Source organism: Amphiura filiformis, unplaced genomic scaffold, assembly GCF_039555335.1.
Source record: "Amphiura filiformis unplaced genomic scaffold, Afil_fr2py scaffold_23, whole genome shotgun sequence".
Classification (NCBI taxonomy): Eukaryota; Metazoa; Echinodermata; class Ophiuroidea; order Amphilepidida; family Amphiuridae; genus Amphiura; species Amphiura filiformis.
Window position 1 is genome coordinate 285,342 of NW_027305487.1, and position 72,089 is coordinate 357,430.

Sequence of the window (72,089 nt, forward strand, 5' to 3'; positions counted from 1 at the left end):
TCCCGTACGAGATGAAGGACAGGCTGAGTTCCGAGCTGACGTTCAACAATTACGAAAAAAGTCGTGGTGTCCACGGATACAGCAGCCAGCTATTCCATCTCAGATATTACCCTTGAGTTTGATGTAGTCAATGATCCTGAGCTAGCGATGGATATCAGGAACAAGGTGAATGGAAAAAGCGTTGTCATGTACGACAGAGTCATCAGACACAGCAAGGAGTCGCTGAACAAGTCAGACACCGTCTGGAATATCGCTCTAGCACCGCGAGCAAAGTCCATGAAAGGTATTCTGATTCTCTTCGTAGACCCAGCTGCGGATGGAGGAGGAGCCAATTACGCTCGAGATACCGAAAAGTTCTACAACCCAAAGATCAAGAAAGTTTCAACAACGCTCGACGGTGTTCCAAATCAGCTGTACTCCTCTGGGATGCTGTCTCACCATCACTTCAAAGAAATTCAAAAGCACTTCGCGGATGGAAAATTCAGAACCGTTCCACACGTAATCAAGGAAGCGGGATTGGCTGATGTGAGGAGGCGAGATTATCTCACGACCAAGTATGGTCTCTGGTTGGACATGAGAACCACGGATGATGACACGTTGCATGGATCTGGTAGGAAAATTGAAGGAGCTAGTCAGAGTATTCAGATCGAGATCGAAAAAGAAGCCGAGACGGCAGGAGCGTTGAACGCTTACGTGTACTACATACAGGATGCACGGGTGAATATCGAAGCCGGAAAATTGCAGAGCGTGAACTACTAGAATAAAAGATGTTTCCAAAACACGCGCACTCGGCTATAATCTGCGGAGCCACCGGCTGTGGCAAGACTGAATTTGTTCTGGATTTACTCGAGAGGGAATACAAGAATTTCTTTGAATACATCATAATCGTTTGCCCTACCTGGACGCGCAACAAAGCGTACTTAAACAGATCCTGGTTTTTTAAGGACGTTGATGTCATTCCAATGGATCCTAACTGGTGTCCAAAGTCCGACGACTGGCTGAACGATTGTTTGAAATTTGGCTACAAAACTTATGGAATACAAGACGGACACACACTTTTCATTATCGACGACTGCAGCTCTGACAGATCATTAACCAAAAAGAAACAGATACTTTCTCAGCTAGCATTCTCGGGAGACACGATAATTGTTCCGTTTGGGTGCTTACACAAAAATATAACTCCATCGTTACCGATCTCAGAGAGCAGACAAAATGGACAGCCCTGTTTTACACAAAAGATCAAGATAGTTTCGACGAGACTCTAAGGAGAACGATATAATCCCAACTCTAGAAGAGAGAAAGAGATCAAAAAAAGCTAGCTAAACAAAAACATTCCAAACTAATTCTAATTACCGAGCAACCGACTGAGTACTGGTGGCAAAAATAATCTTAAGATAAAAAGCAAGATGACTGAAATTGAAGATATAGTTAACGAGGCGATGACCGTGGACGTTCTGCCCACCATAGGCGGAATGTCTACCTTAGACGGTACGGCTACACGGGAGGAACCTGTCAACACGGACTCTGCTAAAACGGAACAGCTGCGGGAACGGTTGATAGGCGTAGCAGAGGCAGGAAAAAGCAAAGAGTATTTGGGAAAGAGCATAACCTCCGCTGAGATCGATAGACTTGATCAAAAGAGCCTGATGAGACTCTACGCCAGATACGAGGCTCACATGGGTGGGATAGTAACCAGGTCAATGAAAAAGCACTTCGTTACCGCTTACGTAAATTTGGTCGGACTCTTCCTTCCAAAAAATTTGGCGATTACCGATCGCGATGCTCTGGAAGAGTCTCTGAACGAAGGGCCCTTTATTGATTTAGCTTTAAACAAATGGACCTGTGGGCTGTATCATAGTTTTGGACGTATGCTAGCTCCGTTGGAGGCTATTCTGTTAACTAGCAACGGTGTTAAAAAAGTTGACTTTCCACCAGAAGCGAAGTGCACAGTAGACGACTCCCCAAGTATTGATGTGATTGATTAACCTTTGAATACTAACGGCGGCTCAAAGGGTTAAAAAAAAATGCTCAAGAGGAACGATTCCTCTCGAGCATTTTTTTTTTGGTTTGACTAAACTTTAAAAAAAAAAATATTACAAAAGTTTCAAAACTAAAAAAAATGTTCGAGAGAAAATATCCCTCGAACATTTTTTTTGACGACTTCTTTATGATTTACCGTGTTAAAATTTACACCTTTTATTTTTTTTTAATTTGCAACTCTTTCCAAATCTACACTCTTGTTCAAAATCTCTGGGAGAGTGAGCGTCTTTGCATTCTTTGATGTTGGGGCACGGCTTATTTTGCTGGTAAAACTTGCACAGTCGGATTATCACCCTGGGGGCGCGTCGTTTTTCGCGCTCGAGCCTTTCCCGTTCTAACCTCTTTGCGCTCTCCTCCCTCCTTCTATCTTCCTCCACGATGGTGGCTTCGGTCTTGAAGAGGTTGCTCCACGTCTTTGGGTTGCTTTTTTGGATCGCGATCGCCGGCTCGGGTTGTGGAATACCGTGCGATGTTTTATGCAGATCCGGTCTCTTGCAGTCGCACTGTCTTTCCCAGGTTATCTCTTTTTTTTAGACCGAGTCTTGCAACCGAACGAGAGGAAGTGAACCAGCGTCACCGGGGGCTCGTCCTCTTTGTAGGGCATTTTTTTTCCTGGGAAATTTGCCCTGAGCGATCTCTTCCACCGGATGTCGCGTCTTTAGGGGCTCGACCTCTCTTTTCTCGGCGATCTCTCTCTGCTTCTTTTCACCCTCTGCGATATGGTGAGATGCTCCCTCTTGAATCGCAGTACAGCGGATCGAACGCGTCGCATTCGTCGCTGAAATCTGATTCTTCGGAGAACGAATCCGTCATCTTACTGAGTTTCCGTGTCCGCTATTAAAACACCAATCTCGGTTCCGATGATCAATGCCTGATTTTTGTTTATTTATCAAAACTTTAAAATGAAGTTTCAAAGAAAATTTCAGCTTTCACTCAGGTGTTACTCAGGTACTTGAGTAATGTTACTCAGGTACTTGAGTAATGTTACTCAGGTGTTACTCAGGTACTTGAGTAATGTTACTCAGGTGTTACTCAGGTACTTGAGTAATGTTACTCAGGTACTTGAGTAATGTTACTCAGGTGTTACTCAGGTACTTGAGTAATGTTACTCAGGTGTTACTCAGGTACTTGAGTAATTTGCTCAGTTTTTTTTCTAATAATAAAAGATGAGTGATCAAGAAACCAAATCAGTAGACATTCCGCCTAAGGTAGACGTTCCACCCAAGGTGGTCGTTCCAGCAGCGGACACGACGCCTTCGACAAAAGTGACGGCAGGAGTGAATCAAGCAAAAGTCAAAAACCCGAACCGGGTTGCCGCTGGAAAAGCATTAGCCGCAAGAAACAAAGAAAGGGTAGCAAAATGAAAGCCTCTGAAAAATGCAAGCAACACCATCCAAAGATACACCTGAGACCATGCCTTCAGACGTGTCAAACTGGTTGTCAGGTCCAGTTCTTGTTGGAGGAGCGGTCGTCGTCGTTGGAGGGATAGTGGCATATGGGTATTCTACCTTAAACGGTACGACTGAAAGCCCACCCACCGTGACCACAGTGGTCGATCATCAACCAAAAGTCGATCCTTTTGATGATTTTTAGTTACAATAAAGAAGATGGCAGAAACCAATCCAAACGTAAAAATGATCGTAAACGGCGCGTATCACGCAGCAACGATAAGTCTCGGTATATGGGCTAACTCGTTCGTTATGAAAAAGTTCCTAAAAATGAAGCCGGCTAATCTCTCGCAGCTTGATGTGGAGGATATTGGAAAGTTGACTTTGAGCGTCTTTTCGGCTACGATGCTCAGAGATTGGCTCGTGAATCAAGGAATTCTTCCGGATCAAATTATGGCTTAGTCCAAGGGAAACATTCTGTCAAGGTAGGTATATTAAAATCCCTCTTAGCACTATCTGTGCTAAGAGGGTTTTTTTTAATTAATAATAAAAGCATGGCACTTTTGAAAATTGAAGATCTAGAGTTGAACAAAGATTACAAAGTTACCAAGATCGATGTTGAAACCGAATTCACTTCCTCGCCAATGGTGACCGATTAAAGGTAGATCCTCTTATTTGGGCCGATATTCCTGATGTAGAGGATGAAATTCGTTGTTATAATTGGTTGACTCTATACATCGTAGCCGTACCGTCAGAAGTAAAAGAAGAGCCCGCTGTTTTATTTTTTCATACGGGAAAAGGACAATTCTATAAAAAATATGAAACCGAACACTGTATGAATTGGTACGACTATTATATGGCTAATTAGTGATTTTTTAACCACTTCCTGAAATTATAACCGCGACTGCAAAACATTCATTTTTTAAATTTTAAAATAAAGAGAAAATGGCGTCGATCGCATTCATGGTTGGTGGAGCCATGGTTAACGCTTTAGCATTTTCAGGGAGCAATTATCTGTTCAACTCTCTCAGTAGTTCGGAAGAACGCAAAAGACACGATCTCGCTCTCGAAAAACTTCAGCACGACCGAGATTCTTGGAATTTAGCGCGTCTTTCAAGAATAGATTACATCAACGATCAATTAAAAAAACAAGGTCACGCGGAAAGAACCTTTTCGGACGTCGATGACGCGATGAGACAGTATTATAATTTAACGGGAATTTTGATGGATTCTTTTCCACCCGAACCACAACTTTATGATGGAGAGTATCTCGACGAAGATCAAACAAAATCGATCCAGAACGGGGAATTAGCTTTGCTCGGACTGGGATTGCTCGGAACCGGTATGGTCGCTATCAAATACTTTGGATAAAAGTATTTGGGTGGGAGCTGAGCCTCTAATCTCTGGAAAATCATCGAGAGTTACGGGATAATTTCTTCGTTTGAGTAAAAAAAAAAGAGTGTAGTGGATGTTAAAATTATTTCTCTTGGGTTTATTTTGTAGATAAATTTTCAGTATATTATCAAGATCGCATAACAAATTAATGCGATCGTGCCAAAAATCAACGGGAGAATTGCCCGTAATTTTGTAGTAAATCTTGTGAACGGCTTTTGGGTCTGATCTAAAGACTTTTAACAAGTCTTTTTTACTCAGGGACTCGAACATTTTTTATTTTTTTAAATTTTTTTAACAAACTCGTCGATCAAAATCTCAGAAGTACTCGTAACATTTCCACTGTATTTTGAGTTACAATTTGGTATGCTTTGCACTCGCGCGGGTTCTTTAAACAACTGATTAAATTCAGTACCGTATAGACAAATCGGTTTTTTGTTCTGTTTTCGGAGGCAAGTTTTCTTTTTACACAATTTGCAAAAACAGCGCTTATATTTACTCGTACACTTCATTTTTGTAACAAACTCGTCGATCAAAATCTCAGAAGTACTCGTAACATTTCCTAGATAGATTTCGATGTATTCTTCAAACTGGTAGGTCTTGGTTTCGCAGTATTTTTTCGGTTGTTGAATTTGGTCGATGTTAACTCGGGGTGAGTTCTCGTTAAGAGACGCGTCATTTTCTAAACCACAATCATAACACACATCGTCTACTATGTATTCTGAGTTGCAATTTTTACATTTTGGTAGGCTTTGCACTCGCGCGGGTTCTTTAAACAACTGATTAAATTCGGTACCGTATAGACAAATCGGTTTTTTGTTCTGTTTTCGAAGGCGAGTTTTCTTTTTACAAAATTAGCAAAAACAACGCTTGTATTTACTCGTACAATTCATTTTGTATCATTAAAAATCCCTTTAGACTGAATGTCTAAAGGGATTTTTTTTGTTGGTTATGGTAGACTGTACGACTAGTCTGAGTCTTCATCATATTCCAACTCTTTCACTACAAGGTCAAAACTGTGGTACATGTTCCCAGTTGTTTTGCTTTCTTTTTGCCCGTGGGTTTAACAAAAGCTATTGATTTACCGAAGTCCAAGTCCAAGTTCTCTAGCCTTTTTGTTAGTGTATAACAACTCCAAACTCGAGTGTTATCACTGAGAGTGATAACTCCGGATTTTCCAACCCTGGTTTCCATGATCTCAAAATTGGTAATTTTGTAAATTCCACCTTCTTCTAGTTCAACCCATTTCAAAATTGAGGATCCTTTTTGCTCTTCTAACAAGTGCTCAAATTCCACCTTCAGTATGCTTGATTGTTTTGCCATTTTGTTTGTAGCCTGGATTTTCTTAAACTGATTTTATTTTTAAATCGGGCTAAAAATAAAAGATGGCTGAAACTAAAATGTCTAAGGTTTACTAAGTCCGAGAGGGTATTGAAGGGTGTTTCTGCGATAGACAAGCTGGCGAAAGAGGCTGGAGTGACGAAAGAAAAAGCTAGAAATTTTTAAAAAAGCAGACTCAGTGGCAAATTTACCTACCACCTCCAAAGTACATTCCCAGAGCAAAATTTAACGTAAGTGTACCTAATGAAGTTCCTCAAGCCGATTTGTTGTTTCTTCCTCACGACAGACCGAGTAAAGGAAAAAAGCTTTACAAGTACGCGTTGACTGTGGTGGATGTCGCGAGCAGATACAAGGAAGCTGAGCTTCTGAGCTTGAAGGAATCTGGGGAGGTGGCTAAGGCATTTGAAAAAATTTACTCTCGAGTTTTAAAGTGGCCGAAGCTTCTGCAGGTCGATCCTGGAAGAGAATTTATGGGCAAAGTGAACGAAGTGATGAAAAGCACAAGGTCGATATCAGAAGAGGGTTGCCTGGTCAACATAGAGCTCAGGCAATTGTTGAAAGATTCAACAGAACTTTGGCTGAAAGACTGTTTGGGCATCAGTACTCGCAGGAAATACTGATGGAAGCTCGTGGTCAGAAAAATGTGAGGTCTACCGAGTGGGTGGGTAGGCTTCCGGATGTGATCAGAGCTTTGAACAGCGAAGAGACTCGGCTGATAGGAATGAAACCGGTTGATGCTATCAAGAAGAAAAAGATTGAAACGATATCTTCAGCTCCACAGAAGTTGAAAAATGAGATTAAAATTCTAGGTAACGTGAGATTGAGGTATTTGTACGCTCCCGGAGAGTTGGAGGGAGGTGAGAGAAGACGCGCAACCGATCCCATTTGGTCTCTGGAAACTTACACGGTTGATAGTATCGTGAGAACACCGGGTGATCCAATTTTGTACTATTTGTCTAAGGAAGCACCAAAAGAGCGTTTGTTAGACAGGAGCTTATGATAGTACCCGAGGGCACACAGTTGCCACCCGACAGAGTTTTGAAGTAAATTTTCTTATTCAAGTTTTACGGCGTAGTGTCCAATCGCATGTGTGTGTATTCCGTCTTCGTGTATGATTCTTTTGTCATCGTTAACATCTAAAGCGACTTTGTTAACGGTTTCTGTGTAGATATCGTGATTGTAACTCCTGATCACATTCATCTTTCTCGTCTGAGGTTTTTTGTCAGTAAGGCATTGCTTGTAGTCGTCAAAGGTAATCCTTCTTTCGACGACCGCTTTCTTGATGCCTTTGCACCTCTTTTCATCGTTTCCCTCATACATTCTGAAAGAGTACAACTTTGGTCTCAGTCCAACAAATTCCGCTATCTGCTTTCCTCCGGCTTCGTCCTTGTACTTGCCGGGAACTTTTTTGTTCTTTCCGGTCGGAATTCCCGATGGATGATCAGCCGGGTAGTTGGAAGTGTCAAAGTAGCGGTCCACGTCTGGTGCGATGTCCTCGTAGAAATCTTCGGTCTCGATTTCATAAAGTAGCGAGTCTGTGTCCGTCATACAGAGCTTCGCTTTGTCTCCGTACTTTTTCTTGATGTAATTGTAGTGAAAGTCGTACATCATCGTCTTTGCGATATCCAGGATGCTCGCTCCGAGATATATCGGTTTGTTGAAGTACAGCGAGGTTTTCTTCATGTGAACGGCTACGAGGTTTTCGTCAAAGATGGTGAATCGGTCGTAGGTAGGTTTGGCGGTTAACTTGCGCGCTTCATCTCAGGTGGTCACGAGATGAATGACCACTCTGTTTCTGATGTTTTCTATCGTTTTTCCAAAGACGCTGTTGTTCATCAACTTGAAGAAATCCTTCTCAAACTCCGATTCAGCTTTTGTTCGAAGACTGGTATTCTTGTCGATGTACGATTTCATGAAGGCTTCCTCTCGGTATTTTATCCCTCGGTGAACCTTGGTCAGTTTGAGTCCAAGCTCCAAGCACTGCTTCAGAGCCACGTGGTGGATAACGTACTTTTCCTTGTCGTTCAGATTCGGAATTAGTTTTTCCACTTTGTTCACGATCAGTCTTTCTGGAGCTAGGGGAAAGTCGTTGTGAAGGTCGTGCAGCTCTTTGGGATATTCCAGATTCACTTCAAGGGTGCACGGGATTTTGCGCCAATTGTCTAGTTCTTTCGACGTCATCCACTCAAAGCCACCGACCGGAAGCTTTTGACTCATGGCCCATCCGTAAAGGTTGTTGTTGTCAACGTACTCGATGTACTTGGAGGGCTTGCTCGGATCGTAATCGTCGCCCATGTACTTGTTGTTGGCTTTGACGTATCTGGTAGGTATCAAGCAAACCCCTCCCTTTATGTTCTTTTCAAAGAACAGAATCATGTCGTAATCAGTGAGAAGTTCCAGACATACGCCCGTCGTTTTCAGCATGGCGTCGTAAGAAAGTCCGGGAGCCGTATAGTACCAACAAGGATCCAGTTCGTAGTTTTCCAGACTAGTTTTTCTGAAATTTTCGAACATGTCGGCTAGAAGGAGAACGTCCGTCTTAAGATACAGATCGTGGTACACCCTCATGGTTTTCATTCCGAAGGTATCCCAAACATTCCGCGCGTGCTGGTAATCTTCGTCGGAGAGTTCCACATCGTTGAGCTTGGAGTAAAACGCTTCTTTGGGAGGAAGACGGGTCTCTCGAAGTTTCTCTAGAGAGTTGACGTAATCGTAAGGGTACACTCCTTTTCTCAGAAGAAGTTGCAATTTTTCGTCTTTGAAAAATTTTGTGATTTCGGGAAACTCCGAAAGATTCTTCACGAGCGTATCCAAGCCGGCGGACAGAAACTTAAAGCTATCGAGAAACCTGATCTCGTATTTGACATCGACTGGTTTGATGCACTTTTGGTGAGCCGGTCCTAAAGATTCTTTCTTTGGATACGACACATCGGCTACGGTTGGATTCTTCTTGTCTTTCGGTTTTAGAGGACCTTCGCAAATATGACAGACTTCGTTCGGTCGCGCGTTGATTCGATCCCTATAAGGAACGAAGGAATCTACCACCATTTTTTGCTGAAGGAGATGAACTTTTCCTCGTTGTTCGGAATGCAGTCAATTTTTCCCTTAGTCTTACCGAGATTTTTGATGAAGAGGTGAGAGTCGTATCCCGCGAGATTGTGAAAGAATACCGGAATAAAACTCGGCATTCTGTAAGAAAGATTGCACTGATTGTGAGCGGCTCCTCTGAATTTTCCAGTAAAGTGGCAGTGATCTCTAACGGTTCTGTTGTTCTTGTTTTTCGGGGTTAGAAGTTTCTTACAAATGTGACATCGCGTAGACTTCTTGTACAGCTTTCGCTCTTCGGGACTGATGATCATATTTTCCGCGAGTATGTAAGGATTGTTTTCCCGTTTCCAAAACCTGTCGTGGATCTTTCTAACATCCTCCTCGAGCTTGTTCACAAAAACTTGCGATACGTCCTCGGTTTCACTTTGCTTGGTGTACACTACAGGCTCTTGAGAGTACACGGAATCATCAAAACACTTGATGTAGTAGCTAAAGCCCGAAGGTTCGTGCTTTTGGTATTTCGTCGTCTTCTGAGAAACTTCAGGTTGACAGGTTTGTATCGGACTTGTAAAGGATTCAAAGTCAGCGTAGACGACAAATGGAACTCTCTGCGACTTGAAGAAGTGCTTAAAGAACTGAGTTGGAGGATCGCCGTCTTTCGTTGCTTTTGGCATCTCAATTCTCGTAGGCACATTAAGATGGCATAGATCTTCATGCACCCTTAGTCGTTCTATGGAAGTGTAACCTGCGTAGCAGTTTCTGCAGTGGTAGTGTTTTACTTTTTTTCTTGGTTGTTATCTTCCTCAAAAGTCTGCCCATGTCCTTAACCACGGTATAGTGACTGGTTTCTTCGCCTTTTGAGTTTTTTCCATTAATCAAAAGCAGATCAACTTTTTGCGGTCGATCGAGGTTCTTACTAATTAATAAGGGAACAATGGCGGGATTGTACTTCGTGTCTTTGTCCGTACCCTTTGGTTTGTACAATGCTACATTTATGGAGAATGAAGGATTGTTCTTTTCAAACTTGGGAAAATCCGAAATGGGAGTAGGAAAGGAGATACCATCCAAGTTGAGCTCTTTGTATTGTATCCTAAGGTCTCCGGTTATTCTTTCAGGATGAATATCAGTTAGATTGACACCTCGAAGGGTGCTCCACACGGCGCATCGATTGTCTTTATTTTGCATATTGATGATCGCTTTCTTGTTGGCTAGAAATTTTGGAAGCGGAAAGTACGTACCTCCATGCATCGGTTGGTAATGACCCATGTAAATTTCGAAGCTTACAATCTTCACAAACGCCCAATTACTTCCAATGTTTACAAACTTAATCAAACTCTGTAAAATTTGACCCGTCGTGGTTTGGTAAAATTCATCAAGATCCGTACCTTGTAGAAGCATCATCGTGGTAGAACGAAATGGTCTGGATATGGTAACAGTTTCATTGGTTGCCATGTCTACTTTTTTTTTTTTTTGCACTTGAGAACCATATGAATTCTTCTCTGCCTGTTGTTGTTTAAAAGACTGATTATGCTCAGCCTGACGGTCGCAAAGAAGGTGTTGGGGTCGTAACCATCACGTCCTTCGATCGTGTACATTTCATAAAAATTCTTAAGAGTCGAAGGGGTCTTTTTGTTCTTGAACGGATGACGAGGATTTGCGGGTGGTACCACAACGTCAAAATCGTTAGAGGAAATGATGTAATTTTCCTTGAGTTTTTCATTGAGAGCATCTTTGTTCAGTCTCGAGTATCCTCGAAGACCCGCGTTTTTTGCGAGCGCGCGTAATTCTTTTACGGTGTACTCTCCTCTTTGTCGTCTTGCTTCTTTTTTTGCATTATCGATCGCCTTGTAATCCGGAACTGGTTCGTTGAGTACTATAAGCAAAGCTGCTTTGTTTAGTTTGGAGTATCCACGATTTCCGCGTCTTTTAGCGTTTCTGCGTAAAAATTTTAGGCTTGAAATCGATCGAAAGACCGGCATTCTAGCTTTATTCTTTATTTATAATCTTTTTAAACCAAAATATTTATTTTTCTAAATTGATTTTTTCCGCTTTCTTTTAGCATAATATTTTTAGAAGCCTTTATATATGATTCTTTGTGTCTCAAATATCGCTCTTTCGAATATTTAACCGGATTACACAGTCCAAGTTCAGGACACAAAATTCCATCATATCGATTAATTATCGTAGGATGACCAAAAAATTTGTCTGGATTTTTCTTATGACTAAGCTGAATCCACTGATCCTTGTAAAATACAAACAAATGCTTGTTTTCAACTTTTGACTCGAGAGTAATTTCTTTTTCGATATTGAGATAATTTTTAAACGATTACATTTTTTTTTTATTATAAGATTTTTTTTTATTATATCAAAATTTCTTAAATTATTTTTTTAAATTAGGAAAAAATCTAAAAATAGTGCGTGCCCTCTCCCAGCTGGTATTAACTAGTAAAAAATAACAGCGCCATCTCTGTTTAGCATTTCCACATTCCGATCCGACACAAACATTCCAAACAGTATCAAAAAAAAAAAAAAAATTTCAAAAATTATGTCGGATCGGAATGTGTATGCCGGATCGGAATGTGTGATACCTTTAGGTATGTCGCCCAATTTGTATCAAAAATCTGGCAACTGGATAAAATCAACAACAAAAAATTCCTGCAAAATTATCCTAATGTACGTAAATAGGGTTGATCAGGCAACATGCTAACAAAGGAATGTGTGTTATTAAGTTTCAACTCCACAATGCCTTCGGGCTAGGTTTCCGCCTGGTTAGACATATCAAATTAATTCTTCCCGCTTAGCATAAAACCACTTTGTCTCACTTCCTACAACTCAACAGTGTACACAAGTGTGCTAGTCAAGGATTTGTGAGTTGCCTCGGGCTAGGTTTCCGCCTGGTTAGACATATCAAATTAATTCTTCCCGCTTAGCATAAAACCACTTTGTCTCACTTCCTGCAACTCAACCGTGTACATAAGTGTGCTAGTTTGTAAGTACCTCCAGGCTAGGTTTCCGGTTAAACAAATTGATTGTTCCCCTACTTGGATCAGCTTAAGGTCATAATAGTTTTTTTGTATAAGTTAAAATGCAGGGGAATTTTTTCCGTGTAATTTGGATTGGGGTGAATTAAAAATACAAGGATGTTTTTCTGTGTAATCCTGTGTAAATTGTTTTTCTGTGTAATCCTGTGTAAATTATTGTTCTGTGTAATCCTGTGTAAATTGTTTTTCTGTGTAATCCTGTGTAAATTGTTTTTCTGTGTAATCCTGTGTAAATTGTTTTTCTGTGTAATCCTGTGTAAATTGTTTTTCTGTGTAATCCTGTGTAAATTATTGTTCTGTGTAATCCTGTGTAAATTGTTTTTCTGTGTAATCCTGTGTAAATTGTTTTTCTGTGTAATCCTGTGTAAATTGTTTTTCTGTGTAATCCTGTGTAAATTGTTTTTCTGTGTAATCCTGTGTAAATTGTTTTTCTGTGTAATCCTGTGTAAATTGTTTTTCTGTGTAATCCTGTGTAAATTGTTTTTCTGTGTAATCCTGTGTAAATTGTTTTTCTGTGTAATCCTGTGTAAATTGTTTTTCTGTGTAATCCTGTGTAAATTGTTTTTCTGTGTAATCCTGTGTAAATTGTTTTTCTGTGTAATCCTGTGTAAATTGTTTTTCTGTGTAATCCTGTGTAAATTGTTTTTCTGTGTAATCCTGTGTAAATTATTGTTCTGTGTAATCCTGTGTAAATTGTTTTTCTGTGTAATCCTGTGTAAATTGTTTTTCTGTGTAATCCTGTGTAAATTGTTTTTCTGTGTAATCCTGTGTTGTTATTTTTGAACACTTTACAGGGAAGAATACAGGGAAGCTTAGGGTAAAATAATACAGGGGGATTACAGGGTATTAAAAGTTTTGTGTGTATTTTTTGTGTTAAGAGTTTTTTTTTATTTTTACAGGGAAAATACAAGGGTGTCCTAGTATCCCCTTTTTTACCCTACTGAAGTCAACAGAATAAAGACCATATTAGTCTAAGTATGATATTCATAAACCGCATCATGATCGACCTATGCCAAAAATAGAGACACTATCTTCAAGTATATAAATGTGGCTTCATAAACATTGTTATATAGCAGGGTGTCATGCCACTGACAGGGAAGGGAAGTGCCTGCAATGTAATTTATAGGGCCATGGAAATAGTGCCCTTAAAATTCCACAGTAAATAGCATACCTTTATTTTGAAAAAAAAATATTTTAAATACAGGCCTACATGAATTTTGTATTATGAATATATATTTACAAATGTTATCGTAGGTTAGCAACTATTTGGTAGTTCACAGCATCTTGCGAGTGATAGTGAGCTTTGAAAAAAAATGCATTGATCAGTTTATAGCGAGTGTGTATATAAAAGAATCCAAATATCACATATAGATAAAGCTTTGTATGTCCTATGGTTCTTGAGTTATGTTGTAAACAGGGCTGAAACAAGAACACTTTTGTAAAACGTACATAACTCATTAACAACAATAAACATCTCTGCTATCTGCTATAAATTATTAACTACATTTGTTGTCTTATTTGTAACTCACAGGAAGATCAATGCAGCAATGACTATGACATGACACCAGGTATAAATGTGGTCAAGACGGAAGTGCAGGGTGCCGGCGAGTTCCTAATATGGGACCTCGCCGGACAGGTCGAGTACGCATTGACCCACGGGATGTTTCTCGGGGTCGATCAATGTCTCTTTGTTGTAGTATATGATCTTGAGGAATTCTCCAATGGAAACATGGTATGTTGATATGAGAATCTAAATAGAGACTACTATGCTTTAAATCACATTTACATAATTATTTTGCTGAGGTGGGCGCCTGATTTTTTAGGAAGTCCTTCTTTTGATTTCAATTGAAAGTTACAACAACATCCATTGTGATGTTTATTGTGCCAAAACAGTCAGGACAACACTGTATACATTTTGTTTTCTCCATGGGCCGGTAGCCTAAAGAGTTTAATAAACCTCACTGAGCATGTTTTGCTCAGGAAGTTGTTGTAAGAAATAGGCCTACATAAACAAAACCCCAAATGTAATGTGTTTAAAAAAGATTACAAATCAAAATGTCAAATTTTAAAGTTGATGACGAAAAATATTTCTTTTATACACAACATCTGAAAAGGTACAATGAGTTGCACATTTTTATACTAAAAGGAAACGGCCTATACGAGCGTCGGTCAATATGTAAATGAGAGTTGACCTTTGACCCTATATATTGAACATTTGGAAGGAATTTCTTTATGATCACAGAAAGACTGTACCTTTGTCTTTCAAACCACATGTGTAAATGATACTATATACTTGATTACGTAACAGCATTAGCATAAAATCAATAGATTAGGGACACTACCAAATCACGCAAAAAGGTGGGCCTTTTAAATTACAGCAAAGCCATGTGTTTAAGGTCTCGTATCCATAGGCTGTTCCCTTGTGGCGTGTGCCCTTGTTCCGTGTTTACTTTTTCCCATGTGACCTACCACACAGACAACGAACCGTAGCGGCCACTAAGCAAAACAAAGGTTCGTTGTCTGTGTGGCAGGTCACATGGGAAAAAGTAAACACGGAACAAGGGCACACGCCACAAGGGAACAGCCTATGGATACGAGGCCTAAAACATCCGAGAATAGCAAAAGTACATAGTGCATATGGCTAATTTTGGAATAAATACTAGGTCCGGGGTCTGCCTTTGGTAAAATATGAGACTTGCCATTAAACTTGGGTGGAAATGGGACGTCTTTAAACTTCAAGACTGGAAGGGATGCAACATTATTCTGCAAAAATGGCGAAAATGAAAAAAAAAAACAGTTATTACAAATGACATTAATTACCTCCAAAATGAAACAGATTTAATTATAATGACTGGCCACATGTGAGAGCAAGTACTCATCAAACAACAATCTGCACATGCGTAGATGGGATGACCGATACAACATGCTGGAAATGTATGAAAAACCTCAAATGAACAGAAAATGTTTAAAAAGAAATTTCTCACTCAAACGATAACCCATCTCTCTGTACCACGATTGTTTGTTTAAATGTAATTAATGGTAGAATAACAATTATATTCTAACCATGCAGTTAGCAGCCTGGACAACCGATTCTTTTGTTTAGCAAGGCTCACTCAGTCATTTAATGTGGCAATACAAACGATCGAATTTGGTGTTGAAACGAGCTAAATTTTGAGTTACACCTTTTCAATGTAAAATTAATTTTCTCGGCCAAAACAAATGCAATCATTTTCATTTTTTCAGTAAATGTCAGGTCAAATTGTAGTGCTTGATACTTATTTTTTTTCAAATCCTAGTGTTAAACTTAGGCGTGAAATTCAGTCATTTCGTGTAAGATTTTCGATTTTGATAGGCTTAAACTCTGCCCGCGAGCCTTTTCTTGGATCAACCTTTTAGTAAAATAATTTTCTTTTTGCACAAAACCAAAATATTTTACTCACTTGACGGTTTCGCCTATCATGGTCGATAGGCATCATCAGAATGATGTTGGATGATCCTTACTTCCGGTAGGACGTATCCCGACTGTAGAGGGTGTATTTACAGCCAGGAGAGGATCATACACGTGACTAAGGTAGTCACGCTTTTAGCTTTTCAAAGTAATATAGTACGCTAATGAAGGAATATAGTAATATAGTACGCTAATGAAGGATTTTTCCCAACTTTCTAACGCACATCACCGTGAGCGATATATCATAGTTTTGTCAGAATTTACGTTTTGATTTCACCATTTTTTCACCGGCTGAATTTTTTTCAAAATCAACGCGTGAAATATAAGGCTAATAATACTAGCATTGTGGATCGATATCCCTGGGTTTAATAGGAATACCGGCATGATACAGTGTTGCCAGAACTTCAATATAGCAACGAAATTCCCAGGCCTAATAGCGCTCCTATACTGATCATGTTTATAGCACGATGAGGATATTTCATCATCACGTGAGTGATTCGGACCAATGTGTTGAAATTTGCTTCTCCTCAAAACAACTTTGCCCGAAGGCTTACATGCAATTGGGCAATATTTTAAACAAAACTTTCTTTTACAAAACATTATATTACGCTGTATGTTTTATGATCAAGCAAACTGTTTGGAACACACTTCCAAAGAAATAACCTTCGTAACGCCCCGGCGTAACGCCCCAGACTTTCGTTATTTAAACGCCAGAAATAGATTGTCCTTATAAGAACCATCAGAGATTGTGGCTTATAAGAACCGTTCATTATCATTGTTAACTTAAACAGGTTTTTTTTTTTAAACATCTTTATAAATTGATTGTTTTTATGTTTGTTTGTAAATTTCGTGCTTTACGCGCTTTGAGTTCCTCATCAGAGATTGTGCCTTATAAAAACCATTCATTTTCATTGTTAACTTAAACAGGTTTTTGTTTTAAAAAAAAAAACCTGTTCAAGCAATTATTTAAAATTGCTTGCCTAAAAACAGAATAACTTGGATGTTAATACTTGACGTAGTGTTTCAATTGTCATGAAGGTGACTGGGTATGGTGCCTTTTGTTTGTGTTTGTTTGAAACTGCTTTTGGAAACCCACCGAAAGTCATAGGCCCTGATGAAGCAGCCAAAACAATACCAGGTTAAACATGGAAGTTTATAAAAACTTATTAAATAACCGTAAGGAAAAAAAACACATTTGTGGCAACAATAAGCCTTGCATTGAAAGTCATGGTTAAAGTGTGTTGATTACCACACCAAAGTTTCCCTACATACACCCCCACCACCCACCTTACACACCTCTGCACCCACCCACCCTATAGGCCTACATGTACATGATATTACATAATAATATATAGCATAGCTATACATTTAGGTATAGCGCTTAATTATGACAAATATGGTTAGGCCTATATATAGGCCTACATGTCAAATTAAAAACAAACCCGAACACTGATGAATCTCTACAGAAACCCGAACACAAGTCTGAAGGGTGTAATGAAAATGGCAACCCGCGATGGGGGGGGGGGGGGGTAGGTCATACAAAATTCACATGGAGATAGGAGGGACAGAAGATTAAAATCCCCTATAATAACACGCTAATTTTTCTAGGTTTGGACCGTGGATTTTCATGAACCTCAAGCGTGCGTCTCTTAATACGGACTAACCTAGGTAAACAAACACACAGACAGACAAAATGGTTTTCATAATCATGGAATGCATATAAATTGAAATTGCAGGCTATTACGGGAGCAAATTTTTAAAATTCACCTCATTTACCAATTGGGGATTTGGGCTACCAAATCGCTAGTCGGGCAATCTTCATGATCTTTGCTTTTCAATGGAAAATTGCCCTGGATGACAACAATGAAAATATCGACTATTCCTGCTGGTTGCGCACGAGATAAAAGCACCGAGTTTGACATTTTCAGAGCATGAAGGGAAAAAGGGTAAAATAAAAACGGAAATTCTGACAAAACTATAATATATAGACCCACACGATGTGCTTTACAGAGGTGGGAAATATCTTTCTTTAGCAAACTATATTAGTTTGAGACGCTAAAAATCAATTCCGTAAAAAGCTCGCAGGCGAACTCAAGGCCTATAAAAATCAAAAATATCACACTAAAAGATACAATTTGATGCTTAATTTTAACACCAGGATTTAAAAAAAATGTATATCCAAGCACCAAGTTTTTAACTGACATTACTGAAAAAAAAAATATTGCTTTATATTTGACCGAGAAAATTAATTTCATAGCAAAAAGGTGTATCTCTGAATTGTGCTGATTTTAACATGTATCGATCGACTTTTAGCGCGACTAAGCATTTCTAAAGAATCGGTTGTCCAGGTAGGTGACTGCATGGTTTCGAATATTTTCTATTGAGAATCCCGTTTTAATGATTTGGGATTAGTCAACAGAACTGGCAAAATCCACGCTTGCTATTGTTGGCAATATTTAAATGTTAATAGAAAGAAATGCCTTGTTTTTGTCACAAATAAAACATATTTGACCAAACATTATAGATAAACTAAAACTTTTCCAGCGGTGGTCCGGTTTTACGAGCTGGAAGTTTGCGTTCTAATACTATTTCAAAAGGCAGCACACTTTATTTCAGAAAATCTAGAATATACAACAACAATATGTTTAAATGCATGCTTGAACCAGATGTTGTACTTTGTTCTCGAAATTATAAAAGAATGACTAAGGCAATTAGCGTAGTAGGCCTAGGCTGACGATTTGTTTTACATCAATCATTGACTTTTATAGGTGAATAAATTGGGTCAATCAAAATGTTTTTAAAAAACTACATTATTTTCCACTTTTTTAATTTTCTTTGGGTCGTTGGGAAAGGGCAATCAAACCTTTTGTTCGGCCTTATATGGTGTGATATCTTATACGTGCACTGCTGCGTTACAAGTGACCGGTATGGTCGTCGATCATTGATCACTGTGCGATAAAATCACATCTTATGGTCTAAGATTACTTGATTTCTAATACGTTTTCAAACATGTAGTTCTAGCAAGGGTGAAAAATGCTAAATTCAACACCACGTAATGAAACAAAATAAGAGAGCGCCAATAGCTCCTTAAAATGTGCTCAATTCTATCTATCCATTTTCGGTTAAGGTTCTACTAGGTTTCAATACAGATGAATAAATATACGGTAAATGAATTCAAAAAATATAAATCTATATATATAGGCTATGACACTTGTAATGCACAATTTTATTCTATATGTTAGTCAACCACTGAATACTGGTTACCCTTCCTCAAAGCCGCCCGAAGAAGTGAGGATAAAACTCAGGTTGTACTTGTTGGAAGCCATCTTGATCGGATAGACAACAAACTAGAAGGTATCCATTTTTGTTGACTTTTTGTAGCCTATATTTCTCTGTTTATTATGTCTTCATCACTGTTTTCTAATTTTCATATTTAACGTTAGCTTTGGGCATTTAATCTTTATTTCTCACCCGACTTACCCGGGTGAAAAATAAAGAAAATGATGGAATATCCAACGCTAACGCTAAATACGGCTCCTCCGCCTAATGTTTGATCTTTAATTCGATGTCACTAGGGCCTAGATGTGTAACATTTTTTTCTTTATAATTGAAACGCTTAGAAGGAAAGTTTTAAGGGTTTTTTTGTAAGGAAACGCTTAGAAGGAAATTTGTTACCAGGGTCGGATTTACCAATGCGGGGACAGACAGATTTTTTTTTAATTAAATATATTTTTTTATTTTTTTGTTTAAATTTTTTTGCAAAAAAACAAACAAAGAAACAAGGAAACAAAACAAAAACAAAAAAAGTCAGGGTCGGGCCTACTTTTAGGGTAGGTCAGGTTACGCCAATCAAACACTTTTTTAGGCCTCAGTGATAAAAGCATGAAAGCTTCTATACACATGAAGTGCACGGTCCAAATTAAGTTTATTTTAAGGTGGGGAGGCATTTTGGACTTGACCTCTAGTGACCGGTAAAGGTCAAGAAATGTCATACAGGGTTTAAAAAAATCTCCAATCTTGTTAAATGATACACTGACTTATTCGTCTGATCACAAATATTTCAAAAATATATCGTTGCAGAGTTATTCTACAAAAACCTCAGATTCAGCTTAGCAGCTGTATTATATTCACGTATATTATAGGCACTAAATTTTCTTGAATGAAGGTAACATCGACTGATCAGTAATTTCTGAATTATATCGGAAACAAATATTAAACATTTTTGAATAAAGGGTAACTCATAACATATCGAACTAGCTATCGGTAAACAGAAACATTTTTATTTAAGATAATCATATCAAAACCATTTCATATTCAAGGAAAGAGAGCAGCAGAACATCTTCTTCGACAATCCCAAAAGATGTTTGACGGGATTCTAGATATCGAGGACTCTGTGATTGTTGTGGACGCACGGGATGTGCACTGTAAAGGAGTAGAATCCCTGAAAAATGTCTTGAAAGAAAGGAAGAAATGTATTGTGGTAAGGAGTTCTAATATTTTCTAAGTATATTTCAAACCATTATTGTAGCATCGGTAGCGATTGAGTTTGTAAACATTTCCTTATTACCATAATTGGCCTTATTACTTGACATTTCAATGTGTGCTTTCTTTTCAACAATAAGGGGACCGAAAAGCTTCCTAAAGTGTGTGATAAGATGGCGAAGATAATCAGACCTTGGCGTGAGGAAGATGTGCCAATAATCTCTTGGCAAGAATATAGTGAGAGGGTGAGACAAGTGTATCCTGATATGGGTGAAGAAACACTACGATCTGTTACGTCATACCTCCACATAATGGGAGAAGTAAGTTGACGGAAGCATATTAAAGCGAGTCGGCATTCACTCGGGACCATTTATATAGTTTTCCGTGCCTCCGGGGGGGGGGCACTATATTGTCAAGAGGGGGTATCAAGCGCGTCCGCGGACTCTCAAAAAGCACCCTAAACAAGTATTTCCGAGACTGAAAATTTCCCCCTAAACAAGTATAAGTAGCACGATTTGCTACCCTAAACAAGTAGTTGTCTTTTCCCCAACCCTAAACAATTAATTGATACAATTATTACCCCTAAACAAGTAATCACACAGAAACAGATGCTTTTAACCCAGTCGGCGAGTGGCATGATATGGCCGGCAACTTGTGGCGAGCGGTTCGAATTTTGAGCCAAGTTTACGTGGTGAACAGTGAACTAAAGCTTACCTCAAAGTTCATGCAGTAGGCCCCTATGTCCAATATTTTCAAGAATTTTGGGCCAATAATTTCCCCTTTTTGGATCACAGGTCCAACCCTTTTCATTGAAATATTGTAGAATTTATTCTTTGGGATTCGGATGTACCCATTACTCCACATTTCAAAGAGAAATTTGAACTGCAAGTCCAACGCAAATTACGACCATGGCGATTGCAATCACCACACATTATGAAGTTGGAAGAAGACGGCCCAGGAAGACGGCAAACACGGCCAGTTTAGCTTGATCTATTTCCTAATTTCGTCTCGATTTAAAACATCCTAGAGCATTAATTCTCATGGATTTAACCAAAATCCTGAAACTCATTGATTTATATTTTAAGAAAGCCAAAATAGTTCCAAATTATTCAATCGTTGTGTTTGTAAATACCCCGGTAAAATTTCACACATGTCAAAAGTTCATTGACACAACTTGTTTACAAACTGAGAAGTTCGTGGTTGCTTTGTTACTCCTTTTGACCATGCTCCGATCAACCAAATTTTCTGTGCTGGAAGTCATCAAGACTATGAATATTGATGAGTTTAAAGATGTTCGGCTAATCGGAAATCCTCTTATATTTTTCCTCATAATTTATTGACTCCAGTTAAGAAAAAGAATGCTGATTGGTTGTATGTTCTGAACAAGTTGTGACCTTAACTGCTTTTGGGGTGTAGGAAGAAGACAGACTTTCCTTTCACTTTTCATGAATGAAGGAGAAAGCACAAAATCCCAAACTTGGCAAAACTACCCTAAGTACGTAAGAGCTCCAAAAACATACCCTTTTACACCAATTTTACATGAATTTGATACCCTAGTCACGTTACGCACGTAACGTGCCCTAGTCTGAAAAATACCCTTTTTACGTGAATTTTCGGACGCGCCTGATACCCCCATTCACCATTACAGTGGCCCCCCGGGCCGTGCCTTAGCTACCAAAGAAACAGTTCATTTAGTTCAGTCAGTCTTGAGATCGTCAGATATTGCCTCCCCGTTTTTTCAATCAAGCAAAGGTGGGGCGAATCATCAATCGATCTCCCAGTCCACGCCAATGTCCTCGGGTTTAACAAAGGTGTTAATTTTTGCCAACGGAGTAACACTTCATTAATAAATCATCCAATACATATTGATATATTAACTCTACAGGATGTATTAGATTAAAAAGTATGAGGTATTTGGTCAAAATGCTATAGTTGTCAGCTTAATCAACATCTTGTCCTCCCATAACTGTAAAATCACTGGCGTATGACCATTAATAAGAACTCCGCGGCTATTTTTGCCAGCAGCGGAGTAAAAATACAGTTGAGTAAAGTCAACTAAAATCAAAGCAAAATGAAAATCACGTGTTAACCACTTTCTAATCTATACAGTAATTTACAGTCTTAATCTTCCACATGACCACCAGGGCATAGCCACCATTCCTCTGTATGCAAATATCAGCTCTACTCAACATGGCATTCACACCACGTCTTATGTGAGACGTCCTGCTTGGGGATATTGTGTAGTGTCCCTGGAGTGTATTAAAGTCTACAGTAGGTCTTCCAGATAGCCCCACAGAAAGAAATCCAGAGATGTAAGATCAGGAGATCTGAGAGGTCATTTTACTTGGTGCTTCAAAGCAATCACACGATTGCCAAATAATTCTGCAAAGTTTTCTGCCAATTACTGTAAAGAAAGACTCCCAGAAATAGCCACCAAGTCCTTATTATTTTACAGTTGTGGAAAGACAAGATGTTGATTCAGCTAAACTAACTCATACTTTTAACCAAAATCGGTATATCTCAAGTTAAGTAGTAGTATAGTATAGCCTGATAAAGCCGTGACAAGCGATAATAATATTATAAAGCTTTTGATACTCGATCGACCGAGATCACAGTTGTAATCTACCAAGCAGCAAGTTAAAAAAGCCCCTACCTCGACTCACTTTTTGAAACTTTGTCCCATTTGTAAAATGTACCGATTAAAATTGATCATATTATCAATTTAAAACATTCCAGAAGTGTTATGTATCTTTAATGTGACGAATTATTTTTTTTAAGCATTCTGTTATCTTGTTTTTGCATGGTAAGCCAATATCCTATTATATGTTTGTGTTATAATATTAATTTCATGATTAATGATTGAATTAAACGATAACAAGTAGGCATGTAATGACAGTGATGCTATTGTTAAAACGTTATATCACGTTGGATTGTTCCTGTATTTTGTTGAAAATAAAATAAAAACACCGATTTGCTGTTGATGTTCAAAAGGGATCAAGTTTCAAAAAGTGAGCCGAGGTGGGGGGCTTTTTAAACTTGCTGCTTTCTTTAACGTTGTCAACGTTTTTTGGTCGATTTCCTTTATTTTTATGAATATAGCCAAGCAGAGCTCCAAGCTTGGGAAAGTCATCAGGTTACGAAGTACTCCATAAAACGAAGAAAACGAAAAATAGATGTTTGAAATTATGTTAGCCTTGATTTATGACAATAAATAATTTAAATAATGAAGGAGGCGGCCTATATGCTTCACCCTAACAGGGCGTAAGACAATGCGAGACACAAAATAATATACCGTAAAACCTCGTCTATAAGCATATAGAGTGTTTTTGATGAAAGCTAAATTGATACGAGGCTGTCGTAAATATGCCAATACAATAGACGGGTTTTACAATAGTACTAATTTGTATAATGCTTTTAGCGGTAATTTATTTGATAAAACTCTACAAAGTTAAGTTGATGGCGCCTGAATTAAGTTATCTTTCATCAAAAACACTCTATATGCTTGTAGACGAGGTTTTACGGTATGCGATGATAAAAAACCCCCGATGCAAGCCCGAGAAATTATTATTTAAATGACGTGTTTGGGGCTCGAGCAAACTGACATATGAAAATATTGAGAGATAAAAAATCAGAACTCGGCGGGGATTGAACCCAAGTCGCTGGATTACCGGTCCAGAGTCTTACCACTGTATTTCCTAGCCCTACTAGTACAGGGCCTTTTTTTCTTTATTTTTTATACGCTATACTCGGAGACACGCTATACCCCTAGTTCCAGTAACTGTAACTCGTCGTACCTAGAGTTACAGTGCACTCTATAAATATCTTTTTCACAAATAAGAAACATCACAATATGTGGGCTCATTTTGGGCTCTAAGGATGTAGCTCAGGAACTCTCTCAAGGACAGTTTGGGCATGCACTGATGATTTTAAGCCCATTGTACCAGGGTTTGGGCGTGCCTGGATGATTTTAATCCCACTGTACTAGTCTATACTCACAAAGTTGAGGTAATTGATCTACATTGATCTCATCTTTTGGGTGGGTTCAAAATTCCCTGATTTGGCAAAACCTGCAATCTTCATGGGAGTAATTTACTTAGTGCAAAAGTGGTCAAAATATTGCTCTGCAAAAGGTCTTGATTTTCATGATTTGGATTTATCATATAGAGCAGCATTCTACTTGTGATGTTTCTACACTGTGTAGAGAGGGTGTACAGCATCTCTGAGGTAAAACTGCCAAATACAAGGTATGTTTCTTGATGCTTGAAGTTTGGATTTCTTAAACGTACAGTGCATCCCTATGTACCGCTGCAAGACTTCAGGTCCGTTTATCATGTTTATGATAAAGACTGAAGTCTTGCTGGCAGGACTAGCTATACCCCGAGAACTGCTAACCCACTAACCGCTGTCCCCATTTCTCGGGGACAGCGATTAGTGGGTTGTGAGCTATCACTGGGTGTTTAGCAGTTCTCAGTTTATAGCATGGTGTCTCGGAGTATATAGTGTGTAAAAAAAAGGGCCCTGTAGTAGGGCTAGTATTTCCTGAGTTCACAGTCGGTACTCGGGCAATCTCAACTTAAGTCCCCATAATAACTCTCTCATTGTGTCTCAGCGGCCAATTATATATAAAATAATGAAGAAGAAGGGCGTGAGACAATAATATAATTTAATTAATCTTGATCAGTCGTTTATTTTTAAAACTTGCTTTTTCACATCTACCGCGTGACTATAATGAGGGGAAATCTAGTTGGATCAATATTAAGCGCCAGTTGTTGGCGGTCTTTCGCGATTTGTGGTTTTAATTTGTTGGATATCCATTTCGCAATCTGGATGGATATCCAGTTTGAGCCGCAGTCGTTGGCCGTCTTTCGCTGTTTATGGTTTTCATTTCTTGGATATCCATATTTCGCGTTGGTGTTGTTTTGATCGAGAAATCTATCTACTATCCACGACGACACGATGGTTAATGTGTGGATAGAAGATAGAGATTGCTGGTATACCACGGCCAGTCGGCGTAGCGTCTTCAGTTTTAAAACGCATGAAAACAATTTTTTAGATTGTCCAATTTGGCTTCAATTTAGCTTGGCTAACATTTATGTATCTTAGCTGAAGTGTATGCTTACTTTTAACCGGAAACACAGGCGCTGAAGTATAAATTCCGACCATATAATGAGTCCGTTTAATTCGGCAACCTTGCTTGATCATAGTTGTTTTGACAACTGCCAACTGCGTCGGTGATTAAAGATTTGAGAAAATCCAGTGCTGGGCAAATCAATCCATCTCCCGATTTGCAAAGGTTGACTTGTCATTGCAAACTGATGGTGATACCCTTCCGGTTCTTGAACATGTGAGCCCAGCACTACATGTGTCGATCACCTATTTACAATGGGGACTGTGTGATGTCTGGCGATCACTCGAGAAAAATTGACACAAAATGACGTTTTTCGTGAGTATCGTCAAGGTGAATTGATGAAGGAATATAGCACATGTGTCACTAATATTTCAATAACAATATCCTCATATTTTTGAGACAATAATTAACTTGAGGAAGAAGTTTTTATTCATATGCATGATATTGGGCCCTGGATGGCAACCGTGTACATGTGCCAAACAAGGTACGTTACATGAGCACGTATACTTCCGCGTTCTAACTTTCGTATCACAAGCTATCGGTTGTTCATACGAAAGTTAGAAATTTTCGAACAAGTGTTGTTGGCAGTCTTTTGTGGTTTCTGGTTTTAATTTTGCCCTTAATTTCTTGCCACCCGCTCCACACCCCGGGATGCTTTTACTTAATTATTTTCTATAATTTAAATCCTATGGTGTCAAGAATTACGCTTCCATGGTATGATAATTTATCTTGCCATAATGACTCACAATTTTTGTTACGTCAACTTGACGTGACCCGAGGACGTGACATAATTGTCATATAATGTATATATACATTATTTTGTTCCTAAGTTGACTGGGCATGATAATTTATTTTGTTCTATGATATTTTTCGCTGGGTACAAAAATGCATTTAGGCCTACTTATTTGTTTATTTATTTGTTTATTTTGCGCATGTTTAGTAATGATAAAAGCCACATGTTGATCTATTTTCTGTTTAATTTTTATTTGTCTTTCGTGTAGAAACTGCATTTTGTTTCAACTGATGGTATTTTGGCATGCTTGAATATTTACATATATCGATCAGTAGGCCTATCCGATAATTAAATTTGAGACGCTCCATTTGACTGGGGGGGGGGGGCTGGAAGTTGAGGTCGGGGATTTTTTCCGCGTCGAAAGCGGCGAAGTTTTGTTGTGTTGTATGTTTGTGTGTGTGTGTGTGTTTTGCCACTGAAGTTCAGGTAAAAAAAAAGGATTATAAAAGGACCAACCAAATCAAACGAATTCTTCCTCTGTTTATGTATTTAAAGTGGTCATAGGCCTACCTTTGTTCGGCTAAATGTAGAATCATGTTTTAGGTCCTTTTCCATTTTCGAAAGACTTCATTCTTCAAAACAAATCCCGGAAATCAACAATATATCCTCTGAATGATTCCATCGAAAAATTACAATTATCCAAAATATATGATTTACGGGATGCATTTCAACGAAGATTCAACGAATAATTTCCATAATTGCATGCATATGGTTGTTCTTAAACCGAACAATCGATTCACGGAGAAGAATTTCATTGCTTAGCATCATTTCTTATGAGTACTTTCGATAATTTCCGTATGGCAAATAAAACAAATCATCATGAAGATAGGACATCCTTCATCTCCAATACAATCGTGTGTAGTAATATACAGAACGCAGCGCAGGTCTAGCTATCTTGAGGTGCAATTCATGATTGGCAACTAACAATCGGCGTGTCCTTCGTATCCTCCACTGTCAATTTCTTATCCACTCACTATCCTCACAAAAGCTTTGTGTTGATTACGTAATGTGTGGAGGCAAATTGCAATAAGTACAATGAAATAATGAGTAGGGCGGGCTCCGAGGCGGGTTTCTTCTTCATCTTACGTAACAGTATTGTTCTCCAAAAAAACCCGGAAGCTTGTCGTCTGGCGCTCTAGCTGAAATACAGCCGGGAATACAGCAAGATAATGTAAGATAGTAAATGTAAACCTGTATTTTAGCTAGAGTATCTCGAGCTAGGTGCAACACTGCAATGGTTTGTTATTGACCATTTGATATGAACCCGTGACTATTATGGCAATTCTCCTTGTTATGCAAAATAGAGACCTATTAAGGGATCTAAAATGAGCGTTTATTGCGTTTCGACAGTATTTTTTGTGGGACATGAGAGCACCTCAGACCTATCGAATTGCATTCTGAATACGAAGCATGTCTTTCTGATATCAAATAATTTTCATTTTTGAAAATCACAATATAATACAAATTTTATGACAAATTATAAAAATTTGATATTTTTCAAATTTTGATATATAACAGTCCTCGAAGTAAATTATATAAATCGAATGATATATTCTTAAAGTGTATGTAGCAGGGAGGAAAAGCCGACGGTCAATTGAAAATTTTGACCTTATATTGAAGATATGGATTTTTTTCCCAAAAAGACCTATTTTTTTTTTTTGGTGTTTTGGAAAAAAAATCCATATCTTCAATACGAAAGATCAACATTTTCAATTGATCGTCGGCTTTTCATCCCACCCACATACACTTTAAGTATAAATCATCAGATTTATAAAGTTTACTTCAAGTACTGTTATATATCAAAAATATCAATTTTTAATGATTTGCCATAAAATGTGTATTAAATTGCAAATTTCAAAAAATCAAAATTATTTGATATCAGAATGACATTCTTCGTATTCAGAATGCAATTCGATATGTCTGGTGTGCTCTAATGTCCCAAAATAAATACTGTCCAAACTTTCATACCCCAGCCCTTAAGCACATCTAATTCTATACTACAGGCCTACATCAGAAGTGGGTATAAACACTTGAACATGTTGAAGGATTTTACGAATCCACGTTTATCCAATTTGTATAACAAGCATTTTAAATCAATCCTAATAACATTCGCAGATTGTATGTAACAATCCAGCGTTTTAGAAGAGTAATAATAGGCATACTGTCAGTATAAAGCAATGGTTTAAGTCAGAGAATACACTCGAAATTGTTGATTCGTAGATCCCAATCCACTCGCTATCGCTCGTGGATTCGGATCTACGAATCAACACTTTCTCATGTATTCTCCTTAAGGGATGGGGTATGAACGTTTGGACAGTATTTATTGTGGGACATTAGAGCACATCAAACATATCGAATTGCATTCTGAATACGAAGAATGTCTTTCTGATAACAAATAATTTAGATTTTTTGAAATACACAATGTAATACACTTTACATTTTATGGCAAATCATTAGAAATTGATATTTTTGATATTAAACAGTACTCGAAGTAAACTTGATAAATCTGATGATTTATACTTGAAGTGTATGTAGAAGGGATGAAAAGCCGACGATCAATTGGAAATTTTGACCTTTCATATTGAAGATATGGATTTTTTTTTCCAAAACACCCAAAAAAAAAGTTCTTTTGTGGAAAAAATCCATATCTTCAATATGAAAGGTCCAAATTTTCAATTGATCGTGGGTTTTTCCGCCAAGCTACATACACTTTTAGAATATATCATTTGATTTATCAAATTTACTTTGAGGACTGTTATATATCAAAAATGTGAAAAATATCAAATTTTAATAATTTGTCATAAAATTTGTATTATATCGTGAATTTCAAAAATGAAAAATATTTGATATCAGAAAGACATTCTGCGTATTCAGAATGCAATTCGATATGTCTGATGTGCTCTCATGCCTCACAAAAAATACTGTCGAAACGCGTAAAACGCACGATCATGGTGATAATAAGCAGTTAATTACCCCATTAGCAGAGGTCAAAAGGTTGAAATAGCTCTTCTAATAGACGTGCTGAGGACTGATTGACTTGATCATGTTTAAATAGAACTGTTGATTATTTGCTATTTTCAGCAGGAAATATTGAAATTGAATAAGTTACACGGCACGATCCGCTGACCTTCACCAATATAGTAACCAATTAGGGGCTGTACAATAATTATGAGCCGGGGGGATAACATTTCCAAACGGCTTGCCAAAAATTATTGCCCCCCTCGCCTCTCGGCCCGCCAAAACTCGCCCCCCCCCCTTGCACATGTAAAATTGTTGGAATCCCAATTTACAAAGATTAAATGGTCTAGATACATGTATTTTGCCCCCGTTTCAGCTCGCCAAAAATTCTTGCCGCCCCCCCCCAATTTTATCATCCCTCCAGGGCTCGTAATTATCGCACAGCCCCTTATGTATATTGGAACTGCCTATCCTTTTCTACTGGGTTGTCAAAAAAGAACAAACCAAACAAACAAAAACACAGAAGTGAGCACAAACTAAGCCAAATAAACAAACTACTTCTAAATAATTATTTTGGCCTAATTTGAACGACATTTTGCTGCTTAGAATAATGAGATATATTTTCAAAACATGTTAAAGTTGCAACATGATCACTGTTATAGTATGTTGTAATATTACGTTATTATTCTTTTATCTATTCTATCATCAAGGTATACTTGGCAGAGTTCAGAGATGAAGATAACCAAATTATTCTGAACACAAATTGGTTCATGACAGAAGTAATCGGAGCCGCGTTTGCTGGTAAAGAGTTCACAAAGCAGATGGCACACTTACCAAACAAGCCATACTATACCTTGGACGAGCTGCGTGCTTTCTTTACAAAGAAGATTGATACTCCGAAACTTATACGGCTTTTAGATCATATGGATCTTATCCACGAGACAGAAGACAGTACTTACTTGTTACCGGGAAAGCTGCCAAGCGAAGACTCAGAGGTAGAGTGGGATCCCCAACGTGATTCATTTGAAATTAACGGAACAAGCATTGAGTGTTCTGGTGAAACAGACATATTTAATCCAAATGTGTACCCTTCTGTGCAAAAGAAAATTCTTGATGCAAATAGGAGGTCCTCGGCAGTATCACGGTCAACTGTAAAATATGCTAAGGGCTCTGTGGAGGTTTTGGTCCGACTTACGAAGCATAAGCGCTCTATCAATATCGCTGCCAAGTGTCCTGACAAGGACTCTATCGGAGATTGCTACAAAAGTCTACATGAAGCTAGTGATCTTATCCAATCTGAAATCTTTGACAGATCTCCAGGTACCAAGCTAAGTGTCAACTACATCAGTCATGAGTCATTGCAGACAAGCACGAATCTTGAAGATATATTGACATATTCTAAAGACAGTCTTATGCAAGCAGAAAGGGAAGACGATGGATTCTTAGCACGATTGGGAAACCCTGCTGATGTAACAACCAAGATCTTGTTTCCAGGCTACGACAAGATGTTCTTACACGAATTTGGTTCAGGATGTCGATATGAATGGCTTCCCAAGGATGCAGTCAGAAGATGTTTCCAACAATTAGACGAAGTTAACGAAGAATGGGAAGAAGACTACAGAGCGGTTGGCAAGGCCCTAGCGATCAAAACGAAAGAAGTAGATCAAATAGTAGAGAATAGCAAAAAACACGAGGAATCCCCAACCAACAACATCATCAAGACGTGGTGCAGAAAGAACAAAAGGAAGATGACAATAGGCATGCTACAAAAATTGCTGAGTTCTCTCAGTCTTGTAGCTAACAAGGACGCATTGGTAGCCGTAGATGAGGTGATACAGACATATGAAGCAAAGGTAATAATAATTATACGTAACGTGTTTAGGGTGTTATTACCTTGATTCATATGTCAACTGGTTTAAAGTAAAACTGATAAAATAATATCTTACAAATTATAAGTCATGAGAATACACGCTTTTGCTTATCACCAATATAATGCAAAATGCATTATGTGTATTACATTAAGTAATACAATACATATTGACAGTTGATCAACTGACTGGGCACCTCCATTTTGACCAGTTGTCGAGTTTACCATCATCAACATTAAATAAAACTTATTTTAATATTTTCTTTTTTTTAGCTTCCAGATGAAGGTTCCCGTAATGAAGTTTTCATACCGGGTAAGTGGTTGCATGATTCAGTCAAATTTTTGTCAGCATTTTGCTATAATCATGCTTTTAATCCATGTCAGGTGTTGCTTTATTCCTGACTTCTTTCTTCTTTGTTAATTATGTTTTGAGCTTAAATTGTATTAGCATCGTATTCTCATATTAATTAATCTGGCTGTATTACATTGTGATTTAAGACTTAGAATGAACTGAATTCCTCATTGTGATAGGCATATCTGAATACACCGTGGGTTTTAGGATTGCTTTGAAGCGCCAATGGAGTGCGCTGAAAGCGGGCGTGGATCTTGGAATGTTGGTGTCACGTCTACCTCCCGATATGCTCGCAAAAATGGTAGATTCCACCAATCAAAGACGAATTGAGAATGTCGAGACACTGTTGCAATTTTTGCTTCTCTGCGAAGAGGAAACCTGGCTCAAAACCTTCATCGATGCGCTACAAGGAGAAGCAAAACATCTTCAACTGGCTAAAGTACTGAACGAGGACTATGAAAACGTTTCCAGTTGTAACACGGTAAGCTAAGAGCAAATTAACGCCGGCAAAATGTTAAAAACAAACATATTACACACAAAATACAACCCTCAAGACAATAGTATACTAAAAGAGTGAAAAATAACAAATATCATAATGATCTTTTTACTGCATATGAAGCGGCAAGTAAAACCAAATACTGATTACAAACTGTAAATGTTGATTATGTTATTAACAACATACTACACCTGTAGTTCCTGAATTGAACAAGTTCCTTTTGATATATTACAGACAGAATCGGACAGCCCATCTGACGGCGCTTCAGGTCACAAGGAGACAAAAGAAGGTAAAACATGTTTCCTATTGCCACTCTATGCACATATTGGTGACTTTTGGATTTCATATATTACCATGGCTTCCATTTATATGGATTTTCTACATACTTCTTTTTACAGGCTTCCTTGTTCGTTTGATCTTTTGTTCGAATTCGAGTATATCAGTAGTACTAAATTATATTCCCAGTTATCCAGTTTGATTTTTATTGCTTATATCCAGGCCACCATTTTAAATGATCCTCAAGGTTTCCTTTTTTTGGAGAAGGCCTTCGGTTTGTTTTCCTTAAAAGAGTAGTAAGGGGTCGTGCTTACCTCCTCTCAGCCTACCAAAAAATCTTTGCCTCCCCTACTTTTCACATGCCAAATTTGTGGGATCACAATTTACAAACATATGGACTAGATATATGTTTCGAGAGCAGCGAGCAGGAAATTTTGCATATTTACTAGTTTCGGTACTGTTTTCCTAAGCCGTTTTAGAGCATTTTATTGAAAAGGCAGCCCATGAATGTGTGCTAGAAATAGCCTGCCTCCCCCTCCTTTCGTCTCGCCACCCCCCCCATTTTACCATCACATTACCATTGCACAGCCCCTTAGCAAGGTATTTAAGGTGGTACTACACCCCCTGATAAGTTTTGTGACTATGTGTGCATTTTTCTCAAAAAGTAACTAGACACTGGTAACAAAACTTATGTAGGCTATATTATAAAGGCAAGAAATCCAATTACTTCACTGAAATTCCAGTAATTCAAGACAAGTGGTTCATGAGGTACATTCTCAGTGTAGTAACTGGATTCCTTGCCCCCATAATATACATAAGGGTTGTTTTACAATCAGGGTACATTTCGGCTGAACACCATATTGTGCCCTCTTTCAAACATAAGATTTACTGAAAATTAAAAGTTGCCATGCCTAATTATTGGCCGCTATCAGTAATTCAAGACAAGTGGTTCATGAGGTACATTCTCAGTGTAGTAACTGGATTCCTTGCCCCCATAATATACATAACTCTTGTTACCAGTGTGTTATTATTTTTTGAGAAATATGCAAAAAATAGTCCAAATTTAACAATGTGTGTAGTACCACCTTAGGTAATGTGATGGTACACGATCATTGTGAGATTTTTTTCTGCTCACGCCACCATCGGTAAAACAGATACCAAAGGCTCGAAATGTCAATATAGTATACAGTAAATTGCCAACACTTGAGAATACGGGGAATCGACCACTCACATGGGTTTGATTTATACTTGATATTAACAGTTTTCTTTGGCATCAAAATAATCTAGGGAAATAACATTTGCAGGCTGAGCTATTATATGTGTACTGCTCTTTCACCTTTCATACAAAGCATTTTTGAGCAACAAAATCAATACATTTCATACCATTGCACAGCCCCTTAGCAAGGTATTTAAGGTGGTACTACACCCCCTGATAAGTTTTGTCACTATGTGTGCATTTTTCTCAAAAAGTAACTAGACACTGGTAACAAAACTTATGTAGGCTATATTATAAAGGCAAGAAATCCAATTACTTCACTGAAATTCCAGTAATTCAAGACAAGTGGTTCATGAGGTACATTCTCAGTGTAGTAACTGGATTCCTTGCCCCCACAACTGTAATATTTCATGTAATTTGGCCTACGGGCCACGAATTTGAAATAAATTTAATCTGAATCTGAATCTGTATATACATAAGGGTTGTTTTACAATCAGGGTACATTTCGGCTGAACACCATATTGTGCCCTCTTTCAAACATAAGATTTACTGAAAATTAAAAGTTGCCATGCCTAATTATTGGCCGCTATTAGTTCCACCTACCGACACGAAGAAACTGTTTGAAATGCTTAGCAAATGATGAAAATATACATTTCTGTATCATTTTGGGACAAAATAGCTGTCTCATTTGACCTTAGTGAACTTTGCAAATGAAATATCACTGCCAGTAATAACATGAAAACATATTTTGACAATTGAGAAGTAATGTTTGAAACATGATTATTCAAAATTGAGAACCATGTAAGATTGCGACCGTTTTATTAATTGTGCCATTTCTTCAAATTTATGTTGAAAATTCCGTCAAAAAATGTTCTCTCCGAATTCAGGCTCGTAATCCATAGTTAAAATTGACCAAAGATTAAAATTATATTTTCTTGAAAAACACTAATACATATCCTACAAACATAATAAACACTTAGCCCACTCGCACTTAGTTTCCATGTATCGCATGTTTGAAAGTTGGAAGTCATGGTTCCGTCAAAATGTGTCCTCTCCGAAAAATTGGGTATACAGAAACATGTACATAAAACATGTTTCTGGCATAACTTAAAAATCTGAACACTTGACACCTAAAATGTTTACAGATTTCCTATTTGACCCATCCACAATACAAAAACAAAGAAATTTATGAAAAACTAGACACTTCATTTTTCACCCCTAGTGAGACAAACGGTGTACCCTGATTGTAAAACAACCCATAACTCTTGTTACCAGTGTGTTATTATTTTTTGAGAAATATGCAAAAAATAGTCCAAATTTAACAATGTGTGTAGTACCACCTTAGGTAATGTGATGGTACACGATCATTGTGAGATGTTTTTCTGCTCACGCCACCATCGGTAAAACAGATACCAAAGGCTCGAAATGTCAATATAGTATACAGTAAATTGCCAACACTTGAGAATACGGGGAATCGACCACTCACATGGGTTTGATTTATACTTGATATTAACAGTTTTCTTTGGCATCAAAATAATCTAGGGAAATAACATTTGCAGGCTGAGCTATTATATGTGTACTGCTCTTTCACCTTTCACACAAAGCATTTTTGAGCAACAAAATCAATACATTTCATTTTTTTTAATTGCTCAACTTTTCTGGCTCTTAACATAGCAAAGATGTTGTACTATGATATAAAATGTACATAGCCCACTAACTGGATCTATTCGTAACAGTTTGGAAAGCTTTTAAATTAAGACCACAAAAAACGTCCAAATCTGATTTTGCAAATTGTTCACTTTTCAATATTGCATAGTATTACTGTGCAGTCATGTTATAGTGATCCGAGTATCGGATTAAACAATGATGCGAACCAGGGCTCCGCAGCGCAGCGTCTTGTGAAGGCCTCGCGTATAATTTGTTGAAAATAATAAAGGTAAAATACACGTGCTTGGGCCATTCATGCAACCTGGTGTGGCTGACCAAGTATTTTTGCGCGTGACACAGATATAGACACATTAATTACAGTTGAGGGGCCTGTCTCATGACATTTTCACGTCGTTAGACACTATGGACAGATGTTTTAAATGAAAAATTTCATGTATCAAAAACGCAAACCGAATAAACATTACCGCCGCCCCAAAAATCTGCGTACATATAAAAATGTGCTCGCCGCATACACATCTCACGTTTTGGGTAGCATTTTACCGTGCATTTGTTACTAATGAATGAATCAATGAATCAACGGAAGGATACGATGCATTGTTTAACTTCAATTACGATTGAGGTTACCACTTACACAGAGGTTTGTTTTTCTCTTCTAGACGTTGTACACGTTGTAACCGAAAGCGAAGACGGAGATAATACGGATGACATAGAAAAGCTAGGTAAGATCATGATTTACATTGTATACTGCAAAGAATTGCCGTAAGATATGACTGATGATTATTCTTCCAGCATCTTACGGAAACGAAAAAAAATGTGTTTGGGAATTAACCGGGTGAATAATCGTAGAATATTACGGTACCATCACCCCATCATCACAAGCTTCCCCTAAATAATGCGATCTTGGGGCATTTATACAACTTGGTGTGGCTCAGCAAATTATGGTAAGATCATGACGTGCATTATACACTGTGAAGAATTACTGTGCGATACTGCCTATTATTTATCCAGCGAAAACAGGAGAAAATACTTGTGCATGGGGATTTACAGAGGGCATAATGATCGTACATTTAATATTAGGGTATCATCACCTTATCATCACAAGCCTCGAGTCACAAGCTTCCCCCAGCTACTGCGATTGGAGCAACTTGGAATGGTTGCGCATCTAATTTTCGGGATATAAAGAATGGGCGCACAAATATGACATATTCGATACCAGTACGATATACTTTAAAAACGGGTTTATAGTTTGATTTTGTTTTTTATATGTTAATATAAATACAGCTGAAAACAAAGAGGAAGATAAAGAGGGTGGCTCCAAGAAGCAAGGTAAGATCGTGTAATACATTAAACATTGTAATGAATTGCGTTAAATCACTGCCAATTCTGCCAGCGTCTTAAGGAAAACGTAAGAAAAATAATGTCATGTACATAGGGATTTACAGGGTGTATAATAGTAAATCATCACCGTCATCTCTTATAATCAGAAACTTCCTTCAACTGCTGCGATCTTGCGTCGAGGATGCAACTTGGCTACTCGACTCTGCTAATAGTAGCGTACGAATGAATGGGCTCCCAGATATGGATACAATTTCCATTTGGACGGAAGGATATCGTCGTCTGGTTTACATTACTTTTTAATGTTTGCCAAATTACACCAAATCGGAACATGGATCGATTTGCCCAGCTCCACCCAAAGTGAAGAGAAGGCAATTAAGCTAGTGTCCCATTTCATTATTCCTCCGGGTCTTAGACACGGCTGAACTGAAAAACAAACTGGACCCCCCGAAAAAAAAAAAAAAAAAAAAAAACGTGGCAAGAATTTTCGCCCCGATTACGTCGAAGTTCAATTTTTAAAAGACGAACTGTTGCTAGGAAAACATACACGAGTGGTAAGAAAGTCTACTAGATGACCTCAACAAGCCAAGTCGTCTGTAAATATAAAGATGGCGACAAATTGTAACGAATAAGTGACCTTAATAGGAGCTAAAATACAATATCAACCCGGGGTCATAAGCAGAAATAGTTTCTGAAATATATATTGGACTATTCACAAATGAGCTGTATAATATTTTACAATATGTCTGTAATGGAAAGAAAAGTGCAATGTTCGTCATTTTTCAGTACAAATAATTTTTTAAAGACAAACTGTTGTTAGGAAAACATATAGGAATGGTAAGAAAGTCTACTAGATGACCACAATATAAGCCAAGTTGTCTATAAATATAAAGATGGCGACATATTGTAACGAATTAGTGACCCTTATGAGCTAAAATACAAGTTATATGCCAACCCGGGGTCTTCAGCAGAAATAGTTTCTTAAATATATTTGACTATTCACAAATAAGCTTTATAATACTTTACAACATGTCTGTAATGGAAAGGAAAGTGCAATGTTCGTAATTTTTCAGTAAAAATAATTTTGACAAAATGCTATTTCAAATGACGTTACGAATCTAATAAACACCAAGCCGCCATTCACCCAGATATAATATTAATATAATATTTATATGTGATGTCTATGAATAAAATATACCCCCAAACGGCCCACGCCCAGATGTAATAGCTGCATATATCTGACACATCTCGCGTTGCGTTTTGTGCGATGAATTACAGGGCGTTTGTTACCAACGAAATAATGAACGGATAATTCATAATGAATCAAAAATTTGGGTGTAGTATTTGACCAAACTATGTCAATGAAGGACCATGTGAAATCTGTTGTTAAAACAGTTAACTTTCATTTGAGGAACATCTATAGAATCAGGAGATATATCACGGTTGAAAGCTGCCACCACCTGGTTCGTTCGCTTATCCTATCCCGCCTGGATTATGCGAACTCGCTGTTGTTTGGAATTTCAGCTAAGGACAGATAAAAGCTGCAAGTACTGCAAAACAGGGCGGCTCGAGTCAATTTTAGATGCAATAGACTTCAGTCCTCAGCACCCCTGCGGAGAGAATTACATTGGTTGCATGTTAATGAGAGGGTTATCTTCAAAGTGCTGCTTTTGACCTTCAAAGGTATCAACAATCTCACACCTGGTTACCTGTCCTCATTACTCATTCAGTACAAACCAAGCAGGGAAATTTGCGCTCCAGTAGTAATTTTCAACTTCAAGTTTCTCGTACTCGACTGTCAATAGGGGACCACGCCTTCAATGTTGCTGCCCCACGCCTTTGGAACTTGCTCCCCCTCCATATCCGCCTTTCACCCTCAGTCAATATTTTCAAGAAATTGTTAAAAACTCACCTTTTTCCATCTCAGTAATGTTTTGTTCCTTATATGCATCCTTGGTATTTGCCTACATTTATTTTGTCATTATATTTGCTTTGGGGTTTTTAAAATTGTATTTCTTGCATTTTAATCATGTTAATAGGGTTTATTGATGATTTATCGTGTTGCTTTTTAATAGTTATTGTTGTACATGTAAGTGATATTTATTTTTGCTGTATAATTTTATATTATTGTGTTTTTAACCATGTTATATGCTTTTGTACAGCGCTGTGGTAATTTTTGATATAGCGCTCAATAAATGATGTGATATATATATATGGGCACAATGAGTAATTCAGCTCAACTGCTCTGTATCTAAAAATTGTGATTAGGGTTACCAATTTAACAGTAGGTGGTTTCCTTTCTCTTTTAGACGTTGAACATAGGCCTACAGCTGACAGCAAAGAGGAAGATAACGAGGGTGTCCCAGGAAAGCATGGTAAGGTCATGAAACATGATATGCATTATACACTGTAAAGAATTTATATTATATCCACAATTTCAAAAAATCAAAATGATTTGCTATAACCAGAAGGACATTCCGCGTATTCAGAATGCAATTTGATAGGTCTGGTGTACTCCCAGCTCCCACATAAAATAGTGTGCAAACGTTAATATCCGATTCCTTATACAATTGGGAAGTTACGCACGTGGCGTCGTGAACCGTTAAGGAGGGTCGGGGTACTGTAGCCTAGCCGTGTTTGCACGCAAATATCCGGGGCAAATACTGAGGCAAATAAGATAGAAACACAAGGGAAATGGTTTGGGTTCTATCACTCTGTAAAGGAGATCCAAAGGCTTAATTATAAAGCGTGTTATTTCCACCTCATATGTATGATTTATCTCGAGAGTGGTAAAACGTTAGCCATAAAACTGCAATATCATTGTATTACTATTAAGGTAAATGGTTAAAACTGGGAAAAATAGTGTCCCTTCATACCACTCGCCTTATTACAACGACATCGAACCATGAAGTGGGAAAGCTCAGTGGGGATCATTGCACAATTAGGGATTCAATCATGTTTCACCGTTGTTCATCACCGTTTAACAACTCGCGTCCGGCGCGTCTGCGTGCCATTACTTCGCGAGGGCAGCTTTAGCTGCCCGAGCGAAGTAAACCACGCAGACGCGCCGGACGCGAGTTGTTAAACGGTGATGAACAACGGTGAAACATGATTGAATCCTTTCAACAACGAAAAGAAGCTAAATATCGTATAATTCACGATTATTTTACGAGGAATGTCAGTTAATCATTGCCACTCAGCCTTACAAAACTTTGATGATTTCTCTTTTGATATCAGCAATAAAACTACAGAATAAAACGGCAATGTTTAGCCGCTACCTGAAAAATACTGAATTCGACTTGTAAGCTGGCATACACACAAAGGTTCCAGGCATGACGAATTTTACGCGCTCTTGCATAACGCGTAGTCTCGCTCGCGTTCGCGTATACGCTACACTAAAAGTGTGGGTTCATCACGGTTTAACAACGGTTGGCTCCTGTACAAAGGTATAGGAAGAGTTGTTGAATTTGTACATGACATGCAAGTCTACGGCGTAATTGGCAAACATTTGTGGGTCATTCAAATAAATCAATGATTAACAATTAATATGTGGCTCTTTTGTTATTTCAGGTCGTCATGTGATGATAAGCTACCAATGGGACACCCAGGAAAGGATGATAACGTTGAAAGATAAACTTCAACATGAAGGCTTCCAAGTATGGTTAGATATTCAGAATATTGGTAAGGTTGTGATTTCCATGCCTTTCCCATATTAAATGGAAACACATTTCCCACGAACCTTGGTGATGCAATCAAGCAAAATGAGTCTGATGTCGATAACAATGCAATGAGCTATTCTCCGAGCGTTATTTTGCTGAAGACCCCATCATAATTAGACTTACGGTTCGAAAGTTATGGTCATTTTAGTGCTGCTTAGAACAATAAAATACAAAGAAAGTTGAATGTTATTATTGCATATTTTTAAAAATCAATATTCCCGACATCCGACTCATTTTGCTTGATCGCATCCCTTAAATATAGGCTTATATCTTTATATAACATACGGCAGCACTAACGTCGCTATTTCCTAGCATTCCTAGCTAAAATCAAATGATATTGAAGATTAAGAAGATAAAAGCCGACGATAATGTCAAAGAGAAAAGAAGAAGAATATGTAGGTTGAACAAAAGTACAGAATTTAAAAATAGCCCATACTTCAAAACGTCACCATAGCTTGTGAGTGTTTTTTATGGCTCCCAGTCATATTTTTTTAAATCATATCCTATGTTAATCATCTTGTTGCTTATCTAAATTCGCATTTCGTGGTGTAGAGTATTTATCCAGTAAATCAGTGGACCATTACATTCTCTACATAACGGTCAAGGATAACCCGCGGTGACCAACAAACTCACATTTTCAACGAGTTTAGGTGCAGCTTTTGAATAGGCAGGCACCTTTTTCACCCAAAAAATAACCATAGCAACAAATTATGGGCTATTAAGACAAATGAGGGCATCAAAATTTTAAGAACAAACATGGGTTTTATTTTGATTTTGATGCGTAGATTTTGATTAAATACCACTAATTACACTCTCAGAACATTGGATAAAAAATGAATGGGCAGAAAACAGTTGGTTAAAAAATGCCCAACAATGGTTAAGATTCTTGAAGTTGGGCAAAATACAGTTTAATACATGGTTGGTCAAACCTGTCAATATGGTATTTACACAAACCTGGGTAAAAAACATCCTTTTCCCGCCAATAAAGTTGGGCAAAGTATGGTTTTGCCCAACCATGGTCACATGGTGTTCCTTTGCGAACTACGATTGGTCATTGTGTTGGGCAAAAATGCATTTCAGAAAACAAGATGGCCGATATGAGTGGCAAAGCGGTGGATCGGGGTCTTCAAGATCTGTTGGAGACATTTGAAGGTATGAAATTATATTATAACGTATATCATTTCATCGGGTATAACACTTAGTTTAAGTGTGTGCGAGGCCGAGACTGTGAGCAAGAATTATGATGCTTTATCGACGAAAACTACCACCACAACAGGGAAAAACTTTAAAGCTTTACCGGTTGTGGTGGTAGTTGTCGTCGATAAAGCATCGTAAGTCTTGCTCACAGTCTGGCCTCGCACACACTTAAACTAAGTGTTATACCCGATACAATGTTTATAATATAATTTCCTGCCTTCAAATGTCTCCAATTGGTTAAAATATGAACAATGAAATGAACTTCCCATTCATAGTGTTTAACCAACTATTGGTTATATTTTGCCCAACATGCTTTGCCCAACTGGTTGGTTACCGTAATGTTAACCAGCAGTTGGACAATGTTTTAACCAACCTGTGGTTATATTGTTAACCAACCCAAGTTGGTTAACAATATAACCAACTGTTGGGCTGTTCACCTGTAAATACATGGTTGGTTAACATTTTAACCAAGTTGGTTAAAATTTTTAACCAATGTTCTGAGAGTGTAGAGATAGGCAGTGCTTGAAAAAACCAATGGGATCATTTTTGTGGAGGGCATCTGAAAAGGATGATTAAAAATCTCTGAAAATGCCAAGATGTATAGCCAAAAATATGCAAATTTCAGAGTAACATGCAGAAATGACATGTTTTCTACCATTATGTTATAGTTTTGATGAAAACTCACCCCAAATTCATCCTCTGCATATCGATTTCCCACGCAGCCGGTGTACCTATATCTAGTCTCATAAAAGGAGGGCGCACTGTAAAATTGTGGTCTTTACACTTCAGGGGTTTAAAACGAAACAAAAATCTTATGTTGAAATATTAGTCATTTGGGGAATCAACCTTCTACTCTTTATTGATAATAATGTCTTTACAATGTGAGAGTTCCATGTATGAGAAAATCGTGATTGAAATCAATGATGTTTACATTGAAAATGTTATAGGGAATTTGAGGTATTGAACCTTCTGAGCTATTATCTCGTAATGAAGGGATACTTATTTTATATGATGTGTATAGGGTCCATGCACAGCAACGTATATGCGCAAGAGACCTCATTTTGCAATGTAATTTGTGGCAGAAAATCATTTTAAGCGTATTGGCCCGTACCGGAAATAATTGTTTACATGACATATGACCCCAATTATGTGTGATTGATATTATTTTGTTATTTCATTTGTGACAGAAGCAGCATTTTATAGGTATTTAACCCCATACCAAAAATGATCCAAAATGACATTTGAACTTCACTTATGTTTGCAACATAATATAGACAATAGCTTTAGCCGATGCATATGTGCAAGTGACATCAGTGTAATGTGTACATTGCGGCAATGGTAATTTGAAGGTATTTAGTTAACCGGTAATGACTCGCTAATGACCTTTGGCCCCGATTTTGTGTTCACCCTATGGATACTGGGAATAGCCGATGTATTTGTGCATAATTGCACAAGTTGACATCCTCAGGCAGGACAGGCTTCTCATCAGACGTGATTATCATGTTGAGGAGAGACGAAATCTGCATACAGAGGAATTGTGGTCTTCCACATGACCACCATTTGTAAAGAAAGTGGTGATTTTCATGTTGTTTTGATTTTAATTGACTTTGTGTAACTGCGTTTTTACTTGGATCTCAAAAATAGCTCTGAATCTAGTCTTTATTAGTGGTCATACGCCAGTGATTTTACAGTTGTCGGAGGACAAGATGTTGATTCAGCTAGAACAAATGCCTCATTTTCCTTTAATCTTGTGGCATTTTTCAAACTATACTTTATTTTGATACGCACTGTATATAGCTTATAAGGCCTATACGGACTCTAAAAATGGGACTCAATACTGCGTGCATGATAACGTAGGATCCATGTATGGGCGAAATGAAGAAGTAACTTATAGAAAAAAAAAAACGTTTTGTGCCATAATGACCTTTGTATAACCTCTGACCTCCAGTTGTTCACATGACGACATTTGTGCTACCAATCACTTGTTTTAACGACCAACTGATATTAATATGTAAATACCGTAGTATTATTGAAGGTCTGTTATTAGAATTATAAGCTATCATATACATGTAAAAGTTAATTCGGTTGTGTGCGATGTGTGTGTTTTTTGTTACAGAAGGGAGTATTCTCGAAAGCATGGGCAAAGCGGTGGATAATGCTGATGTCGTTCTTGCATGTGTAACACAGAAGTACCAAAACAGCAAAAATTGCAAAACAGGTGTGATGAATATTTCACTTTATCCTTAAGAATATAAAGAAAAATACAATGATGAAATGGACATTTCTGGAATCAGAACCATATTACACTCAAAATTGATGTTTATGTCTTGTGGAAATATATTATCAACTTCACGTCATCAAACATTTGTTAGAAGTTAAACATGACTTGGAATAGATTAAATAAATAAGAGATGTTGCATCGCACATTCTACGTCGAATAAAGAGTATGCAGCGAGCCCTAAGTATGAACATATTTGACAGGCTACTGCGACTGCGTCCATGTACAGTGATGTATCCATTGAATCCATTCGAAATATATTAACTGGTAATATGGACGGTAACCACATGATGTAGATAATTTGGACAGGTCAAGATAATTTGAATAGTTGGGCAATTCCAAGCATCATTCCGCAACGCGAAGTTTGCATATGCAATTAAATTAGGGTCATTTGGGAAAGTTTCTCCTACTTTAATCTTTCACTTACCAAAAATAGGTTCCATTATACTATTCACCTACTTAATTGACTGCTGCATTAAAAAGAATTCATGTGCAAACTTCGCGTTGCGGAATGGTGGTGCTTGGAATTGCCCAGTTGGCTGATGCATTAAAAAGAATTCATGTGCAAACTTCGCGTTGCGGAATGGTGGTGCTTGGAATTGCCCAGTTTCACTTTAATGAACTGTCCACACATCTGAATAATCCGACAGGTCAACATACTTTGAACAAGAGAAATACAATGATATAATGCTAGAAATCCTAAGTAAAATTTAGGGTTTCTAGACATATTCTAGCCAACGTTGAAATGTATTAACGGTTCAATTTATAATTATGTACATCGTCCAACATATCTTGCTGGCAAAATATTAATGGCGTTTACCATTCATATAACAGGTTCTCCTCGACTAATATTGGAATAAACTAATGAATATAAAGTAGCAGTTTCGTTTAATTAATGCAAATGTAGGGATAATTTAATAGTTCTTACCTTTTGTTTCTATTTCAATTTCAGAAGCCGAGTATGCATACAATAGCAACGTCCCTATAATCCCTCTCAAAGTAGATCACTTCAAACCAAAAGAGTGGCTGGGAGCAATCTGCGGTACAAAAATGTATTATCATGTAGGCACCGACGAAATGCTCAATAGAAACTGGAATGGTCTTCTCAGAGATATAAATGCACGCATTGGATCTGGTAGGTATATATATATCAATACAATGTGAGCTTAATAGTATGACAATTATATAACAATAATTTTAGGTTATCTTTACCTGTGCTGTGTAAAACCCTCAATTCTTAACGAATTATAAGTTAAAAAACGGATTATAAGGGTAACCTACTTAGCCAATATCAGAAATATGCAACGTTTTCCCGCCAGTGTAACAAATCTCAGAATATCGTAAGTATATCGTAATTAATTTTTTCATCCACATTCCATTCTAAGCCATTATTAACTATTAACATATACAACTCTATTCAGTGGCAAATATTTTCAACATTTGGCAGGTCCATCCCAAGAACAAACTACCACTTTTTTCTTTCAAAACCATGCTTGGCATGAATGTTACTTTGGATGAAAGAAGTAAAATAAGCACGCCTCAAATTTTTCCTTTAATCTAAGATGGCGGCCAAAATTTTAAACTTCCACTAAATCCTTAAAAACTCTATATATAGCTGCCTTTGAAAGCAATTATGAAATGACACAGTAAGTTAATGAGTCTTTTATGGTATTAATATACAACTACAAAAACTTCAAAGTTGCTTGTATGTTCATAAAAGCATGATAATCAAAATAAATCTAGAAGCCACTACTAAAATCTACATGAATCCAAGATGGTGCCCAAATTCATAAACTAGTCATTCCATGCTAATTTAAAACGGACTCAGTGTACACCTAACATCTTGGATGTAATTGTCCTACCATTGGTCACGGGTACCTTTTGTGCTCCTCTAGGTGCGATCACAAGAACAATTAATTCGATTTTTCCTCAAAAATTTCGCGATCTTGAGCATGACGAGCTAAATTGGTCAATATAGTACGTGGCGCAATGTGTTTCGGATTTTACTTTCCTACATTACTGGAACCAATTCTTTTTTGCATCCTTAATCCTGAGATGATAAACAATTTGATTGGCATTTTTTCTATGCCCACTCTGGTTCCCACGAGGAGTCAAGGTTCACAGTGGGACCAAATCTTAAAAGTATTCCCATTATTTTGTAATTTATCTCAAATTGTTCCACTCATCAGAGGAAAAATAATTGTCTGGATTCTGCTGCAATTAGTTTTGAGGAATTTCACATCGCGGCTAGAATATGAACCTTTAAAGGAAATACTTCTTTATTATTGTTACACAGATGCTGACCATGATCCAGAAACCAACACAGGTAAGAATATGATTGCAAAAACTTGCGCACCCTACACAAAGACCCACACAAACATGAACGCTCCACGCACACCCATTTCCATCACCAACTGTATACTCTATCTTGGACTCTAAACACAAAATAGTCATAATTTCGGTGTTAAAATAGTAAAACCAATAGCAATTTATAAAAGTCGATCAGAAATAATGTGCAGTTTTGCACTGTGGACTTTAAAATAAATATACCTAGAGGTGTACCGACCGGGAGCAGGGATATTCAAGTTGCCCACCTAGGTGTACGGACCGGGAGCAGGGACATTCAAGTTGCCCACCTGGCCAGAAATACCGGAATATAATTGACACAAAACTCGATATGTCGGCACCTTCCTTTTGGTCTGTTTTCGACAAAAATTAACCCCAGCGTGCCCAAGTTTAACATTAAAATTATGCCTTTGTTCTAGTAACGTCATTATCAGAGCGAGTCAGCATGACGATTTTGCAATTTAGCCATTGTATTTACTTACAATTGTTAACAAGTGCACCCTCAAGTTTGCCAAGATTTTAAAGACTCTCGCATATGTTTTATTGTCTTGATATTTTTCCATTCTGGGTGTAACCAGGATATGAAACCAACCTATACTGTAATACTTGCATGGAAATGGCGCGTAACTATAGCGGCGTGCAATTGCCTCTGAATTTGGAAATCATCACTTTTTAAATTAAACTTAAAAGTTATGCAGTACCGTAAACATGACTTAATAGAGAGGTTAATCCGATTGAAATAAACCAGCAGCATTATAATTTTATTTTAATTTTCTTTCTTTCTTTCTTTCTTTCTTTCTTTCTTTCTTTCTTTCTTTCTTTCTTTCTTTCTTTCTTTCTTTCTTTCTTTCTTTCTTTCTTTCTTTCTTTCTTTCTTTCATAATAAGTATAATAAATAAAGAATCAAACATTCTTTAATAACACTAGGGGTGTCTGAGAACATATTGAGATGGAGGACTGTTCTGAATCGACAGAGGCCAAAGCTACAAGCGGACATGGATCCTAAAATGTTGGTGTCTCGTCTGAAATTTCTATCGCAACACGAGTGCGCAGAGATTGAAAAATCCAGCGACCCTGTCGAGACACTGCTAGCAATTTTGCTTCGTTGCAAAGAGGAGGCCTGGCCCAATGCCTTCATTGATGCACTGCAGGGGAAACAAAATACGTGCATCTGTCTAATGCATTGAAAGAGTTCGAAAACGTGGCCAGTGAAATCAAAGTAAGCTAAGGGTAAACCAAGGGTGGCAAAATAAACAAACACATGTTAACCTCAAGACAATAAACAAAGAAAAATAAACATCATTAAGTAGTCTTTCCACTGTGTAAAGCTGAAGATTAGAGTAACCACGTTATTTCAAAAAATATTCCATCTTTATTTACCTTTAATTCTCATTTCGCTCAACGACAGATACAAACGGATAGCCCATCTGGTAGAGCTTCTGGCTTCACGGAGAAAACGGAACACAGCACAATGGAGTCCCCGCGTCCTGCAAGTTCGAATTCAGATGATGATGAAGACTGAGCTTTACCCGTCAGAATTAGGTACTAAATTGTCTTCTTGATAATCCAGTTTCAGTAAACCTTCAAAGCTGTTCTTTATTACAGTTGATTCTATTAAATACATTCATTCAGTCAATGACTTAAGTCGTTGGTCATCCTTTGCTTACATTTTAGAGAAAATGATATCGACCAACCACCCATCTAGATCTAGCCTCGAGGATGTGTGGAAGGGCGTGTACGGGGCTGGTGAACCTTCATGAGCTTAAAATAAGTTTTATGAGATCTTCTAAGGTATATGGACATACACGTGCCATTTACATTAAAATAGTCTTTTCCTTTTATAGTATAAAAAAACAAATACATATTTGGCACGATTTGTGAAAAATAGCTGTTGTCCTAATTGTGTGAGTTGTGTAGAACAAGGATACTTCAATTGCATATTAAACGGCTCATGTCATACATCATACCCATTACAGAATATTACAGAACAAGGGCTATTTGTACATTTTTTTAAAATATGTTTAAAAAAAATATTTCAGATTTTTCAGATTTTAGCGTAATTTTATCCTTCAGGGGAAGGGGTACTTACACTATGAGGTAGAGAAGATCGGGGAGTGTCCCCTCCCCCTACATTTTTTATACCCCTCCAATAAGTTAGTAATTTACCGGAAAAGAATGACTGCCCAATTTACATTGTACACTAGGCTACTCAGAGAAAATGGTTACGGTTCGCTATCTCTAAGGTTCGCTATCTCTAAGGTTCGTTATCACTAATTACGAAAAAGGTTCGCTATACCTAAGGTTCGATATCACTAATTTTGAAAAAGGTTCGGTATTTCTAAGGTTCGATATCACTAATTTTAAATAAGGTTCGCTATCTCTAATTTTAAATAAGGTCCGCTATCACTAATTTATTGAAGGTTCGCTATCTCTAAGGTTCGCTATCACTAATTTAAAATAAGGTCCGCTATCTCTAATTTTAACAATCCCGGTATTCCTAAGGTTCGCTATCTCTAATTTTAGATAAGGTCCGCTATCTCTAAGGTTCGCTATCTCTAAGGTTCGCTATCACGCTATCACTAATTTCAAATAACGTTCGCTATCTCTAATTTTAAATAAGGTTCACTATCTCTAATTTTAAATAAGGTTCGCTATCTCTAATTTCAAATAAGGTTCGCTATAGCGGTCCTTATTTAAGATTAGAGATAGCGGACCTTATTTGAAATTAGAGATAGCGGACCTTATTTAAAATTAGAGATAGTGGACCTTATTTAAGATTAGTGATAACGCCTCTTAGGTATAGCGCACCTTAATCGAAATTAGTGATAACGAACCTTAGAGATAGCGAACCTTAATTAATTAGGGATAGCGAACCTGAAACAAAATTAGTGATAGCGAACCTTAGGTATAGCGGACCTTTATTGGAATTAGTGATAACGAACCTTAGAGATAGCGAACCTTCAATAAATTAGTGATAGCGGACCTTATTCAAAATTAGTGATAGCGAACCTTATTTTAAATTAGTGATAGCGAACCTTATTTATAATTAGTGATATCGAACCTTAGAACTAGCGAACCTTATTCTAAATTAGTGATATCGAACCTTAGAAGTAGCGGACCTTTTTTAGGTATAGCGAACCCTTTTCTCTATTAGAGATAGCGGGATTCTGATCTCCATAGACTTTACACGTTAGTGATAGCGAACCTTAGAGATAGCGAACCTTAGAGATAGCGGACCTTAGAGATAGCGGGATGTCACCGAGAAAATAAGGCGAACACTTCACGGTTTCCTCCAGAGGATGTTTAAAGGCATTCCCATAACCCAATGGGGTTTCTGACCTTGGTATGTCTGGCCTTTGTACACATGTGGCATAGTTGACTATACCTTGCATTGGGATTGTGTGCAAATATCTGGTGTTTGCATCCTTTTATTTAACATTCAAAACATTGAGACTTATGAATAAAATTAATGCAGCGGGACAATAATGAATGTTTCCTGTAAGAAATTCAAATATAAGTTATAAGTCTCAACTATTTGCCTGTTGACTGCAGTTTTAAAATTACCATTTTGTGTGTGTGGCAATGGGGACTTTGCCTTTAAGATTAGGTTATATTGATCAAATTTCCCAATCATAGTGCATTGTAGGAATGCCTTTAAGCCTCCTCTGGGTTTCCTCTATGCGATGATGTGCCTCTCAAATGGGCAAGGTTTTTTTCGCTAGAAATGTAAATACCGTAGACATGGATATATTTCATGATATTTTTCATGAAATGAACGTTTAACGCAAAATGCAGTTTTTGACGAGCTTGCGTTATATAAATGTAAAATCGGCAATAATATGAAACTGTATTAATGAAAATCATTACGGTCCCTATTTTTGGTAAACTTAATAGATCTACCCCTAGAGCCGCATACCCAGCACCCCTTGCCCTTGGTATTTTTATACCTTAGTTATTGTGCAATGCATACCGTGTGAATTCAGATATTTTTCTTTAAATTATTCATATATATATAGATACTTGAGACGCCGTTGAGTCACTCACCTTAAGCGACTTCTAAGATCTGTACTTCTCTCTGGAAATCAGCTACAAAGATGTTGAGAAATTCGACAAAGGAGCAAACACCACAAAGGAGCAATCACCGCAGATGTGAATCTGGCAGCAATGAAAGTATTCTACAAGTTTACATCCATAGGCATATAGGTCCGTAGGTCCATATAGGTCCATAGGTCCGATCAACAAGCTCATCCCCAGCAGTGGTTAAATCCATAGACTTGGATGTCACGAAGAATGGTCCGATCAACAACCTTATCCCTAACAGTGTTTAAGTCCAAAGACTTGGATTTCACGAAGGATGGTCCGATCAACAACCTTATCCCTAACATTGTTTAAATCCAAAGACCTGGATTTCACGAAGGATGGTCCGATCAACAAGCTCATCCCCTCCAATGTTTAGATACACGATAGACATGAATTTCACAGAGGATGGTCCGATCAACAAGCTCATCCCCACCAGTGTTTAAATCCATAGACATGGATTTCACAAAGGGTGGTCCGATCAACAAGCTCATCCCCACCAGTGTTCCCGCTAAGCATTTCAAGCTTGGATCAAAGTAATAATTTCATGATAAAATTGGCCCAATTACTAAAAATAAAATAAAAGGACACTATTTTGTCATTACTTTATTAGTTTGTTTACCAATTCATCTGTTCCAATTTGCCACCTTTTGGGCCAATTTTGGGTCATACGCCTTAGCGGGAACACTGGTCCCCACATCATCTACGATTAGGGTTATGGAAGCTAAGGTGTGTCTAAGTCAAACATATAGAGTTTTCAAATGCAAATGTTTACCTTTCATATCAAATATTAAAATATCAGCCTAAGAAGGGGGGTAGGGTCAAGTTTATTTAGATTGATGATAAATATTGATGAGTCGCAGTGGAAACAATGTGTGTTTAACATGGGAAAACAGTGGCATGATCGACGGGAATTGAATATAATAGATATATTTTTCATCAGCCTTGCAGTCGCAAATAGTAGATAGGGTTTAAATACGAGAAATAGAGGGAAATTTCCATCCTTCTCTACAGGGAGGACGGCAATTTATTTCTAATATTTAAGCCATAGCTACGGGGAGGAGATAAGATTAACTGACCGCTTATAGGTTCGATTTTCTACCCGCGTAATCATAAAAATACGGGTTTCTATAGGCCCGCTGGAGTTTGACCTTGTAAATAGTAATTAACAGTTAGCAGAAAGATGTATGTAACGTCAAAGACTTATAAGTAATTTCACCGTTTTGACACCTTGTTGTGATTGCCTTATATTAGGCACGGTAAAACATATTATATTGTTTCAAACTTCCAGCAATGCAGAGTTATTAATAATCAAGTCTTGTCTGGATAGAAATATATTAAATATTATTCCGAATCACATTTCGCAAACAATCAATGATCTGCTATTATCAGAACACATAAGAAATTCATCAAAGTTCAACAAATTTTGGCAATTTGGGAACACGTTGTTGTTGTTTTTTAAATTCGCACACATGGCAAACAATAACATTTTATTCTCTTACAAGTAGAGCTGGTAATTCGATTTTGTTGGATATGAATATCCAATTAAATAAATATGATATACTATGATTAAAATGACCCATGTATGTTTCCTGATCAAATTGGTAGGACAATTAGGCAAAATAAGTAAAAAAGAATATATCTGATGATTATCCCTTCAAATATGGATGTTACCTTGACAGATACATTGCGATTGGTGACGGAACGGTTTGCTGAAAACTGCGAATATTATTGCTCAATGTATTATACAGATATTATTGCTTCCTGCATTATGCAGATATTATTACTTCATGTATTTATGTATATATCACCTTTTACTAACCTACTAACCATACTCTTTGAGTGTAAATATTTTATTTTTCCAATTTTGTATATCTCTTTAAGCCAAATTTTTAGATTTCCCGTTCTTCCAAATTTGAGCTTAAGTTTCGCCATAACATTATGAATTTATAATGTTACAGTCTAAAGGATGAGCCTTTATTGGTGATTTATAGGATATTATACCTGTACGTTTGATTAAAGATTTTTATTTGTAGGATTGTTTCATACGATTGGTGACTTTACTTTCTGAGCTTTCGATGACTGGTTATGTATCTTGATCACGGATATCCATGCTCACTGCACTTCCCGCCGTGGAACTTTGTAGCGGCTCATTTCCACAGGTTGGTGATTAATTGAGCAGCGAGTGAAAGACTTGATCCAGAGAATACATCATTGTGTCTCGATTCATAGTTTTGTCGCCCCATCTCCTGATCCACATGGCTTCACGAATTTTTCTAGTATTGAATCGAATCTCTGTCTATTATGAGGGTCGGTCAGTATGTAATAAGAGTTGACTTGTGACGCCATGTATGGATTGTTTTCATGGCATTTCTCAATGATCACATAAACACTGTACCTTTGGCTTTCAAACAACACACGTGTAAAAATTATATCACGCACATGATTACGTAACAGCATTAGCATCAAATTAATGGTCTAGAGTCACTGGCTGAAAATGAGTTGTTTTTGTTAAGGGAAATAAGAGGCTGAAACGAGGTATTGTTGTATATTTTATATTTTCTCGGGAATTAAAGTATGGAGAATGCTGTCTTTTGGAACAGTTATAGAACACAAACTTCCAGTTCATTAAACCATGTTCGTGGTCAAATATGTTTTATTTTTGTCTAAACCAAGGCTTTTCTGTCTATAAACATTTTGATATTGCCAACAATAGCAAACGTGGAAATTTGGCCATCTCTGTTTAATAATTCCCAAATATTGACTAGTCCCCAAACATTAAAACGGGAGTCTCCCTAGAAAATATTTGAAACCGTGATTGAAATATAACTGTTATTCTACCATTGTTATATTTATACAAAAAGTAGTGGTACAGAGCGGCCCTAATTTGGTAAAACGACCTAACTCGATATAGACTTTTATGCCTAATTAGCACTGTACTGAAAAAAGTTTAAAAGCCTTCATGCCATTTCTTTTTTTCAAGTGTCCAACTTATTATTGTGTTCCTAAAATGCAGGGTTTTCAGCAAAGCAGGTCTAAATATTTTTCAGCAGAGCCTTAATTAGGTAAAACTTCTATCTTCGAGTTAGGTTGTTTTACCAAATTAGGGCCGAGAGAGAGGCTATCGTTTGAATGATAAATTTATTTTTAAAACTTTTCTGTTCAATTGAGGTTGAGATCATCCATAAAAATTCATATGAATATTTAGATTAAAAGTTTCTCAGCATTTTGTAATATTTTAGGCCCTATTTACATGGAATTGTGCAATTCTCGTGCATTTTCAGCATGTTGTATCGGTCATCCCACCTACGCATGTGCATATTGTTTTTCGATTTGCACCAGTTATCATCGTACTAAGTACTAGTTCTCACACGTGACCATTCATTATATTTTAATCTGTTTCATTTTGGAGATAATTAATGTCATTTGTAATACCTTTCATTTTGCAAATTTTGAAGAATAATGTTGCTTCCATTCAAGCCCGAAAGTTGTTGAAGTTCCCAGTCGTCCCATTTCCACCCAAGTTAAATGCCAAATCTCATATTTTACCAAAAGCAAACTGTGGAGCTAGTGTTTGTTCCTGCCCCAAACTAGTCATATGCAGTTTGTACTTTTGCTGTTCTCGAACATTTTAAACACGTGCCTTTGCTGCCATTTAAAAGGCCCGCCTTTTTGCGTGATTTGGCCCTGTTCCCTAGTCTATTGATTGTGTGCTAATGCTATTACGTAATCAAGTATACGGTATCATTTACACATATGAGGTTTGAAAGACAAAGGTACAGTCTTTATGTGATCATAAAGAAATTCCATCCAAATATTCAATATATGGGGTAAAAGGTCAACTCTTATTACAAACTGATCCACCCTCGGACATTTGCCCCCTCCCAGTCGATAACATGGTTTTCCTGTGCGATAATGTATGTTATGGCGTATTTGTTTTGTTCTGTTAGAGATAATTTTCTTTTGACGTCTTTCTGGTATTCTTTTAATCTAGTTCCGAATGCTCCTCCGGTCTCACATCACCCCACTCTATAGGCAACTTCACAATTCATATTGGGCTCTATTGTGTCTTTTGAATTGAAAAGTAGGGTTTTTTCAACGTGTTGTGAGGTCTCATGGCGGTGGCAATACGAAGCTTCCAGATGATTCGTTGCATCTTTTCAGAATGTCCTTCTCTTCTATGTATTGTAACACTTTAATACCTTTCGACGGATCCTTGTAAATTTTCTTGTCTTTTTTTTTATATATACGGCAAAAAAAAGCCATGTTATCGACTGTGAGGGGGCAAGATAACAGACAAAGACTCGAACCAATTTACTAAAAAAATCCGTGAAGCCATGTTGATCAGGAGAAGGGCGACAAAATGAATCAATACAAAGGGATGTAGTCTCTGGATCACGTCTTTGACTCGCTGCTCAAACAATCGCTAACCTGTGGGAATGAGACCTCCAAGTCCCGCGACGGGAAGTACAGTGAGCATGGACATCTGTGATCAAGATGACATAACCGGCCATCGAAAGCTCAGAAAGTGAGTAAAAACATTGGACTTGTCTATCAAAAAAAGTGTTATTACAAAATTAATTATAACATAATGGCCAAGTAAGAAATGTTTAAGATCCAAAGATTCACTTATCAGGGCTACGGTTTTTGTTCAACAGTCATGTATTTAGTATTATAGTTCAGTAAAGTAAGTTGTTGTAGTCGTAAGATTGTAGCTTATAGTGTTTATCTAGTGCCTAGAGGTTAGGCGATATATAAATCTCGGTGAGAAAAATATATACTGTATAAGAAAGTGTGCGGTCATTAGATGGGAACGTGATTTTTGCATACAACATAAGTGACCTTAGACGAGAGTCAAAATGTCAGCACAGAAGCGTTGTAATATTGAATTGTCAAATATAAATTGCTTCAAATGCAAAACAGTTGCAAAAACAAAATGAATCCGCCTAACATGTAAATAACAAAACAGTAATAGCTAGTAACAGAGGATGATTTAAGCACTTCCCGACCCGCCGCTGTGTTGACTTGCGGTTAGCACAGCTGTGTGAGTGAACATGACACCACTGCGCGCACATTGCATTGACTTCCATGGTTAAATTTGAATTTGGACTGATATATTTACAATAAAAACGCATTCAAAATGTTGGTCGATTTCACATTTTATGATACCTACAGAAGGTGTGAATTATCCTTTATGCATACATCACTTTTGTTCTGAAATCGACCAAGTAATAATGACACACGCACAATTCTTAAACAACATCTTTTGCACAGAATTCAATGGGATGTGAAAAGTAAAGTGGCAGTTGAATCTCTAGTGATAACACGTTTGCAGTGCATGATGGGGCTTCCTTAAATCATCCTCTGAGCTAGTAATACGATATTGGCATGTATTTCTACGCAAAGATGTGAAATTGGTTTCGAAGAATTGTATCTACAATAATTACATGGAATATCATTTGGAACACGTATTTTGCTGAAAATCTGTGCAAATGCCAAACATTAAAATAACCTAATAAAGGCACAATCTGACATTTGACATAAATGTAAGAATGCGTACATGTTTGTCATTAGGGCTGGTAATTCGTTACTTGCAATATCCAATTAAATACACATGATTTACTATGATTAAAATGACCCATGTATGTTTCTTGATCAAATTGGTGGAACATTTAGCAAAATATGTACACAAATATATCTGATGATTATCCCTTCAAATTGTGGATGTTACCTTTATAGATACATTGCGATTGGTGACCAAAAGGTTTGCTGAAAAATGCAAATATTACTGCTCAATGTATTATACAGATATTAATGCTTCCTGTATTTTTTATGCAGATATTATTACCTCATGTATCTATGTATATATCACTTTTTACTAACCTACTAACCATACTATTTACGTGTAAATGATTTGTAATTGTTTTTTTTTTCCTTTATTTTTTAAATTTTATATATCTTTTTTAATCCCATTCTTTAATTTGAGATTTAGTTTCACCAGAATAATTATGAATTTATAAATTTATAATCTAAAGGAAGAGCCTTTATTGGTGAACTATAAAATGATATACCTGTACGTTTGAAAACATTGTGTGCAAGATTAATGAGTTTCATTTGTAGGACTACAGTAAGCCAAAGAATTAAGGTACCAGTTATGCTCACCTCTGTATATCCTGAATAAAGACAAGTATGTAAAAATTAAAACATGCAGTCAATACCTGCACTCGTTAGCTCTGATTTAAGACCTTATTTGTTGTAATTGGTTGAGATTTAAAGAAACGGTGATCTCAAAATCTAATGAGGAAACGAAATCAAAAGTTGCACTTTTGTGTTCTTATCAATGAAATCACGACGCTAGGTTTAACGTGCTAATCAATGGAAGTGGTTTCGAAGAATTGTATCTACATTTAATTACATGGAATATCATGATGTAGGCCTTCATATGATTTATATCTAAGGAACATGTTGTAATCCAAAGGGCCCTGATTGGTGAACTACTGAATGAAATATACATCTATGTTTTGAATGAAATGCACCATGTGCCAGTATTAGTACCTTCACTTTCAATTAAATTTGTGGAGGTTCGAAGGTTTACCAATTAGGGCTCATTGTTTTCATCTTGTATAATAGTTATACAAAGTAGTACCGTAAAAGTTGTGGTTTAGTTGTAGTCCTCTGTTTGTAGCTTATATTGCATGTTTAGTGCCTAGCAGATCTGGTAAGTTGGGTGCTATCCAGATCTCGAATATTTATATATATATATTTTGTATAAGTGGTTCAGGGGTACGTAAATATGAAAACGTTTAAAGGGTAAGCCTAGAAATTTCACTGTAAGGTGAATTCGGTGAGAAATATGTATAAAAGTGGATCTTTGTGAAATATATTGACTTTTTGACTTGATTTAGCAGTCATTGGGTCAAATTTACACACATAAAAGGTGCACTTTGGAAGAGAAACTAAAACAGTCCGTAGAGCGTAGAATATTGTTGACATTCTGAATCGCTTCAATCGGGAAAATTAACAATTATACATAAAAAAATCAATATGTAAATAATTAACTACGAAAATGACATTTATAGTATTTCCGCGCAAAAATGTGGATTATATTTTTTTAGAATTTTACTCCACGTTTAAATACATGGATTATTATGTATGAATAACATTTGTTATATAGGAATATTTCATATAATTCCAAGGATGAGCCATGATGAGCCATGATTGATAAAGACATACCTGTATGTTTGTAATACATCATGTGCAAATTATACTTAGCTTTGATCATTTTTTTTTTAATTTGTGGAACTCTGCCACATATATTTATACATCTCAATTGATGTGTTCTGTAAGCGTTTGGGGCACGGAACTTTAACATGAAATGGATAATGGTGCAAAGATGTGATTATCACTCATTATGTTAGAAAGTAATGGTTTGGGGATAAGAATGGACTCTTGGACTTGATTTAGTGGTCATTGGGTGAGAAAGTGATTGGGAGAGAGTATTAAGAGTCCCAGAGAAGGGTAGATAGAATATTGATTTGCGAGGTTTAAATAACTCCAAATGTGAAACGGTTATAATAAGATAACGATAATATGTGTATGACAAAACAGTAAACTGAAATTTTTTTAACAGTTTACTCATCAGTTAACAATCCATTTATTATATGGCTTTATGGTCATGTTTAGTTAAATTCGTCTTAAATGTTCTAGTTGCTGAATGAGGATCATCACCGTTGAATGCTTTTTATAAGTGGAAGTAAAAGGGTGGTAAGATCCAATAAGAAGTACGGTTTAATTAGTTTGCACTTTTGACGGTACTTGGCGCTATTGATTATGTGGTGCACACATCAAATTTGGTAATCAAGGTTTGACTTGAGGGAGGTGATTCTGTGATATGATTGAATAATTTTAAAAATCCCTTACAGCTTTGTGCTAAGACCAAATCTAAAGGTTAATGTATTGTCATGGAATCTGGACACACACTTGAAAGACAAAAGCCATCGACAATCTGGACTGGCTGAACGGCTTGATTGGGTTCATGGTCTTTGATCACAGCAGGGTCTGGTTGTGTCAGATCTTAGGAATGAAAGCAAGTACGGTGCCAAAATAATTATAGAAGTGTTTTCTCTTCAGACATAATTTTCAAAATTTGACACAGTGTTTCATTTATTACACCTTATGAATGAAGAGTTCGGTTGCAAAAGTCCTTAAATCCACCGCTGGCTGAAATTGAGTTATTGGCATGACATTATAGTGTGGGTAAACATACACAGGCACCTTCCCATCCGGAGGTATCGTATACTAAAGTATTTTCCGTTTGGGAAATATTAGGGAATTTCCCGAAATCTCAACTTAAAATGAATATAAAATAGCTGTGTTTTAATTTTTTGATGTATAATAGTAGCCTTGAATGTTCTTTAACTATTAAAACAAAAAAGAAACTTTTTTTGGTCACTATGTTTGGAAAAAAATCATTTTAATTAACAAAAGTTGTAGCTTTGGAAAAACTAAAAAATGGCATTTTAGCATTTTAATTAAAAATTCATTATTAAAAATGTATATAAGATACTTCTTTTTGATTTTGAAAATATTAACTATTACATCCACAAAAGTCGCGACATAAAAAAAAATATAACATAACATAATAGGCCCCACAAAGAACTGAGCGCTTAACATGAAAATAAATAAAATAAATAGGACGGCTTGGAAATTGTACCAAACCTATATCTCTAGTTTCTATTCATCAATAGGGCCCTACTTTATCCAAAACCAAAATAAATCAAAACGCACAAGTAATATTTGCACAATAAAAAGCTGTTTTTCTCAAAAAGTCAAAAAGTGGATGTAAGGGCCTTTGCAACTAAGCTCTTCATTATCAAATCATGTCACTTTATTGGGCAATTGCAAACGACACGACCTATTTCACCGTGCCATTATTTGCTCCTATATCCATGGCAACCTCATCGACATAGCCAATGTTAAAAATCATTCCGGGTTCGGGATGATTGGACCGTAGCTAGAACCTTGAGAATAGTGTCTAGGTTTAGAGACTTTCGGGATAGCCTGTATAAGTTTGAAGTGTAACGTCACAAAAACCTCATGTTGTGTGATATTCAATTTTATGATAGTTTATAAAAAAAAAGGAGATGAAATGTTAAAGAGCGAATACATTTGTTGAATGAGGATAATGATTATATATAAGTTGATAGATTGGTTTTAAGTGAAATTAAAGAGGAGAAATGAAAGGTATATGTTGAATTGTATACTAATACAGGCCGAGTCAAATAGAAGTAAACTCATGTTTGAGGGGCTGTAACTCGAGACCTGCAAGGAATCTGCTAAAATAAAAATACCACTGGAAAGAGCATATTCTACCCATCTGAAATAAAAAAAGAATTGTTGCAATTGCTCACAGCATACAAAAGCTATACTCATTTGAATACAACCACCCATTTTGGTAGCTGCACACGGCTGATTGATTTTCGTCCATTTCAATTTCGACGAATCAGCAAAGGGCTAACAGGATTTATTGTTGAAAAGACAACTTTTGCTTTTAATTAATATTCAACGAAGTCCATGACGGTACTATAGTTTGTAGGGATACCAATTCAAGTCTTTACGAACGATCCGGCAGAAGCTTGATTGGGGAATGGTGGGTAAAGGATTGAGCTGATCTTTGGTCTTGCTGTAACGTATGTCTAACTCTAGCAATGTTCACTTGTGTGATCTAGCAGTTCGTGGTCTGCCTGAAGCTTCCGGCTGTCTGTTCCTTAGTGTCCCATGCACATTGAGCTTGTTCACGTTATTATATACTGCTCCCTTACATGAAACCCGGTTGGCTGTAGGAAATTGGAGACGAAAAAGACGCTGAACTTCAGTGGGACTCTTAGTTTCATGATACTTCGTCGACAGAAACGTGCGCTCCCGTACGGTAAATTGTGGTGCCATGTTGTCATTTGGCCCGTTTTATTATAATGTAATGCAATGAGGTAAAATTCATATTGAAAAGAGCCCTTTAACATGTAGGAATTATTGATCGAAACCACACCTGTCACAGAACTTTATTTGCATTTGAATATCACGCCTTACCAATCAATATAATAGGTAAGCCCCTACTTGGGAAGTGAAACCATGTGCAGCTACAAAAATGGGTGGTTGTATTCAAATGAACATAACTTAGGTTTGCTGTGAGCAATTGCAACAATTCTTTTTTTTTTTATTTAGACGTGTAGAATTTGCTCTTTCCAGTGGTAGTTTCATTTTTAGCAGATTCCTTACAAATCTCGAGTTACAGCCTCTCAAACATGAGTTTACTTCTTTTGACTCAGCCTGTACGCCTTTTGGAAACGTGTTTCCTTTCCATATAAATGTGTGGATTCCAAAAATCCGTCAATTGTTTTCTTGTATCTTATCATTGAAAAAACCAACAACTTTTGGTGTACATTATAAGTACCTGCATAACATAATTATGTACATTAGTGTGTTAACATAATGATAGTAGAATTTGTACTCAGTTTCAATACATATAAACTCTGATACCACTCGGTTTCAATAATATATCATGTAAATTTATATATAAATAATGTGTCGCAAACATCTCTTGACCTTTCCGAAGCATTCTGTTTTTGTGCATGCTTAAATTTTATGAAATGCTTAAAAGAATACACTTGTACAATATGCGAGTATCAAGCAATAGTCCTTTTACCTCCTTCGTATGAAAACGAGAAGGTTCCAACAATGGGCCATTCCAGTTGAAATCCATGACCTTAAGGTTGGTCTGAACCCTGGAATTATGGAAACTTCCGGGCCTCATAACTTCTAAATTGTTGGTCTAAAGTATATAAAAGTATACATATTTAGAATGGCAAAGACTTGATAAGTTCAGCTGTGCGGTCAAATTTGGGCCAAAATGGCACTTTTGGTCCAAAATCCCAAAAATAACGGTTTTTGGCCCACTTCTTTTTTGTGCACCATAACAAAAAATTCTTGGGCCAAAATTTTTTATTAATTTTTAAAACTAGATCAAAATATCTAGGACCCGTTTTTTCATTTTTTGAATTTCGACTAACTTTGAGAAATGTGCCCCAAAAATTGTCAAAAAATGTTGATTTTTCAAAAAAATCATAAAAAAGCCCGATTTTGGCACAAATTTCAAATATTTTTGGTGAAATTGGTCAAAATTCAAAAAAATGAAAAAACGGGTCCTAGATATTTTGATCTAGTTTTTAAAAATTAATAAAAATTAAATTTTGGCCCAAGAATTTTTTTGTTATGGTGCACAAAAAGAAGTGGGCCAAAACCGTTATTTTAGATTTTGGGCCAAAAGTGCCATTTTTTCTTATTTTTGTCCTCACAGATGAACTTATCCAGTCTTTGCCATTTTAAATATGTGTACTTTTATATACTTTAGACAAACAATTTAGAAGTTATGAGGCCCGAAAGTTTCCATAATTCCAGGGTTCAGACCAACCTTAATCTTTCACACAGGGAGTACAGATTTTGTCTTCTGTAGGAAATTTACAGTGCTGAACTACAACTAAAGTGCGATAAAAAACTGGAAGCAGTCTAGCGGAGCTGAACAGACCGTACCTGCCGTCTGAAGCATTCCAGGGATGTGCTGTCAACAAGCTGCTGGGGAAGAGCATTCAAGATGCTTGATTCCATCTGGGAAGAACAAATGTTGGCAAACAGTGGTCCTGGCAAATGGCACATGCTATTTCATAGAGTGCCCACGTATCATCACGTTTGGAACAAGGTAGGACTGTGGAATATCAACAAGTCCGTAAGCGATGCGGTACATCATCTCCACTTTAGCCTCGGCACGCCGTTCCTGTAGGTTGGCCATTACAGTTGGTGAAGCATGGTTGATACACTACTTGTAGTCCTGTAGTCATGGAAGACAAAGCGGGCACAACTTCGTTGTACCATTTCCAGTTTCCTGATGTAAGCAGTGGAGTGAGAATCCCAGATGACACGTGGCATCCCAGATGGCATATTCCATTACAGGGCGCAGAAGTGTCTTGTAGCAGAGAACTTTGATCTCCCTAGGGCACTGATTGACGTTTCTTTGGAGAAATGCACGGGTAGAGTTGGTCTGTGGGGATTTCAGGTGAGATTATGGTGGATATTGACACCCAAGTATTTAGCAGATTCTGCCTCGTCGAGAGTATGGCCATGGATGCTGTTTGGTATCTTGATGATCTTCTTTTGTTGGTGACATGGAGCACTTGAAACTCCATCAACCAATCTTTCTCCCACTTCTGCAGTTGATCGAGATCTTGTTAAAGACCAGCTGCATCTTCCTCCTTCTGGATTTTCCGGTAGAGATTTGACAGTGGATTGAGGTGATATAACATCGGGTAGGTCATTGATGAAGAAGAGAAAGAACAAAGGCCCAATCACACTGCCTTGCGGAACCCCGGAGTGGAAAGGAGATGACTTACACATAGCTCCGTCCAGGATCACTTGCTGGGAACGATGGTTCAGAAAATCCGCAATACAGGCATATGTGCTCTCCTCGATGCCATAGAACTAACTTTGTGAAGCAGTCTCAAATGTGGAACATAAAAGAATGCCTTCGAGAAATCAAGCAGGATGACGTCTACTTGGTCTCGAGTCTCGATGCTCTTTGCCAGATCTTGGATGGTTTGAATAAGCTGTGTCGCACACGATATTTTTTTGCGGAAGCCATGTTAGGCATCGTTGAGAATATTATGCTACTGGTGCAGATGACATGTTCTAGAGGTTTACATGTGACAGATGTTAGTGATATGGAACGGTAGTTTTAGCTTTGTTCCAATCGTCTGTGATGATCTCTTGGTTGAGAGAAGCTTGGAAGAATAAAGAGATGACTGGAGTAAGCTCGTCTGCCAACGCATTCAACAGTATAGCTAGGATCTCGTCTGGTCAACCGCTTTTTGGATTTGGAGACCAGAGAGTAATGTGTGGATACCTTCAGGATGGAAGATGATTAGATCCATGGTTGAGTGAGGACTAGGCCCTTTGTCATTCATGGTGGTTGCATCCTCATTCATATCAAATACAGAGTGGCTGACACCGTTGAAAGCTTTCAATGGGGCAACCCCAGCACTGTCAGATCTATTACTGTTAATAAAGCTCCAAAAGCGATTGGGATTTGAGGAAGATTCTGGAGAAATGATGATAGTCACATAATCATTGTATGCTTTCTTACAAGCTGATCTACATGTAGTCTTAAGAACCCTGTATCTTTCAAAGTCTTTTGGTTTCTTAGTGTGCCGGGCTGTATTAAAGCTACGCTTCTTCTGTCAAGGGAATCTTTGAACCTGTTTTGTGATCCAAGGTTGATTGTATCTTGTAGTGACAACTTTGGAAGGTACACCTCTATCAAGGATGACAAGAAGACATGTGTTGATGTTCCACTCCCATTGTAAATGGTTAAGACCATTTCTACTTAGTGGACGCATGGATTTCAACTGAAATAGCCCAATAGATGAACGGTGCCAATTATTAAACATAACATTTAAATTCAGGAAATAAAGGAATAAGCAGACTATTTATTTCGCAGCATACAAAGCAGCTACATGTTACGTCAAATTAAAAAGATATTTTCACTTTGCAATGCTTTCCGAATATCTTCACTGATTTAACATAAACTTTCTCCAATAAATCCCTGATTTAGCTCTTTGTTTCTGATACTTTCTAAAGCATAGTTGATTTAAATTCTGGGTCAATTTTTGCTTTTTGTATAATTCTGTAAGTAATTCCCTTCAAAATTGTTTTCGAATTCTCGGAATTGTTTGTCCAACTATCTCGGAATTGTTTGTCCAACTATATTTAGAAGGGTTAAGAGATCTCTGGGACACTATGTGTAGACTAATCCGACCCAGCACCAAATGGTGACAGCATCTTTGAATAACTTGTTTTGTTTACAATGGAGTGGTCATTTGGACAGTTAACCTAGTTCTATGGGTGAAAAGAAAGACCAACCATGTTGTTGCATCAATAATGTGTTTCTGCAGGTGTGAATATGCTCAACTTTCTATAGATCTGAATGCTGTCAAAAGTCTTGTATGAAGAGCTGTCCAAAAATGGCTACCAGTGAGTTGAAGGAATGTGTCAAATCGGATTTGTGTATGCATTTCAAAGCCATTAACATACGAATAATACAGGGTGAGTCAAAAAAAAAGTGCAATAGAGAAAAGAATCCATTTTTATATAAGAACCGAGTTGAACTTTTTAGGTTTTAAAACATTTTATATATGATATATCCATCAGTGACCTTGTGTGAAAAAATAAAGGAATTAGCATATACCGTTTTGTTTTTATGACACATTTTATTGCGATACCCAATTTTAATGTTTGTCCAAAAGATATCTAAAATTTGAATGTCAGCCCACTCTCTGTTAGGTAGATTTGGAACAACTGCCATTTTCTTAACCTCATTGGCATTAAAATAAAACGGAGCACCCAAAGTGTTATTGCCATTGGTCTTGTTTAAGGAGAAGAAATATTATTTGTTGTTATTTTCATTTTACCTTTACTTTAAAGATGTTTATTCTCTATCAAAAAGATACAAATTTGTCGGGTTTTTCAAATGTCAAAATGAAATGCGCGCAAATTGAAATGGGGTGAATTTCAAAATATCCGAAATGTTGGACATATTGGGATTAAAAAAAACTAGTGTTGGAGTCGAGTGAGGTATGAAGGACTTAATGTAATGTTAGAAAGTTTGTTTGAACAGAAAAAAAAAAAATAACGCAAAAACATCCTTATTTAAGTTAAAGTCAGTTTCAGATCTGGTGTCTTTACCGTGCACTGTGTGCTCTCATTCAAAATACATGGTACCTCGTGGACAAGTAACGAAATTGGGTATCGCAGCAAAAGGACTCATAAAAATTAAACGGTAGTCGCGATTTACTTCATATTTTCAAAGAAGGTGGCCATTGAGTGTAGCATTTATAGAATTTTTCAATATTGGGAAAGTTCGACTTGGTTCTTACATAAAATTGATTCTTTGCTCTATTGCTTTTTTTTTTTTTTTCACCCTGTAATATGTGCATATATAATATAATATATAATATGATATAATGTAACTATTATGTAGAGCTGTTGAATTAAGTGACCTTGAAAAATGACACGAACAGTATAAGCCTTAAGTACCGTAAGTTTTATATAAGAACCCAGATGTGATAGCTTTGAATGTTATTTTAATATAGATACAAGCTGTATCCAAATGATTGGTTCCCATTAACTTTGTTGTCTAATGAAGAGCCTGCTTCTTTCAATTTCAAGATTGGTTCCTCTTGAAATTACTACAAATTTACAGTTTTGTAACCTTTTATTACATAATGGATATTATGCTGCATTTTGATGTGGCATTCTACTTGCATGGGTATTGACGGATACCGATCATTTTGATACACCCTGTACAGGCTTCAAATACACTTTTAGCTCGTCTTACCATGTTAAAAGGAACTGAACCCTCTGGATTTTGTTAAGGGGGGGCAGAATTGTTGAAGTACTTCCGAATTGGGAGCATGTTTGAAAGTGAAGCCATTTGTTGTATGTTGGTGCACCATTTTTTACACTATACAGAACAGGCTTCAACAACTTTCTTCCTTGTCAAGTGTGTAGACCATGTCCCAAGTTGAAAATCGCTTTTCAGTCATTTAAGTCAACTGGAGGCCCATGGCGTAAATTTCCTTTTGACATTGGGAAACGGGGGTTGAGGTAAAATCCGTGGGCCGAGTGAAAGGAACGGTTTCATTCCCAAAATACTACTTTCTTAAAAACAATTTGTTATTTGCGCCATTCTTGGCTAAAATGGTCAAATAATGAGGATAAAAGTGCTCTAAAAGACGCATTACATAACAGTGGTGGTGATAACATGGAACATATTAATTCCTGCCCCCTCCCCCCCCCCTACGATTTGCGTACGCCTATGGATATGCCTAGACATACATGTAGTAATCGCATTGCTTAGTAATTAATATTCTGCAAACAATTTAGAATAAAGCTTGATATGGTTAGAATGCAAGCCCCGCTCAAAAATGTGTGTTTGTGGGGGGTGGGTAGTGACAGTGACCTTCATATTCCCCTCTCGTTCCGCCGCCATTGATACTATTATATCCAGTGATATATCATGTTGTCAAAATTTGAGGGACATAAGGGCGGTTGCAACCACAATATAGTTTTATAAATTACATTGTTTTATAAATTACATAATATAGTTTTTATAAATTACATTTATTTTTGAAAATCAATAGTTGGTGGTAACCATCCTACACGGCTCCTTCTTTGTAAAACGTTTACAAAATAACCTGGTAAGACGAATGTTAAAAAACTTTTAGAATTAAGAAAGAAATATAATTGTTATATGCATTGTTTGCAAATTGTCTTGGTAGTACTTGAAATACATATTGTACATAATATAGACATTTATATTTGAAATTCAAAAGTGGGTGTTAACCATCCTACAGGGCTCCATTTTTTAAAACGTTTACAAAATAGCCTGGTAAGATGGATGTTAAAAACTTTTTACAATGAAGAAAGCAATATAATTTTTATACGCATTGTTTGCAAATTGCCTTTGCAGTACTTGTAATACTTAATGTACATAATATAAACATTTTTTTTTTGAAAATCAATAATTGGTGGTAACCATCCTACACGGCTCCACCTTCGTAAAACGTTTACAAGATAACCTGGTTAGACGAATGTTAAAAAACTTTTAGAATTAAGAAATCAAAATAATTTTTATACGCATTGTTTGCAAATTGCATTTGCAGTACTTGTAATACTTAATGTACATAATATAGACATTTATTTTTGAAAATCAATAATTGGTGGTAACCATCCTACACGGCTCCATCTTTGTAAACCGTTTACAAAATAGTCTGGATAGACGAATTTTAAAAACTGTTTACAATTAAGAAAGCAATATAATTTTTATATGCATTGTTTGCAATTGCCTTTGTAGTACTTGCAATACTTAGGTCATTTATTTTTGAAAATCAATAGTTGGTGGTAACCATCCTACACGGCTCCTTCTTTGTAAAACGTTTACCAAATAACCTGGTAAGACGAATGTTTAAAAACTTTGAGAATTAACAAAGCAATATAACGTTTATATGCATTGTTTGCGAATTGTCTTGTTAGTACTTGAAATACACAATGTACATACAAGCCAATTATTTTTGAAAATCAACTGATGGTGGTTACTACCCTGCAAGGCCCACCTTTGTAAAACATTTACAAAATAGCTTGGTAAGACAAATGTTTAAAAAAATGTGAGAGTTTAGAACTCATTTTTTTTTTGCAGTGTTTGCAAATTGTCTTGGTAGTACTTGAAATACATATTGTATTTATTTTTGAAAATCATTAGTGGGTGGTAACCACGGGCCACCTTTGTAAAACGTTTACAAAATAGCTTGGTAAGACGAGTGTTTAGAAAACTCTTCGAAAACAATACAATTTTTATTTTAAGAAACAAAGAAAGTGGATATATAGGGCATACAGGCTGTATCATATGATTGTTGTCGGACTGTTTTTAATTTTAATGATTTTCTCAGTATCATGTTGCATAAATGTGTTTGCAATTTTGTTATGTAATCCAATTGCTAAAAATGCCAAAAGAAGTTAACCTTGTGAAAATATCACACTCTGTGAAGAAATTGCGCGCTTAAGGAAGGCCTTATTTTCACGATTTTATCACAAAATTGACTTGTTGACGTGTCACCACTAGTAACAACGATGTGATTTGACAGGAAAAATGTGTGAAAAGGCATATTCCAGTTTGTTTTCTTAATCAATGATCAAGAATAAAATAAATACGCTAGTATTATGTTTCAGTATTATTATTTGAATACATTTGACAAACTTACAAAGTACAGAAATTACCATTTCGCTTGGTACTGGTAAAAGCACCCATGTAATAAATATTGCAAGCAGTGAACTAATTATACTGTGCTGTGAGTGAAATTCGCGGTATCACCTTTCTTCATTTAAAGAACAATATCTTCCTAATGCAATTGCAAATTCCAACAAAATCAACCGATCAAGTTGTACTTATAGAGCCTATACAGTTGCATTAAAATTTACATTCCAAATAAAAACAATTTTATATTTCTAATATTTACTTGATATTCATGTGCCGAGAACAATCATTTTGATACAGCCTGTACATAAGTAAAAAGTGATCAATATGATACAAACTCTTTAAATATCTGCATTTCGGAGCTTGAACATAGATCAAAATATTTTTGTATCTAGATAACAATTGCTAAATAGCAGTGTTGGAATCGGTCCACATTTTAATGCAATCGTTCGAGTGGGCCAACACGACATCCGGGCCAGAAAATTGTGGTGTTTGTTTTTTTGGTATTTCGCCCGTAAAATTTTAATAATCCCGTGAAGTTATCTTTGGAGCAGGCCGGTGGGAAATCTCCACAACATTGACCGGTTCGTACACGCCGCTGATCATACCGAGCAAGTCAAATATAAACAACCAAAACTTTTTAACTCGAACTCGAGTTTCTAGTCCGAGTCTGGATTCTTGTCTCAGTAGATTTGAACTTGGCTTGGACTACACCTAAGATAGACTCCGACTTAACATGTACGACATGAATCCAATGCTGCTGAATAAGATACGTATTAGTTGGCAAATACATGTATGTGACCCGTTAAAAAACAGAAACATGTCACTTTACTTGTTGAAAACATTTTATCTGTACATATTGTATAAGCTTACACCAAGTTTCTTTATTTTATCACGTAGGCTATATTCTTCAAGATACGGTGCAATTAACCATTTGTTCTTTACACATAAGTGTCAAAGCAATTCTAAGAAATACAGCAATGCATTACTTCTTAGCTAATTTCCAAAATTAGCGGACTGAACAGTGTATTACCTAAAGTTACAGTAAATAGGTCTTCTTTTCTTACATTACTTTTCTTACATTACAAGCAAACACAAAACTGTTTTCAAAACGTGTTATTACCGTGATGTGAACGTGCTTTAGTTTTGGCGAAAGCGTTACTTTTTATAAATTTAAATGTCGGGTTATATGAAGGTCATAAAATGTTTAAAATACACTTCAACATTTTAGTCAACACTTACGGCACCACATCAAATTTGGTCCTATAAAAATGTCGGTGCCCGGTTAGGTACCAATGACTCTTAACATTACTCCCTGGTGATGTAATAAATTGTAACTAGCATAATAATTAACAGTTGTATATAGTGTTATTGTTTTTCATTTAAATAAAAAACCAATGCACTGTACAAATGTTCAGGGTACGATAAAAAGAGCTTTCGGTACCTATTCGGGCACCGATAGCGTTATAGGACCAAAACATGTTGTGCCTATAACATGCTTCAATGTTTTGGTGCATGTTTTCAGAAATATTCTTGAATGTATTATATATAGTGCTGCAGAATGGTGAATCATAGCAAAAATATTGTTAACTTTTGGTGAAAAGCCCCAAAATTGACACAGATTCAAAGTTGTTCAAATTGATTCAGAAAACGTATAGCTTGACCTATCTGTGATGTACGGTTCTCAAGTTATACATTGTAAGAAAAAAAAAGTCAAAGGTCAAGGTTTGACCAGGTTTGACCTCTACAGGGGTCAAATTAAAAAAATTACTCCGATTGTTATCAAAATGGTCTCAAATTATTCCTCTCAGCGAAATATTCCATAGTATGATAGGTTTTACATAATGTAGGAAGTTTGCTTCCCAAGTTTGCACAGGCAAATAGGTCAAGACCATTAAGCTCCATATCAAACGGTACATAGGCCTATTGACTGACCAATTTTTGGGAGTAACATTGGGAATCAAACATCTTATTAAGAATTATTATGCTGAGAGGAAGAATTTGAGACCATTTTGACAACAATCGGAGTTAGTTTTCAAATTTAACCCCTGTAGAGGTCAAACCTTGACCTTTGACCATTTTGCTTATGACTTGAGAGCCAAACACTTTGGCATGGATTTTTTCCCCTGTAAAAAGTCCGATGACCTCTACCCGTTATCTTGGAATGAATTCAATTTGGCCCTGGATCCAAATTTGTTAAGCATATCAAGAGCTACATCTGTGCCGATTTTGGGCTTTTCACCAAAATTTAACAATACTTTCACCAATCTGCAGCACTAAGGGAGTGTTCAGAAATACTTTGGTGGGGTGGGCTGGTAAAAAGGGAGGGGGGACCAAAAAAGTTTTAGCCCTTAAAAGAGGGGGGACCAAAAGTTGTAGGTGGTAGGAAAGGGGGGGCAAAAAAGTTTTCCGCTTTAAAATCCAAATTTTTTGCGCGCTTCGCGCGCATTGAGACCCTCTATCACTTTTAACATGGGCAACTTTGGTTTTTTAGTGCTTTTGTTCGAAAAAATGATAGCACTTAGTGTACACATGTCTATTAAATAATATAAAACAATTAACATTAAAGATGTTCAGCAACATGCAACATCTGGGTTGGTCTAAGAAATACTGGCACTTTTATCATAGAATATCTCTACAAACTAGGCAACAAACATGATTAGGTATCAATCTGATCAAAATACAACTAAATCAAGAAAATATTGCAAATAAATTGGATTTCTTTGCACGTAAACTACACGCTTTAGTTTATTATTTCTCATTGCAAAATTATTTTGTACACAGGCGCAGGCCCATGGTTAGATTTACCATAAGGCAGCCTTATTGGGCACATGCCCAGGTGCCACATTCTTAGGGGGTCAAAACTGATGCATGTGTAGGCCTACATTTGCGTGATTTTGACCAAATTAATCTCATAACTTTTTGCATAAATTATTCAACTTTAACAATATTTGACCATACAAGCTTCAATATGGCCAACTCTTTTGCGCGGTTCACACGCATTGTACCATCATATAATAGCCACGGATCCAAATTATGCTGCTGTGCCTACATGTATGAACCTCCAAATAAATCCTCTGTTTCACTTATCCCTGTAAAATAAACTCCCTGATTTGGGACAAATCCAAATTAAGTATCAAATGAAAATTTCATTGTGCTGGCATTTTATGCGCAATTTTCCTCCCTCACATGTGACCCAGATACCACACCACTGGAAACAACACTATAAAGTATAATGTTTGTTATACAATAATGGGGGGGGGGGGGGGGGTTAAAAAAGTTTTGTCTGTCAAAAGAGGGGGGTCAGAAAAGTTTAGCGGTCCATGGGGGAAGGGGTCAAAAAGTTTTCGAGCGAAAAATTTGGTGAAGACCAGCCCCCCCTCCCTACCAAAGTATTAATGAACACTCCCTAATACACTTTTTATAATCTGACATAAACGTTTTCTGTAAACATTTAGTGCTTGCAAGTTTGTGTATTTAATAATAATACAATATATGAGTATTACATCCTAATAGCAGTAAACTACTCTGTTTAAGATAATTGACCGATTTGATGGTATGTATTTCTTACCGCTAAATTATGTATGTCGGCATGAGCCGAGCTTTGTAGAAACGGCTCACATAATACGCCGTAGAAGTGACGTAGTTAATCGGATTACCGCCCTGCACTACAACGTTCACGCGATACCGATGCATTGAACCATAGATGTCAAAGAAATGCTAATCACACGCACCTGTAAGAAAAGTATCTTTGAAAAGAGCGGTATTGTATTCAATCTATGTATGCTGACATACACAGGTGATTAGTGCAATCTGCTTGTAGTGCAGGGCGGTCTATTCAAAAATTGTATTCAACTATGGTAGTTAATCCGATTATGACGTCACTTCTACGGCGTATAGATACCGGATATAGGTGAGATCTGTAGGAGCAACAAATTATTCATGACGATGCGTGAGATTTTACTCATTTTCTAGCTTTTTGCGTGAGTTTTACTACCTTGGCGTGAGATTATACTACCTTGGCGTGAGACCATGAGAAAGTGACCCAGTGCGTGAGAGTTGACAGCCCTGTTATTGGATGTACAGCTCATGAAAGTGTGAAGCATGGCCGTGATGATTTTTGAAATTGGCGTCTAAAAGTTAATTTTTTATTTCTTCAGTGCTCGAGGTACGCGCTGGTGATCGATGATCGCGTATAAGTGGCAAGGTCTCCTCCCTTCTACTCGCAGACAATCAATGGGTCAACCATCTTGTTGTCTAGACCGTTAATTTCATGTGTGCTTACGCTCGTGTACGCGATACACACAGCCCAGTCAATTTTTGGTACCTTTTACTGAAACAAGACTTAC

General features: G+C 37.1%; 1 protein-coding gene across 1 annotated transcript; it reads left to right on the forward strand.

Moving 5' to 3' along the window:
* The first annotated feature begins 11,754 nt into the window (after window positions 1-11,754).
* On the forward strand, window positions 11,755-46,996 carry LOC140143556 (death-associated protein kinase dapk-1-like). The gene is made up of 18 exons (XM_072165380.1): window positions 11,755-11,803; window positions 13,045-13,067; window positions 13,782-13,982; window positions 18,941-19,052; window positions 20,018-20,178; window positions 20,321-20,500; window positions 29,770-30,912; window positions 31,200-31,239; window positions 31,458-31,759; window positions 32,009-32,063; window positions 35,591-35,653; window positions 36,216-36,260; window positions 38,579-38,644; window positions 39,840-39,950; window positions 43,302-43,403; window positions 44,416-44,598; window positions 45,760-45,789; window positions 46,737-46,996. Exons 1-18 carry the CDS (start codon window positions 11,755-11,757, stop codon window positions 46,994-46,996), a joined length of 3,126 nt encoding a protein of 1,041 aa, XP_072021481.1.
* Window positions 46,997-72,089: the final 25,093 nt, after the last annotated feature.

Excerpts from the sequence above, each read along its gene's own strand:
- LOC140143556 (XM_072165380.1), top strand. The coding sequence starts at position 11,755 with ATGTCGGATCGGAATGTGTATGCCGGATCGGAATGTGTGATACCTTTA. Across the intron at positions 13,983-18,940 it reads AATTCTCCAATGGAAACATG|TCAACCACTGAATACTGGTT; the intron begins GTATGTTGATAT and ends TCTATATGTTAG. Across the intron at positions 20,501-29,769 it reads ACCTCCACATAATGGGAGAA|GTATACTTGGCAGAGTTCAG; the intron begins GTAAGTTGACGG and ends TCTATCATCAAG.